General features: G+C 46.6%; 1 protein-coding gene across 1 annotated transcript; it reads left to right on the top strand.

The window, feature by feature from the left end:
* Nucleotides 1-32,285: 32,285 nt before the first annotated feature.
* Nucleotides 32,286-64,433, top strand: LOC146009609 (pulmonary surfactant-associated protein D-like). Its single transcript, XM_083150057.1, has 4 exons — nucleotides 32,286-32,430; nucleotides 57,878-57,916; nucleotides 59,861-59,947; nucleotides 64,057-64,433. Exons 1-4 carry the CDS (start codon nucleotides 32,286-32,288, stop codon nucleotides 64,431-64,433), a joined length of 648 nt encoding a protein of 215 aa, XP_083006183.1.
* Nucleotides 64,434-72,089: the final 7,656 nt, after the last annotated feature.

The following is a 72,089-nucleotide window of genomic DNA, read 5'->3' as shown; positions in this document are numbered from 1 at the left end:
ACACCCCCCCTTCCGTGCATTCTACTTTTGTCTCTCACTAACAGGAGAGTCGCTCCAGAGGTGCAGCTGGTTGAAAAACCATATCTAGCGCAATTCCTGACCATCTTTGTATGTTTTATATATATATATATATATATAGGAACTGCCCGACGATCGGGCGCTACGACCCCCAGTTCTGTAAACGCTGGATCGGAACGCTTAATAAATGCTCCTTCGATTTAATGGTGCTAGTCGTGGAGCAATCATCGAAGGAGTTAGCAGCAATTAAAGAAAAAATTTCTAATTTTGAAACTATCCATCTAGCTACATTGGTAGCTGAAAAGGAAACTGATTGGTTGGAGAGGCTGAAAAGCCAATTGGCATCTTATAAAAGGGAGCTTATTCTTTTCAAAAAAGAAAAGTTGGTTAAAGTTCAAATGGACTATGACAGACATACTGTCTACAGGTGGCTGGCAGGCAACTCTGGCGAAGATTCCTCCAGAAAACCTTTCTTTCGTCGCAATAAACGACGCCCGCAGAGGAATATCGATCAATTCGATTCCGAGACATCAGCTGATAATACTAGCTCCAACAGTGAGGTTGATCAGCGCAAAACTAAAGGTGCCAAAGCCGGCCCTTTAGGGAGGCATCCCCAGAAGGGTCGAGGTGGCCCCAACCCAGACGCAAGAGGCGCCATACCAGAAGGGGGCAGCAGTGGAAGAGGAGGCGGACGTCCGGGTCGCCCACCAACAAATCCGAGAACATAATTTTCAATCTCTCGTCCCATGAATTATCTACAAGTGAGATTAAACTCCTTAATCATGGACTCTCTTTCGTACCCTCTGTCCCTTTTAGTGATCTTCAGTGGCAAATTGAGAAGCATGAACTGGTCAGAAAAATTAAACTACAAGAATTTTTCTCTTCCCAACCCAGCTCCAATAAACCAGCTAAACCACCTTTGCCACCGACATTAAAAAAGTTCGCACCAGCGTCATCATTTGAACCTTACTCCAACAACGCCAGCATTAAATCTTTTTCAAGAATGCTGGATGCAGGTTTACCGGATATAATAGAACGCTCCTCTAATGTCCATCCTAATCTCATGCCATCTGAACGGCTGGCATTACAAAATTTAAGTAATAACAAAGACCTCATTATTCGACAGGCGGACAAGGGTGGGGCTGTGGTCCTCCAGGATCTGTCCGATTATCATACAGAAATAATGAGGCAACTGGCTGATGTCGACACTTATCGTCAGTTGACAGTTAATCCTACTCTACAATGTCGACAGAAACTGTCCAACATTCTTCAGATGGGCGTTGATGCCAAGATTATTTCCAAGGATATACAAGCCATCTTAATACCGGATTTTCCTATTACCCCGTGCCTGTACACACTCCCTAAAATCCACAAGGGCTTATCCCCTCCCCCGGGACGCCCGATTGTGTCGGCATGCGGGTCCTTGTTACAACCTTCAGCTACTTATCTGGACGATATTTTGCAGCCCCTTATCAAGACACAACCGACTTTTCTTTTGGATACCACCACTTTTTTACAGATTCTCCACCAACTCCCCAATTTGCCCGACGATTGCCATTTGGCCACCATTGATGTGGTAAATTTGTACACTGTCATTCCACACTCCATGGGTCTTTCTGCCTTGAGACGTTTTCTTATTTCTCACAGTGATTTTGACTCTGTGAAAATTGATTTTTTGGTTGAACTTATGGATTTAATTTTGCATAACAACTTTTTCATTTACAACAATATCTTTTATTTACAGCTACGGGGCTGTGCAATGGGCAGCTCCGTAGCTCCGTCATATGCCAACATTTTTATGTTTTCTGCAGAGTTTGATATTTTTTTGTCTGATTCCTTGGTTGCAGATCATTTTATTGTATTCAAAAGGTATATAGATGACCTGTTTGCCATCTGGCAAGGTGATATTGCTTTATTGCATAATTTAATATCCAAACACAATACTACCAATAATGCAATTAAGTTTACCTTTGAGACCTCAAATGTGGAGGTCCATTTTCTTGACGTTAAGGTGACCCTTGTTTCAGGTAAAATCACCACCAGTGTGTACACCAAGACAACCGATCGCAACACCATGCTATCTCCAACAAGTTGTCACCCCCGCAGTCTTGTTATGTCACTGCCATATTCTCAAATGTTGCGCTATTATTGCATTAATAGCGATCAAGCCAACTGCAATCTCCAGCTCAATGCCCTCATCGATAAATTTTTGGCACGTGGCTTTAATCGCCAAGACTTGCTGGCATGTAAAAATAGAGTTCTACAACTTAACCGTGAATCTTTATTACAACCTAGACCCAAAGACAAAACAATGTCTAAAATTATGCCCTGGGTCAACCGGTATAATGTTGTTTCCACTGATACAACCACCATGGTCAAAAGCAATTGGCCCCTGATTAAAAGTGATACGACTCTACCGTTTGGTGAGCATCGCATTATGCCCTGTTATTCTAAGGGTCGGAGTTTAAAGGACATTTTGGTTAAAACCAATGTCTCCTTTGACCCTGCACCGCAAATCACGACATGGCTGGGTGCCAATAAAAAGAAAGGCTGTTTTAAATGTGCATGCACTACTTGCCAATTTCTCTTGACAGGTGATACCTTTAATCACCCCCACACTGGACAGGCTTTTAAAATCCGGCATTATTTAACTTGCAATTCTTCCTTTATTATTTACCAGTTGATTTGTCCTTGTAGTTTGTCTTATATAGGCAAAACCATCAGGAAATTCAAGGAGCGAATGACCATGCACAGGAGTACCATTCGCCAGGCACTGACTTCTGGTGCCAGCGAACACCCTGTGGCGAGACATTTTGTCGAGCATAAACATCCTCTACATAGTCTCAGATATAGGATGATTGATTGGGTGCCTCCCAATATCCGTGGTGGGGACCGTGGGACCCAATTGTTGCGCTGCGAAGCACGGTGGATACACCGCCTTAACACCATTGCGCCGAAAGGCCTTAATGAGCAAATTTCGTTTGCTGTCTTTCGTTAATGCTGCTATGCCCTTACATGTTTTCTTACTTGATGCTGCTAATATGTTTTCTTACTTGATGCTGCTAACATTATATCGTCTGTTTTTCTTTTTATTAGTACTGTCCTTTTCTGTATATACCGCTATAATGTTTTATTGTCTGTTTTGAGTCACTATGATATTGTTACATTTATTCTCATCTATTTTTGCGGTTATTACATTTCTTACATCCCTTTGTGAAGTGAGTCTGAGATCGCATGCAGACAGCGCTGCCTGCATTTTTGTTGAAAGTCATCCTGAGATTGTATGCAGATAGCGCTACCTGCATCTATACTGTATATATTTTTCCAGCTCCCCCTTCCCACACTCTCTTGTAATTTATGGTGTTTTCCCCTCAGTGCAGGAGTTGTCTTTGTTTACCATTTCTATGGTAACTCTACTCTCCAGTCACTGTGCACTGGCTGAACAGGTGATGTCATCATATGGCGTCCTGTGGGCGTCGTCCCAAACCCCCGGCATCTCAGCCTCACTCCTCTGGTGTAGTGTGCTATAAAGGTATGTTTTTATCTTTGCTTCTGTGTAACCTGACGAAAATTTGAAGTAATAAATTGAAACGTTGCTGCTATCTCCTGTTGGCTAGCTTTGTTCTGGATTACAATTGCCACGAGTGCCTCACCACAAATCTCCTACCAATCCTCTGTGTAGGCACCGGCGCTGCTGTTTTTGCTGTTACAAGGAGTGCCAAACCCCTGTCCTCTATATATATATATATATATATTCAGAAAGGTGTGGCACTCTGTATACAGCTGTATAATCAAAGAAAAGACAGTACATTGTCTTGGTGAAATCAACATTTCAGTACTCTATTTATTGGCACTATCATCAGTATATGAGTGAAACAAACAAGTTACAGACCTTAGATAACGTGATCATGCATAGAGTAGAGAAGGTGTCTGGCGGCGTCTCCCTACCCGGCTGGCCTGGATGATGTCACAGGACCACCCCCTACACATGTGTATCCATATATAGAAATGTAATTACATTTACAAAAATACAAAAAATACAACAAATACAAAAGGACGTGTATAATAAAGTGGAACATGTCATATATATTTATATATATATACGATATCAAGGCATGTTTAATAAACAATGTTTAAAAGGATGCAAATGACAAATATTAATTGAGTCCTCTAGGAAAGATTACATCAAGACGATGTATCCTTTTAGAGAAGGGTGGTATGTGTGGACCCAGCGCTGAATAATGGGTAGCAGCTGGTCTCCTGTCGAGGGTTTACGCCAAAACCCCAAGGCAAGGTACAAACAAGAGGAAAGGAGAACAAGTGACCTGCGCTGATTACAGATAATCAATAAAGTTTATCTTTCCTGGAGTGTGTTTTTTATTCTCCGCAACAAAAAATCTTCCTGGTGCCAATGGGTAATGAACTTACAATTTAATTCAACTCACGCCTGCCCGTAACAGTTTCTTTATATAACCTTCATATGGACATAACGGTCGACACGCTGAACAAACGACACGGAGTTGACTTACATGTGATTTCAGTCTCGTGTGCACATCAGGGTATCTTTGCTTTAATCAGGTTACTGCGGACACCCAGGAACAGGTAACAAAGAAGATTTATTCACAGGTTCAAGGATCCACAGCGTACATTGACAAAAACAGGAAAGGAAAAGGTCCCAGCACGGACGGTGCAAGTGGAAGAATTGCCGGCGGCTTACTCCGTCTGATGCGGTTAGCTGCAGACAAACCGAGTCGGAGGTCCAGGGATGGTAGAAGACGCCGTGCAGATAGATTCCACTGCTTCTGCCTCGTGGGATGATAGGGGTGAACGGCTTGATCAACGCGTTTCGGATAATATGCGATATCCTTTTTCAAGATCTGCCGCCATGTTCACAGGTGGCTATTTTTATAGCACACCTGTGTTAGTCACGTGGTTCTTCTTCAGCCAATGAATAGAAACCTGTGTCCGGCTATTAGCTACTAGTATCATTCAAACTAGCATAGAATGCTAAACAGTATATAATTTATACTATAAGTTACACAGTGACATTGATTAAAAGAGAGTTTAAAATCCAATGAAATACAATAAAATACATTTACACGAAAAATACAAAAATACAAAAATACAAAAAGCGTATCAAAAAGGAATTTAAAAATACATAAAATATTGCACTTATTCAAATAGCAGCATGGTGATTGCACTATAACTAGCTAATATCTCATATATAGCCGGACATTAGAGGGAAAAGAAGGGAGAAGGAATGGAATACAGTTAGTGGTGCATAACACAAATCATATTCCCCCAACATAATCATTTATATCAGCCATTTATACTCATAATCCACGTTTAATCCATGTGGAACCATGGTATTAAGCGTGAATATACACTTCATTTCTAATTTGGCTAAGCGTTCTTCTAAGTCATTCTTTCTCCAGCTGGACTTACAGACTTTAATTCCGCAGAATGACTTGAGACCTCTAATGTCACAGTTGTGTTTTTCCTTAAAGTGTAAGGAAACATTGTGTAATTCGTGGCCTTTTCTTATGTTTCTTGTATGTTCGGATAAACGGTCTTTAAGGTGCCTTCCCGTTCGTCCGACATACTGCTGGCCACAATGACATTCTAGTAAATATACCACATTCTTTGAATTACACGTGATAAAATCTTTAATAGTGAAATTCTCATTGTTGGCATTAGACTTGTATTCCATAATCTTAGGTGCAGTTTTACATGCTTTGCACATTTGGCAACTGCCACAACGATAGAAACCTTTGGATAGCACCCTGGTGGTGCGTTTGGGCACTGTTTGGGCACTTCTAACCAGGATGTTATTTAGGTTATCAGCCCTGCGGTATGTGAATTTCGGACAGAGTCCCACAAAATCTTTTAGTAGGGGATCTCTGGTGAGAACACCCCAATGTTTCCTGATAAGCTTCTCAAGCTGTGAATGTTGGGAAGTATACTTGGTTATAAATCTAACTTCCCGACTTTCAGGTTTAACAATTTTATTACTGTTAGTGGGGACAATGTTATGATTTTTATTATATGCTTCACGTACCCAGGATTGATTATATCCCTTTTGGTGGAAGTTTTCTCTCATTTCCTCTGCCTGGATTTCATAATCACTAGTGTTAGTGCAGTTTCTTCTCAGCCTATAAAATTGGCTGGAAGGAATACTTTTTATCCAGTTGGTGTGGTGATTACTTTCACTGCTTATATACGAACAACAGTCCGTAGGTTTGGTATAATTTTTGGTGCAAATTTTCAATTCATCGATAAAAATCGTAAGATCGAGGAAATTAACCATGGTCGGGCTTATGTTATAAGTGAGTTCTATATTTTGGTCATTATTATTTAAATATGAACAAAATTCCTCCAAAGTGTGTTGACCACCCCTCCAGACGAACAGGAGATCATCAATGTAACGAACCCATAGCACCAGGCTGGCACTCCATGGGTGGTCGGACCAAACTTGTTGATCCTCCCACCTAGCCATGAACAAATTAGCATAACTGGGTGCCAGCCTGGTGCCCATCGCAGTTCCTGCCGTCTGGAGGTAAAAGTCACCCTCATACCAAAAAAAAATATTTTTTAAAATCATAGAAATACCTTCTAAAATAAATTCCTTTTCTTTTTCCCCTATTTTAGCCTTAGTTAAATGATGGTCAGTAGCTGCAATACCATGGTGGTGTTGAATTATGGTGTATAATGCTCTTACGTCAGCTGTAACGAGCAAGTCACCCTCCTCCCACACCACTTCTGATAATTTGTTAATGACAGCTGTAGTGTCTTTTGTATAGGACTTAGTATTTTTAACCAGGGGTTGAATCTTGGAATCAATATAATGGGATAAATTAGAGGTAATTGATCCCACCCCTGCCACAATAGGGCGTCCGGGGGGGGTTTCTGTGCTTTTGTGCACTTTTGGCAAAATATATATAACTGGAACAGCTGGATGTTCTACGTTAAGATATTTTGCCTCTTCTTCTGTAATATTGCCTTGGGTCAAATACAGATTGATGAAAACGTCCATTTTCTTTTGGATTAGGGCGGTGGGGTCTCCCCTTAATTTTTTGTAGGTAAATTTGTCAGCTAGTTGGCTGGCAATTTCCTTATGGTAATCTGTTTTATTGAGGATAACCACCCCACCGCCCTTATCCGCCGGCTTAATTACTATATCTTCGTTATTTTTTAACGTTTTTATAGCTTTTCTTTGTCCCGGTGTTAAATTGTTTCTTTCTCTACTTTTAAAGGACATTTTGTTTAAATCCTCTTTGACAAGATTTTCGAAGACATCCACATAACTGCCCCGTTTATGACGCGGATAAAATTTAGATTTGCGTTTAAATACATTAATTTCACCTATGGGTACTTGATCAATTTCTGTGTTATTTTCTGCAAAAAATCTTTTTAATGCTAACTTCCTAACAAATCTTTGAAGATCTGTAAATACTTCAAATTTGTCAGTAGTGTTGGAAGGGGAGAATTTAAGCCCCTTTTCCAGGAGATCTTTCTCATCTCCAGTCAGTGTATAATTACTCAGGTTATATATTTTGGATAAGCTTTTGCTTTTATTTTCAATGTTAGCATTAGGATTTTCAACATTAGATTGTACTGGATGTATATTATTAGATTCCTGTCTTTTCAATTTATCTCTTTTGTTTTTGGACATTCCTAATTTGCATCCTGCTCTCCTACCTCTTTTAGTGGTATGGGGTTTTACGTATGGTAATTTCTTTGGGGGCGCTTCTCTAAAAAATGATCTCTGTTGGTATCCTGATTACGCCATTGTTGTCTGTTGGTATTTAATTCAGGTGGGACATACCATTTATCCTCCTCATACTCATCTGAATTTTGACGGATTTGTATAGATTCATGGCCATTATTATATCCCCTTTCTCTCCAGGAGGGTTGGAGGGTATCCCTATAATTTTTTCTGGGATGGGATTTAAATCTATTAAATTTGGGGGTATTATGGTCATATCTCTCAGTACCTCTATTTTTAATTTCCTGAGCATTTCTATTTTCCCTCCTTTTTTGGGGGGTGTTGGACCCGGAATTATTAATAGTTAATTTTCTGGGGAGATTTTTCTTTTTATTATGAGTCATGGGTGGTATTTCTTTATTGGCTGCAGAGATTAGTTTATCTTCTTTGTCATTAAATTTATCTCTTTTATCCCTATTGTATTTTTTCTGTTTTTTACTTCTTAATTCCTTCTCATTTTTTTCTATTTTAAAGGTAATCCGTTTCTCTAATTCCTTAAATTCCTCAGAGTTTTTAAATGGTTGTGCTAAACTGTACAACACTTCAATTTCCTGCTCTGTTACTTTAAGTGTTTTTTGTTTTTCTTGCACTATGTGTTCCATAAGTGAAAATGAGCAAGAATCTAGAATTTTTTGCCATTCTATTTTAAAGTCCTCAGACTCTATAAGAAAGGAGGGAGTCTTGTCTATTTTTAGTCCCCTAGGAATAAGTTTCTCTTTCAGATACCTCTCAAGGGTGACTATTTCCCACCAAGTTTTCCCTTCAGAAATGAGCAGTTTTTCTATTTTAAACATAATGCTATCCACACTTTCGTCGCCCAGAGAAGCCTCATTTTCCTCTCTATCAAAGAGGGTGCGGATGCATTCTTCTCTGGTTTTTCGATGAGAAAACATATTATACACAGGTTAAATTTCTAATATGAATGACTGGTACGGAAAGTACAATTAATTCTGCAGCTGGGTTCACACAGATAGCGTAATTGAAGTATACTGGAGAGAAGGGTGGTATGTGTGGACCCAGCGCTGAATAATGGGTAGCAGCTGGTCTCCTGTCGAGGGTTTACGCCAAAACCCCAAGGCAAGGTACAAACAAGAGGAAAGGAGAACAAGTGACCTGCGCTGATTACAGATAATCAATAAAGTTTATCTTTCCTGGAGTGTGTTTTTTATTCTCCGCAACAAAAAATCTTCCTGGTGCCAATGGGTAATGAACTTACAATTTAATTCAACTCACGCCTGCCCGTAACAGTTTCTTTATATAACCTTCATATGGACATAACGGTCGACACGCTGAACAAACGACACGGAGTTGACTTACATGTGATTTCAGTCTCGTGTGCACATCAGGGTATCTTTGCTTTAATCAGGTTACTGCGGACACCCAGGAACAGGTAACAAAGAAGATTTATTCACAGGTTCAAGGATCCACAGCGTACATTGACAAAAACAGGAAAGGAAAAGGTCCCAGCACGGACGGTGCAAGTGGAAGAATTGCCGGCGGCTTACTCCGTCTGATGCGGTTAGCTGCAGACAAACCGAGTCGGAGGTCCAGGGATGGTAGAAGACGCCGTGCAGATAGATTCCACTGCTTCTGCCTCGTGGGATGATAGGGGTGAACGGCTTGATCAACGCGTTTCGGATAATATGCGATATCCTTTTTCAAGATCTGCCGCCATGTTCACAGGTGGCTATTTTTATAGCACACCTGTGTTAGTCACGTGGTTCTTCTTCAGCCAATGAATAGAAACCTGTGTCCGGCTATTAGCTACTAGTATCATTCAAACTAGCATAGAATGCTAAACAGTATATAATTTATACTATAAGTTACACAGTGACATTGATTAAAAGAGAGTTTAAAATCCAATGAAATACAATAAAATACATTTACACGAAAAATACAAAAATACAAAAAGCGTATCAAAAAGGAATTTAAAAATACATAAAATATTGCACTTATTCAAATAGCAGCATGGTGATTGCACTATAACTAGCTAATATCTCATATATAGCCGGACATTAGAGGGAAAAGAAGGGAGAAGGAATGGAATACAGTTAGTGGTGCATAAACTCTCTTTTAATCAATGTCACTGTGTAACTTATAGTATAAATTATATACTGTTTAGCATTCTATGCTAGTTTGAATGATACTAGTAGCTAATAGCCGGACACAGGTTTCTATTCATTGGCTGAAGAAGAACCACGTGACTAACACAGGTGTGCTATAAAAATAGCCACCTGTGAACATGGCGGCAGATCTTGAAAAAGGATATCGCATATTATCCGAAACGCGTTGATCAAGCCGTTCACCCCTATCATCCCACGAGGCAGAAGCAGTGGAATCTATCTGCACGGCGTCTTCTACCATCCCTGGACCTCCGACTCGGTTTGTCTGCAGCTAACCGCATCAGACGGAGTAAGCCGCCGGCAATTCTTCCACTTGCACCGTCCGTGCTGGGACCTTTTCCTTTCCTGTTTTTGTCAATGTACGCTGTGGATCCTTGAACCTGTGAATAAATCTTCTTTGTTACCTGTTCCTGGGTGTCCGCAGTAACCTGATTAAAGCAAAGATACCCTGATGTGCACACGAGACTGAAATCACATGTAAGTCAACTCCGTGTCGTTTGTTCAGCGTGTCGACCGTTATGTCCATATGAAGGTTATATAAAGAAACTGTTACGGGCAGGCGTGAGTTGAATTAAATTGTAAGTTCATTACCCATTGGCACCAGGAAGATTTTTTGTTGCGGAGAATAAAAAACACACTCCAGGAAAGATAAACTTTATTGATTATCTGTAATCAGCGCAGGTCACTTGTTCTCCTTTCCTCTTGTTTGTACCTTGCCTTGGGGTTTTGGCGTAAACCCTCGACAGGAGACCAGCTGCTACCCATTATTCAGCGCTGGGTCCACACATACCACCCTTCTATCCAGTATACTTCAATTACGCTATCTGTGTGAACCCAGCTGCAGAATTAATTGTACTTTCCGTACCAGTCATTCATATTAGAAATTTAACCTGTGTATAATATGTTTTCTCATCGAAAAACCAGAGAAGAATGCATCCGCACCCTCTTTGATAGAGAGGAAAATGAGGCTTCTCTGGGCGACGAAAGTGTGGATAGCATTATGTTTAAAATAGAAAAACTGCTCATTTCTGAAGGGAAAACTTGGTGGGAAATAGTCACCCTTGAGAGGTATCTGAAAGAGAAACTTATTCCTAGGGGACTAAAAATAGACAAGACTCCCTCCTTTCTTATAGAGTCTGAGGACTTTAAAATAGAATGGCAAAAAATTCTAGATTCTTGCTCATTTTCACTTATGGAACACATAGTGCAAGAAAAACAAAAAACACTTAAAGTAACAGAGCAGGAAATTGAAGTGTTGTACAGTTTAGCACAACCATTTAAAAACTCTGAGGAATTTAAGGAATTAGAGAAACGGATTACCTTTAAAATAGAAAAAAATGAGAAGGAATTAAGAAGTAAAAAACAGAAAAAATACAATAGGGATAAAAGAGATAAATTTAATGACAAAGAAGATAAACTAATCTCTGCAGCCAATAAAGAAATACCACCCATGACTCATAATAAAAAGAAAAATCTCCCCAGAAAATTAACTATTAATAATTCCGGGTCCAACACCCCCCAAAAAAGGAGGGAAAATAGAAATGCTCAGGAAATTAAAAATAGAGGTACTGAGAGATATGACCATAATACCCCCAAATTTAATAGATTTAAATCCCATCCCAGAAAAAATTATAGGGATACCCTCCAACCCTCCTGGAGAGAAAGGGGATATAATAATGGCCATGAATCTATACAAATCCGTCAAAATTCAGATGAGTATGAGGAGGATAAATGGTATGCCCCACCTGAATTAAATACCAACAGACAACAATGGCGTAATCAGGATACCAACAGAGATCATTTTTTAGAGAAGCGCCCCCAAAGAAATTACCATACGTAAAACCCCATACCACTAAAAGAGGTAGGAGAGCAGGATGCAAATTAGGAATGTCCAAAAACAAAAGAGATAAATTGAAAAGACAGGAATCTAATAATATACATCCAGTACAATCTAATGTTGAAAATCCTAATGCTAACATTGAAAATAAAAGCAAAAGCTTATCCAAAATATATAACCTGAGTAATTATACACTGACTGGAGATGAGAAAGATCTCCTGGAAAAGGGGCTTAAATTCTCCCCTTCCAACACTACTGACAAATTTGAAGTATTTACAGATCTTCAAAGATTTGTTAGGAAGTTAGCATTAAAAAGATTTTTTGCAGAAAATAACACAGAAATTGATCAAGTACCCATAGGTGAAATTAATGTATTTAAACGCAAATCTAAATTTTATCCGCGTCATAAACGGGGCAGTTATGTGGATGTCTTCGAAAATCTTGTCAAAGAGGATTTAAACAAAATGTCCTTTAAAAGTAGAGAAAGAAACAATTTAACACCGGGACAACGAAAAGCTATAAAAATGTTAAAAAATAACGAAGATATAGTAATTAAGCCGGCGGATAAGGGCGGTGGGGTGGTTATCCTCAATAAAACAGATTACCATAAGGAAATTGCCAGCCAACTAGCTGACAAATTTACCTACAAAAAATTAAGGGGAGACCCCACCGCCCTAATCCAAAAGAAAATGGACGTTTTCATCAATCTGTATTTGACCCAAGGCAATATTACAGAAGAAGAGGCAAAATATCTTAACGTAGAACATCCAGCTGTTCCAGTTATATATATTTTGCCAAAAGTGCACAAAAGCACAGAAAACCCCCCCGGACGCCCTATTGTGGCAGGGGTGGGATCAATTACCTCTAATTTATCCCATTATATTGATTCCAAGATTCAACCCCTGGTTAAAAATACTAAGTCCTATACAAAAGACACTACAGCTGTCATTAACAAATTATCAGAAGTGGTGTGGGAGGAGGGTGACTTGCTCGTTACAGCTGACGTAAGAGCATTATACACCATAATTCAACACCACCATGGTATTGCAGCTACTGACCATCATTTAACTAAGGCTAAAATAGGGGAAAAAGAAAAGGAATTTATTTTAGAAGGTATTTCTATGATTTTAAAAAATATTTTTTTTTGGTATGAGGGTGACTTTTACCTCCAGATGGCAGGAACTGCGATGGGCACCAGGCTGGCACCCAGTTATGCTAATTTGTTCATGGCTAGGTGGGAGGATCAACAAGTTTGGTCCGACCACCCATGGAGTGCCAGCCTGGTGCTATGGGTTCGTTACATTGATGATCTCCTGTTCGTCTGGAGGGGTGGTCAACACACTTTGGAGGAATTTTGTTCATATTTAAATAATAATGACCAAAATATAGAACTCACTTATAACATAAGCCCGACCATGGTTAATTTCCTCGATCTTACGATTTTTATCGATGAATTGAAAATTTGCACCAAAAATTATACCAAACCTACGGACTGTTGTTCGTATATAAGCAGTGAAAGTAATCACCACACCAACTGGATAAAAAGTATTCCTTCCAGCCAATTTTATAGGCTGAGAAGAAACTGCACTAACACTAGTGATTATGAAATCCAGGCAGAGGAAATGAGAGAAAACTTCCACCAAAAGGGATATAATCAATCCTGGGTACGTGAAGCATATAATAAAAATCATAACATTGTCCCCACTAACAGTAATAAAATTGTTAAACCTGAAAGTCGGGAAGTTAGATTTATAACCAAGTATACTTCCCAACATTCACAGCTTGAGAAGCTTATCAGGAAACATTGGGGTGTTCTCACCAGAGATCCCCTACTAAAAGATTTTGTGGGACTCTGTCCGAAATTCACATACCGCAGGGCTGATAACCTAAATAACATCCTGGTTAGAAGTGCCCAAACAGTGCCCAAACGCACCACCAGGGTGCTATCCAAAGGTTTCTATCGTTGTGGCAGTTGCCAAATGTGCAAAGCATGTAAAACTGCACCTAAGATTATGGAATACAAGTCTAATGCCAACAATGAGAATTTCACTATTAAAGATTTTATCACGTGTAATTCAAAGAATGTGGTATATTTACTAGAATGTCATTGTGGCCAGCAGTATGTCGGACGAACGGGAAGGCACCTTAAAGACCGTTTATCCGAACATACAAGAAACATAAGAAAAGGCCACGAATTACACAATGTTTCCTTACACTTTAAGGAAAAACACAACTGTGACTTGAGGTCTCAAGTCATTCTGCGGAATTAAAGTCTGTAAGTCCAGCTGGAGAAAGAATGACTTAGAAGAACGCTTAGCCAAATTAGAAATGAAGTGTATATTCACGCTTAATACCATGGTTCCACATGGATTAAACGTGGATTATGAGTATAAATGGCTGATATAAATGATTATGTTGGGGGAATATGATTTGTGTTATGCACCACTAACTGTATTCCATTCCTTCTCCCTTCTTTTCCCTCTAATGTCCGGCTATATATGAGATATTAGCTAGTTATAGTGCAATCACCATGCTGCTATTTGAATAAGTGCAATATTTTATGTATTTTTAAATTCCTTTTTGATACGCTTTTTGTATTTTTGTATTTTTGTATTTTTCGTGTAAATGTATTTTATTGTATTTCATTGGATTTTAAACTCTCTTTTAATCAATGTCACTGTGTAACTTATAGTATAAATTATATACTGTTTAGCATTCTATGCTAGTTTGAATGATACTAGTAGCTAATAGCCGGACACAGGTTTCTATTCATTGGCTGAAGAAGAACCACGTGACTAACACAGGTGTGCTAAAAAAATAGCCACCTGTGAACATGGCGGCAGATCTTGAAAAAGGATATCGCATATTATCCGAAACGCGTTGATCAAGCCGTTCACCCCTATCATCCCACGAGGCAGAAGCAGTGGAATCTATCTGCACGGCGTCTTCTACCATCCCTGGACCTCCGACTCGGTTTGTCTGCAGCTAACCGCATCAGACGGAGTAAGCCACCGGCAATTCTTCCACTTGCACCGTCCGTGCTGGGACCTTTTCCTTTCCTGTTTTTGTCAATGTACGCTGTGGATCCTTGAACCTGTGAATAAATCTTCTTTGTTACCTGTTCCTGGGTGTCCGCAGTAACCTGATTAAAGCAAAGATACCCTGATGTGCACACGAGACTGAAATCACATGTAAGTCAACTCCGTGTCGTTTGTTCAGCGTGTCGACCGTTATGTCCATATGAAGGTTATATAAAGAAACTGTTACGGGCAGGCGTGAGTTGAATTAAATTGTAAGTTCATTACCCATTGGCACCAGGAAGATTTTTTGTTGCGGAGAATAAAAAACACACTCCAGGAAAGATAAACTTTATTGATTATCTGTAATCAGCGCAGGTCACTTGTTCTCCTTTCCTCTTGGATGTATCCTTTTAGCTTTGCGCTTTAATAGCAATTTGTTACGATCACCACAAACAATTTTGTAATACAATGTTGTAATACAAACAAAAACAAAATATTTCTTGCATGACCAAAGAAGTAATCTATCTACCAGAATGCCCATGTGGTCTTCAATATGTGGGCCAAACTAAAAGATGCCTTAAAACCCGTACTGCGGAACACATATATAATATTAAAAAAGGACTATCAACACACAGTCTATCTCAGCATTTTCCGTATCTCATAACAAAGATCCCAGCCTACTAAAGATAAATGCCATCGAAAGAATTACTAGGAACTGGAGAGGTGGAGACCCATTAACACAACTTAAAAGAAGAGAATCCAAATGGATTTATGAGTTGAGAACTCTGCAGCCTTTTGGATTAAATATAGACTTCGAAATATCAGATTTTTTAAAATAAAAATGAAAATTTTCTGTAAATATAAATAAATCCCCTGTTTTATGCCACATATATAGAAGGCAATTCCTCGCTTATTTAGAAAAAAAAAACATTATTATACAAATTCAATTTTAAACAAAATCAACTTTCCCTTTATACACTTTTACCTAAGTAACATGTGCATGCTGCCAAAAAGAACTTAACTTCTGTTTTTACTAATAAAGTTTTTCCAAAGAAAAGTTTTGGTACTTGTTTCCTAGCATGGCGCCCCCGATTTCTATCTTATGGCATCTTATGCCATTGCATCGCATGCCATATAGCTGCATACGATTCATGTGATGCAATACGATTTTTTATTGTACAACCACCCTGATGGGTCCTTACAATGTTAAATGCCCCTCCATTGTCATCACCACCCCCACGCATGGTGAGTGCAGCAAGACCGCGAGGGGCGGCGGTACCTGTCCTCTGACCTTTTCCTACCCCCACTATCCAAGTCGGCGTGGAGTTGATTTCAGATAGTGTGGCGAGCGCAGCGAGCCACCAAGCCCGAAGCGTGGTGAGCGCAGCGTGCCCCTTGAGGAGCCGCGTATCACTTTACATGTATCCTGCAGCCGCTCGCCACGCTTCGGGCTCGGTGGCTCGCTGCGCTCGCCGCACTATTTAGTCTTATGGTATACGATGCGATGGGCGCCGTGCTAGGAAACAAGTACCAACATTTTTTCAAACTGGTATATAAACAGACTTTGAGATCATTCCAACATCCTTGACAAAGAAGCCTGGAGCTTCGAAATGCGTTGGTTGACAAGAGAGAAGCCACCACAAGCCGCAATCACGCCGAGTCGCCGAAAACGCTACCCGGAAGTCACAACCCGAACCTCCGGTATCGAGTGAGCGCTCCGGCAGGAGGAAGTCCGTGAACGGAGAAAGAAAACTGCAAGAGAAGGTAATAGATAGGGGCAGATAGAACATTACCTCCAACAGTTGCACTTTCAGTAAATGGAACTACCTCACTAAAAACCATTAAAAGGCATCTCATAATACCTATCCAAAATTCTCCTATAAAGGAGCTGTAAACAAATCATTCAAGGTGATATGGTTTTAGTTTAAATAAATGTCATGCTACATGTTATCTAATTTTATTACACTTTTATCAAATTTTTTACATTTTTAAAAGAATTAACAAGCGCTCAACTTTTTTTCTGTATCAAACTTTTAACTTATGGCTCACTGCTTCTCCATCTCCACCTCCCCAAACTACAATCACCAAGCGTTACATCGAGGCTATTGACACCATTTCCCTATCATCCCTCTTTGACTCACTTCTCTCTCCTATATAATGCCTCCCTTACTTCTGCTCTTGATTCTGTCAGTCCATCAACCAATATTCACCCTTGCAAACGAAAACCTCAACCCTGGCACACCAAATGCACCAGAAACCTGCAAAAATGCTCACGTACTGCTGTACGACATTGGAGGAAATCACGCTCCAAGGCAGACTTCCTCCATTTCAAACTTATGCTTTCATCCTTCAGTGCTGCCCTTTCCTTTGCTAAACAGTCATACTGTACTTCAAGAACCTCATCTCCTCCCAGTCTAAAAACCCCTGGTGCCTCTTTGCCACTGTCAACTCCATCCTCTGCCCAGCTCTTCCTTACCTCCCCTCCTCACTCTCTGCTCTTGACTTTGCCACTTACTTTACATCCAAAATTGACTCCATACGTCAGGACATCAAATCCAACCAGACCACCTGCAAACCACCACTTCCTCTCCCTCACAATCCCTCCTCCCACCCCCTTACAAACTCTGACATTCTTCTCCCATGTATCTGGTGAGGAAGTCATGGGCCTCATCCGCTCCTCTCCCCTCACCACCTCCCCATCTGACCCTATCCCCTCCTGCCTGCTCCCATTCCTCCCTCCTTCTTCCTGTTCTCATCTTGCCCACCTCTTCAATCTATCGCTCTCATTGGGTATTGTCCCTTCGGCCTTCAAGTATGCTCTTGTCTCTCTTATCCTTAAAAAACCCACCCTTGATCCTAATTCTCTCACTAACTACCGACCCATTTCTCTCCTCCCTTTTACCTTTAAACTCCTTGAGCATATTGTCTACAACCGTGTTACTGCCTTTCTTTCCTCCCACTCCCTGCTTGATCCATTCCAGTCTGGCTTCCGTCCACTCCACTCCACTGAAACTGCTCTCACTAAAGTCTGCAATGATATTCATGCTGCCAAATCTAAATGCTACTACTCTCTACTTATTCCTCTTGACCTTTCTGCTGCTTTTGGCACTGTTGACCACCCCCTCCTCCTTTAAATCCTTAATTCCCTTGGTCTGCGTGATACTGCTCTCTCTTGGCTATCTTCCTACCTCTCTGACAGCTCCTTCTCTGTCTCTTGTCATGACTCCACCTCCCCTGCACTTCCACTGTCAGTAGGTGTCTGTCACACTCTGGGGATTTGTAGGGACTGGCAAATGGGGAGTAACCTTAGAGGAGATGGAAGTTGGAAGGTGGAAGCTTGGTGGACAAATGTAATGCTTACTCATGTACTAAGGTACCGGATGAACGGAAGAGAATTTGAGCAGAGTTTAGAAGGTTTAATTATAATAAGGTCTTGCCAGTGGCATAACTATGAATTTTGCACCCCCCTGCCAAAAAGTTTTGTGCCCCCCCCCGGTTCCTCTCCAGCGTTTTTCCCCAGCACTTAATGGAGAAGCTGAAGCAGGATAGAGGTAGAGAGACCAGCAGACATTGCTGCTTCCCTTGGCTCCGACGCATCCCAGGCCACCCTAGCATGCCCATACGCCCACCCATCCTGTACATAGTAGCCAATAGATAGCTCTATGTACAGTCAATTGAATCAGTGGAGGGATTTGCCGTTCCTGCCATGGCTGCACCCACACTGCGGCTGATTCGCCTCTGGTGCTCAGCGGCATGTCAGTGCGTTGAGCGGGTGCTGGCGCCCACACAGACCCTGCTGCGGCTTGCTCCCCCAAGCGGCAGCTGGGGCTGTTTTACAGTAGTTACGCCACTGGGTCTTGCGGTACAGTCAATGAATAAACTGAAATAGCATCAATCAGTAATAACTGGTAACGTGAGACATTAAGCAACAGTAATACAGTAGCAGTTCATATAACAATGGACGGACTGTTGCAGAAAACTTAGATGAGGAACTGTAAACAGGTTGAAGGAGATTGAACAACTGGGAGACCACTGTAGGAGGTTGTAGATGATGGCAAGGACCTTGAAGAATACTGTAACGAGTTGGTTTTGAGAATGTCTGTAGATGACTGTGAGGACTTGTAACTGTGTGGACTAGGAACTGTGAAGACTTGGAGCTGTGAAGACTTGGAGCTGTGAAGACTTGGAGCTGTGGAGACTTGGAGCTGTGGATAACTGTATCACTCAGTTACAACTGAGATTAGCTATAGCACTTGGAGATGACCATGATTACTATAGCACTTGGATACGACTGGGATAAACGGTGGCACTTGACTATGACTTAGAATAACTGTGGCACTTCAATACAATTTGAGAATAACTGTGGCACTTAGATACAAATTAGAATAACTGTGGCACTTGGATACAACTTAGAATAACTGTGGCACTTGAATACAACTTTAGAATAACTGCGGTACTTGGATACAGCTTAAAATAACTGCAGCACTTGGATACAACTTGAGAATAACTGCAGCACTTGGATACAGATTACAATAACTGCGACACTTGAATACAATTTGAGAATAACTGCAGCACTTGGATACAGCTTAGAATAACTGCAGCACTTGGATACAGCTTAGAATAACTGCAGTACTTGAATACAACTTGAGAATAACTGCAGTACTTGGATACAGCTTAGAATAACTGTGGCACCTTGTATAATGCTTATAGTCACAGTGAGCTTTGGAGAACAACTGTGAAGCGCTAGGAGGTAATCCAAACAGGAGAGAGGTGGGTCCCCTGCAGCACGCTGGTGGTTCACTGCAGCACTGGTACCTTTAAGGAACACTGGACAGGAGTATCAGCAGGTTAGGCAGGAACGCTGTGGAGCGCAAAGCCACTGAACCACTCTCCAGGAGGTAGACTGAAGCACTGGCAGGGAAACATGAGCCAGACCCCTTTTATCAGGGAAAGACACACAGGATTGGCTGGAGAAAACCCCTGGCAGGGGATTGGAGAAACCTTGGTCTACAACATGGCTGCCTCCATACTGGAGACACTGCAGAAAACCAGGCACACCTCCTCTCACAGCCACAGACACGCAGCAGGTCTGCCCCTCCACTACACTGTGCTACAATGGCAGCCTCCACTGTCGCACTATGCTGCCCGGATCATGCCTCCTGTGTCCCGACCACACCACGTGGCCCGCAGGGCAGACAGCATGACCACCACCTGCGGTAAGCCTCTGCGAAACTAACAGTACCCCCCCCCCTTTTTAGGGTGGGCTCCGAACAACCTCCAGGCTTGGTAGGATTCTTGACATGGAACATAGGAACCAGTCTAGTAGCATGCACATCCTCCATGAATACCCACGATCTCTCCTCAGGACCGTAGTTTTTCCAATCAATCAGATATTGAAGACAATTGGAACGTCTACGAGAGTCTATGAGATTTTACGAATTTCAAATTCTTCATCTTCTGAGACCGGAATCCTAAGAGACTTATGAACAGACTGAAAATGATTCAACGTCAATGGCTTTAGTAAGGAAATGTGAAAGGCATTAGGAATGCGCATATATGAAGGCAATTTAATTTTTTAAGATACCAGATTCAACTCTCTCTCAATGGGATATGGACCCATGAACCTGGGTGCAAATTTCTTTAGGAATCTTTAACCGTAGATTTTGTGTAGATATGCAGACACAATCTCCTACTTTAAGACTCAGAACTGCCCTCCTCCTTCAGTCAACAGCAACTTTGTATTTTCCTGAAGTTTTAACTAAGGCTTCATGAGTTTGTTTCCAGATCTTTGAAATGACAAATTTACTATGATCTGTAAGGCTGTAACGCATAATGCCCTCCAAAATTTAGCTATGAAATGATCAGAAATAATCTCTTTAGGAAGTTCTGATAATTGAGGAGCAAAAGACAGACCAGAGAGAGGTATGACATGGGTCATTTTGGAGAACCTGTCAACAATGACCCAAATTGTGTTGAAACCTTTGGATGATGGCAAATCAGTGATAAAATCCATTGCGATATGAGTCCAGGGTTTTTTGAGGAATGGATAATGGATGAAGAAGACCGTCTGGGGAAGTTCTAGGAGTTTTGTGCTGTGCACACTTGGAGCAAGCTGCCACAAATTCTTAGACATCTTTCCTGAGCAGAGGTCACCAATAGAATCTTTGAATAAATTCAAAAGTTTCTGAGTTCCAGCGTGACCCATAAACGAGGAAGAATGTGCCAAGGACAGTAGTTTTTTTTTCAGAAGTTTGGGAGCTACAAACGTTTTCCCAACCGGAGGTAAAGGAGTCACTTCAATGGCCACAAAAGATGCAAGATCTAGAATGAATTGTTCTCTGGATGGTTCAGCAGAGTCATTCATTTGCCAGGAACGTGAGAGAGCACCTGCTCTGTGATTGAGAGCCCCAGATCGATACGAAAGCTTGAAAGAAAATCTAGAAAAAAAATGTGCCCACCTGGCCTGTCTTGGATTGCAGATATAACAAATTTTTATGATCAGTGATCACGGAAATAGGGTGTTGAGCACCCTCTAAAAGATAACGCCACTCTAATAGCTCCTTCTCTCCAATGGGATAATTCAATTCTGCAGTTGAAAATATTCTAGAGAAATAGGCACATGGTTGAATTTTACTGTCTTCAAAAAACTGAGATAATACTGCTCCTACCCCGATGGCAGAAGCCTCAACTTCGACTTGGAAAGGGCAACTGAAGTCTGGTTGACAAAGGATTGGGGCTGATGTAAAAGCTTCTTTGAGGAACAAGAAGGCGTCCAAGGCTTCAGATGACCAAACTGAAGGATTTGCGCCTTTTCTGGTTAATTTGGTGATAAGAGCAATGGTAGTTGAATAATCTTTAATAAACTTTCTGTAAAAATTGGCAAACCCCAGAAAACATTGTATCTCCTTAAAAGTAGTGGGGAGCGACCAGTCCCATATGGCATCGACCTTGGCAGGATCCATTGGAAGTTGGTGTCCAGAAATTATGTAACCCAGGAATGGGATAGTAGACGTCTCAAACATGCACTTGTCCAACTTGCAAAAGAGTTTGTTTTTGCATAGATGACATAAAACCTTGTGGATTTGCTAGCGATGGGTTCTCAAGTCTCTGGAAAAGATAAGGATGTCATCCAAATAAACCACCAGGCATTTATACAACAGATCTCTGAAGACTTAATATACGAATTCTTGAAAAACTGCTAGGGCATAACATAGCCCGAAGGGCATCACAAGATACTCGTAATGCCCATCCCTGGTGTTCAATGCGGTTTTCCATTCATCTCCATCTCGAATGTAGATTAGGTTATAAGCCCCCTCAGGTCCAGTTTAGTAAAAACAGTAGAAACTTTCACCCTATCAAAGAGTTCAGGAATTAGCGGAAGAGGGTATTGATTTTTAAATGTAATTTCATTCAATCCATGGTAATCTATGCAGGGACAAAGACCACGTCTTTTATCTTAACAAAGAAGAATCCTGCGCCTGTGGGAGATGAAGATGGATGGATTAACCCTTTGCTCAAGTTTTCTGTAATATATTCAGACATGGCTTGTCAGCAGGTTAGACAGGAACACTATGGAGCTCAAAGCCACTGAACCACTCTCCAGGAGGTAGACTGAAGCACTGGCAGGGAGACATGGGCAAGACCCCTTTTATCAGGGAAAGACACACAGTATTGGCTGGAGAAACCTTGGTCTCCAACATGGCTGCCTCCATACTGCAGACACTGCAGAGAACCGGGTACACCTCCTCTCACAGCCACAGACATGCAGCAGGTCTACCCCTCCACTACACTGTGCTACAATGGCAGCCTACACTACTGCACCACACTGCCCGGATCCTGCCTCCTGTGTGCACCTGCTCCCCAGTGTCCTGACCACACCACGTGGCCCACAGGGCAGGCTGCGTGACCACCACCTGCGGTAAGCCTCTGTGCGCTGACAGTGTCCCCCAAGGCTCTGTTCTTGGTCCTCTCCTTTTCTCTCTTTATACACCATCGCTCATTCGACTTCCAATATCACCTATATACTGATGATACTCAAATCTACCTCTTCTCTCCTGACCTCTTTCCTAATCTCCTCACTCATTTTCTATTGAAGGAACAACGATCTCCTCTAGCCACCAATTATGCTGCCTTGGCGTTACTCTTGATTCCTCTCTCTCCTTTAAACCACACAATCAGTATCTCTCATAGGGCCTTATTCTGATCGGTGCGGCCCGATCAGAATATGCGGCCACGACCGTGCAGGAGAATCCCCGCCTTCCATACGGATCGCCACCTCCGTCCGTACACGGATATGTGGCGATCCGCATGAAATTGGACGGGGATACGCCTCCTCCTTCTTGGGAGCAGCCCCTGCATTCGATGGTCGCCGAACATCGAATGCAGGGCCGCACGCTCCACCAGGTCCCGCCACACAAGACCACACGGACACTTGTCCGTGTGAAATCATGTATGGGGGCGGGCAGCTGACATCCGGCGATGTCAGCTGCCCGCCCCCTACACACGCGTCACGGCCTCATTACCATGCATACGCCCCGCGTTTGCATGGGAACGCCCATGAAACGCGGGGCGTATGCATAGGGTAATGAGGCTAAGTAGCCCCTCACGCCCCTCTACGCCCCCTGTGCGGCGTGTCAAAAATACGTGCGGCGAAATCGCCTGCACATGCGCAGAGTGACCTCTGCACATGCGCAGACGATCACCATCGGCGGGGCGAACGCATGCGGAGAAATCCGCACCGATCAGAATAAGGGCCATAGTCCTGTCGTTTCCACCTCAAAAAATATTTCCAGGATCAGACCTTATCTCAGCCAGGATGCTACAAAGACCCTCATCCACTCAGTAGTTATATCCAGATTGGACTACTGTAATCTACTACTTTCTAACCTCCCTGTAAAACACCTGTCTTCACTCCAATCTATCCTCAATGCTGCTGCCCATCTGATCTTCCTTTCCAAAGTTACTATGACCACCTCACCTCTTTTACAAGCCATGCACTGGCTCCCCTTTCACTTCAGAATACAATTCAAGCTCCTTACACTCACAAAGCCATCACCCATTCTTCTCCCACCTACATATCTGACCTTGTCTCTCTGTACACTCCCACCTGCCCTCTCCGCTTCACAAATACATATCACCTCTCCTGCAAACTGGTTACTTCCTCCCATTTTCGCCTCCAGGACTTTGGCTGTTGTGCACCATATCTCTGGAATTATCTACCCCTCCCTATCAGACTTGCCACCTCCCTACAAAACATTAAACAGGCTCTCAAGACCCACTTCTTTATTAAATCTAACCATTTCTCATCCTAAACCTGTGTTTATGTTCACTCCTATCCCAGCTGTGTCACCCCAGTTTGTCTGCCCCGTACCTTTATAATGTAAGCTCTAAAGAGCAGGGCCCTCTCTCCTCATGTGCTTTTCTTAGAATATATCTCTGCCACTGTTATGATTGCATCAGTGTCCACTGTTACAACTGTCTTTTTTAGTTACCATGTACTTGTCCTAATTTGCATTTGTACTGTAAATCACAATCTTTCTTGTAATGTTCTTTGCTCATTTATGTATTGTCAGGCGCTGTGGAACCCTGGTGGCGCCATATAAATAAACGCTAATAATGATAATTCTTATTTTCCTGTCCAAATTTTTAAATGACTGTAACTTATAAAGAGACAGATCTCTTGGAGAGTATTAAAGCAGAAAGAGATGGATTTTTAGGTAATTTCATTCTGGATCATGAGCCATGCTTTACATATCATTGATTAAACTATTATTGTTTATATGTAACTGAAGAGTTATTGATTTGTGTGTAGAAAAGAACTTATGCTTATATTGGGCTAAAGACCTGTACTTTAAAAAATTATAAAAATGATAGTTAGCTAAAAGAGTGTACATTTTTACAGTATACTTGGTAAGTTTACAATTGCTTATTTAATGCAGTACTCAACCGGATTATATGCCTTTTTTGCCACAAATTCCAACAGAAATATAATTTGTGTTCAGATCTGACAGTGGAGATACTCACCATCTAATAGACAGACAGACCAATAATCTGACAGTGTATTGCAGCAATTTGCAACCACTGAGCTGTTCTCAAGTGTCCTACCAGAGAGCTAGAGATGTCCAAACCAGTTTACAGCCACCACCACCACCAGTTCAACTGGTACAGATGGGGCCGCTCTCATCCTTGCTGCCAGATCACCATCCGCAAGTTTCTGGCAGATGGCGATCTGGTAGACGGGGATGGGACGTGGACGCACGAGCATCTCACACGCCCGCGCGTCCATTGCCGGGAGTGGGTAGTGCAAGCTGGTGACAACAGTTTTTGCTCCCTTTCTCACATAAAAGTTGTCCATGTCCCAGTTTAAGGGAGCATTGTTTAAGAAGCTGCACAGAGTCTGCATAGGACATGGATCAGATTTACAGAAGAAGTGTCACAGAGAGCTAGTTGAGGAGCTGAATGGGTATCCTGCTGTTATACTGTAGCCACTGGATGCCTAGGAGAACATAGGCCCTTATTCTGATTGGTGCGTACTTTCCCGAATTCTTACGTAGCGGTCCGCATGCCACGCTGTGCGGACATCGTCCGTAGAAACGCCCCCCGAGCCTCCGCATTCGGACGGACTCTCTCTTTAAGAAGAGGGCGTTTGTATGGACGACATACAAACCTTGCATGTGCGGTGGACACGAACAGATTCGGCACGGTCTTACAGCGTAAGCACGGGCTTACCGCGTTAGAACGGACGGGAACCTGGCCGTACGCACCGATGCGGTGTATTTACGCACAAATCACCACTATTATCAGAACACCCAAATCTGTAACATGACCCACTTATGCAATTAGGCTACCTCATTCAAAAGGGATTGTTTTTAATGGTCATCTATTATTTATCTAATTGATAATTAAACACTTTAATACCACATTAGATTAACCCTTACATCATGCTAAGTTCACCACATTCTTTGTATGCATATTACATCATCAATTATTCTTCACCTGCAAACACACACATACACATCAACACACTATGTACATCTTTACATTACCCTTCACTTTCAACCACTTTTATGCACTAAACCCATCTATATATACTGTATATCCCTTTTGCACCTTACATAAATAAACACCACTATTTATACTTATATACTTATATTTATACTTATACTGTAAAATTATACAATAACACACAGACCACTTCAAACTTTTATGAGAAAAATTTATTAACAGCCAACAAAATAAATAAACTAACGTCTTCAGACCAGGAGGTCACATACATTTTGGACCTCTTCAGCCATGTGCAGAAGGTGCTGGCGCAGTCTGAGGAGGGCCCCTCTCAACCCCTCACCTTCTTGCCTCTGGTCATCTGTGGGCATGTTAAAGGGGGATCAACATTAATTATGCTATTCAGGTCGACCTTGTACAGTCAATCCTAAGTACCTACAGCATGATAAATCATACATACAAACAATTACATAGGCAATACTGTTTGTAATGGTAAAAATAAAAATGGGCCCACACACACACACACACACTGGCTTACACTACTGAATATGTGACTGATAAAAATCTCCTGCCTTAACACTCACCAATCTACTAGAAAGCTACATCCAATACAACATGCCACATTTTGCCATACATATATACCTGCATGTCACTGCTTAATAGCTAAACTGCATGATAGATAGATAGATACATAGATGGATACATAGATACATAGATGGATACATAGATACATGGATGGATGGATGGATACATGGATTGCTGGATGGATACATAGATGGATGGATAGATACATGGATGGATAGATACATGGATGGATAGATACATGGATGGATGGATGGATGGGCCAACTGGCTAGAGGGGGGTCCACTTGTCACTCCATTATAAATCACGGCTGACCATACTCCATTGATGTTTTATTTGTGCTTGTATAGAAAGGCCCTCCATAAATAAACACTCATCACCTACGTGAGCCTCCAGATTCCACGTTTTTTGCTTGGGCCTATAACCCCTAAGTGTGTCTGTTGTAACCCACTTTTGTTTATTAATTAATAATAGAGTAAAACACACTAGATTCACCAGTGGTACCTAACAAATAGTACTAACACCAATTATTAAAGATGCCTTATGTTTACCTACCAATTCCTTCTTCCACCAGCACCTCACATGCCTCCTCCTCGTCCAATCCCTCCGAGGCCACCTCCTCCTTGGCCACTTCTTCAATGGCCACCTCCTCCTCCGCCACTTCTTCAATGGCCACCTCCTCGGCCACTTCTTCAATGGCCTCCTCCTCGGCCACTTCTTCAATGGCCACCTCCTCCTCGGCCACTTATTCAATGGCCACCTCCTCCTCGGCCACTTCTTCAATGGCCACCTCCTCCTCGGCCACTTCTTCAACGGCCTCCTCCTCCTGGCCCTGCTCACGGGCCTGTCTTGCATGGTCACGTGCTGTAAGAAAATTCAAAATGCAGAGTGTTAAATAAGGCACATGATTTGTTCATTCATCATGCAGGCCAAAAAATGACATATTAGACCCACATTACAGCATGTCAAACCTGAAGTACCACACAGATATGTATGCCATGTTTAACTCATGATCAACCAGGTTACCTTATAGCCAAAAAAAAGGTCATGGAAGCATTAATGTACAATTGGCCATTTAATGTGTAAACACTTACATCGTGCTATGCTGGCCCTTATTTCCTGGAGCTTTTCTGGCTGCCGGCGCCTCAGATCAGACCATCGCCGCTCCAGCTGGGCGATGGTCCTGCGCACCTGGGTGCGCGCGAATATGCGCCTGCGGGCAGCGGCATATGCCTGGCGCTTCAGGCGGTTTGTTATGAAGGGCCCCGCACGCCCCAGCCTGTTCTCCATAACGGAGACAGGTGCCCTCAGCTCCGCGGCAGAGAAGGGTGCTGCTCTCCCATAGGCCGCCATCTTAGCAATGGCACAATTCAAGCAATCATGTCCTGTAATTGGTTGTTCAGAGTGATATTTGGTATTAACTTTATTGTTCATTTTGTCATTAACAGCGTGTATGCGCCACAACAGGCGGCTAACCCACTGCATCGCCAAACCACACTTGCTGTACCTTTGCATAGTTGAGCAGACCATGCCATTACTTAGTATATCCTAAACAGACAGGGTTAAAAAAGTTTGCAACCCATTATATATAATCTATTACATTCACCAAACATGGGTGAAAACAACAGGTGAAATAGTCTGCATCACTAGCCATTTACACCTAACTCTACAAGGTACTAAACAGCTTTATTATAGTGAAAGCTATACAGCAGAAACATAGCAAATAGTGCAAGACCTTTTCCCAATATTAGGCCATGGTGCCATGTGTACACTTACCTTCTACTGGCCCACACTAGAGATGTGGAATGAAATGTACCTAGCATCAAGCCAGTATTTGGACACCTTTCACATGTGATTTGGATGCAAGCACTGATTACTATTGCCTGAGTGGTGGACTGGATTTACATATGGAATGGTTAGTGTCATTTGTAGTACATACCAAACAAGTGCACAGTACAAATGGACATTCACATATACATTTCATGTCTGACCACAGTTTTAGTTGGTCATTGGTGTACAAATCTGCAATTAGCTACTAAATCAGACTTACTAAGTTTGCCAGTTTTTTTTTTTTTTTCTCTGGTAGGGGCGTGGCCTATGCGCCGCACGGTCTACGCTGCCGTACGGAACGCTGATGTATGCCAATTACAGAAATAGGATATAAAGGTGTGTTCGAAAACTGCAATGTTGTTGCAAACATGGCTGGCTCACAATCTGAGGTAGAGCAGGTGTGCCAGGACCTGTTTGCCCGCATGGACTCCAACACCAGCTATGTCCCCCTCAACCCAGACCAGCCAGTGGGAGAAGAGCAGCCAGCTGGGCCATCTACATCAGGCCAAATCGGCAGCTGGCCCATCTTCTGCCTCAGCAGAATCATTGGGAACACAACAGGTGGCTTCCCAACAGAGTAGCCTGGCCAGCACTTCAAGTACAGCGACAGGTGGCCATGGGCGTGGCCGAAAGAGGCCAACAGAGGAACCAAGCAGCAGAAACATGGCATACGAAGCGCAGGAGCTTGCCATCCTGGTACCTCGCGCACAGGATTGGATCGAGTGTCCACAAGACAGGTTGACACACACAAGGAGATGGAAGATTTGGGAGGACATAACGGCGGAGATTAATGCGGTGGCTCCACAAGTTCGTGAGGCGGAGCACGTTAAGAAGAGGCAAGTTCATGTGTGTTACATTTGAGCAGTACAAGACCAGTAATGTTTACATTACATGTTAGATGGAGTTGATCAATGGCCGGTCACGTTGCTTGGAGCCACAGACATGTTTGCCATGTCATTTAATCGATAGTTATTGTAGGGTGAGTGTGAGTGTATCTTCTAAGGGTTGGTTTTCGAATTTAATATAATGTAAGTTATGTGGAATGAAGCACATGTTGTAATCTGTTGCAGATTGCAATGGCTGCTACAGCAAACATCAGGAGTGACATGTAGTAATATGTAAACTTTGATTGCAGGTGGCACGACTTCAAAACCAACCTCAAGAAGAAATTGACCCAGCGGTGGGAACACAGCCACACCTCTGGGGGTGGCCCCATGCCAGGAAAACTGGAGCTCACCCCCCTGGAGGAGATAGCAGAATGCTGCATTGCAGTAGAGGAGGTCCGGGGGGTGAGCACCATCGATAGCGAGGCCCCAGCGGAAGTCTTTGCTGCTTTTCTTGAAGGTAATTATTTGCCATGCCATAAGTAGCTGGTCCTAATTTTGCATGGAATGTGTTGTAATTGTCATTTTCTCTTTTACCAGCATCCCCACCGCTTGGTCAAGAATCTCTTGAGGTTGAGGAGTCTGTGCCACCTGCCACCAGTGTCAGGCACGTGCAGCAGCAGCAGCCACCGGCCGAGGCCGAATACGACAGGTGGGTGCAGGTGCTTGGCCAAATTCAGCAGCAGGGAGACTTGGCATCAGAGCGGATGCGTAGGACCGAGGAGGTCATGCAGGGTTTGGTCAGCACCCAGCAGACTATCGCTGGGAGCCTGCAGGCTATGGCTGCCACCCAGCAATCAATAGCTGCAAGCCTGCAGGTGCTGGCAGATCAAGCCCTGCGCCAAAATGACCTCCTCCTCCACCATAATGAGCTTATGGTGGAGCTAGTTGCCAGCAATAGGGTCCTATTGTCATCCGTTTCTGGTGCATTCCCACCAGCAGCACTCCATGCTGGCAGAGGGGGAACACCATCCCCCCCCTCACCAGCATCTGCTACACCTGGGCCACCATCCGAACGTGGCCGTGGCCGAAGAGCTGCTGCACGTGGCAAGGAGCCTACCAGGGCCAAACGTGCCCGCAAATGAACTTGTGTCCGCATTAATCTCCACCCTTATGTCTTCCCAAATATTTCATTGAGCTGTGTGTGTCAGCTTCCTGTGTCCAATCCCGTGCAGAGGGTATCCACATTTGCCCTCGTTTCGAATGTCATGTTTGGTTCCCCTGTTGGCTTCTTTCGGCTAGCATTACTGTCTGCTGTACTTGAAGTGTTGGTGCTATACTTTTGTTGTGAATCCACCTGATGTTTTCCTAATGATTCTGCTGTGGTTCTTTATGTCACAAATTAATTGATTTATTATATATTATTTTTGTACAGTCCTGGCATGGTACCTTTTATTTTGTGACGGTTTCCTTTTTTTTTTTTTATTGTAATAAATGAATATTTTTATCCCCAAATGTGTGGTTTAATTGTTATATGTAGAAGTGACATGTCTATTTGTATTAGTGATAGCAAGTTCTGTCCATTGGTTGCAGTGTAAAAGTGTGTGAAAACTGCAGCATATATGTGTGTGTTTAGTAATGGTCCATTTAAGCTGCAATGGTTCCAATTGAAGCAGTGACAAGCGTGTAATTAATGAGTAAAGGAGTGGATTGTATTGTGTTCAGCTGACATTGGTTGTACTGATTAGGCGTTCCGATTGCCTAGCGCATGAACGAGTGGTGTCCGCAAAGCAATACTTGCTTATGGACACCGCATATTTCTTGCCTTTTGGTTCGCGTGCATTCGGTGTGCTGTCCGAATGCACGCCTACCAGAATTCGTGCACTCCCTCGTGTCCGCCCATGTTTCCGCCCAGTTTAGCTCACTTTGAAAGTACGCCCCTGTGTATTTCCGAATGACGCCCATAATACGCCCATATTTCCCGAGTGATTGCGGTGCACATTTCTGTACGGCATTACTGAGTACAAGTACGGAGACCATGCGTGGCACATGCGCATAGCGTTCCCCACGCATGCGCAGACAGCTAAAAAACGCCATCCGAAAGTACGCATCGACCAGAATAAGGCCCATAATGACAGCTAGGCATTGACTCATATCGTGTTCACATGATGAACATTTTAACTCTACCCTGGGGGACATTAAACACTGAAAACAATTGACATTGGCATAAGGTCACTCCTATGTCCTGTAAGCAGATGATCCTGGTACAGACTGTGCTGTATTCATCTGGTAGTCAACATTTCTTTGTGTGTTCTATGGGGAAGAATGCCGTTTTTTAATGTATAATTTGTTTTAATGTGAAGGCCAATGTTTTTATTTTTGTTACCTGTGGGGACTAGTCAAACAGTAAGCCAAAATCGAACCATGTGTAAACAGCTTAACTTTTTTCCATGGAGAAAGCACAGTTGAGCAACAGAGGTCCAGGCTATATGTGTTAGGTCTCGGCCAAATCACTATATGTATGAATAGTTTTTGCCAAAACTATTCTCATTTTAATGTATTAAGGGGGTCATTCTGGTTCATGCGCTCACACGGGGAAGCAATGTTTTTTTCTGCGCATGCTCATAATGATTTATGCGCATGTACAGGGTCCCTGGGCGAACGGACTCAGCTTTGCCCATCTGTTCACATGGACCAATGCGGGCCATGGGCATGGGGTGACAGAGTCGGGTGTTGCCCATGGGAATGCCCGGCGTTTCATGGGCATCCCCATGAAAACACTGGGCATTCCCATGGGATTGCGGGTGGGTGGAGGTGAGCCGTTGGTGGGCGACTGACGTCCCATGACGTCAGCCACCAGCCCTGTCTTTGGCCGGAAGCCCGCAAATATAAGTCAGTCTCCACTGACTTATATTTGCGTGCCCTGGAGAAATCCAAGGTACGCAAGGTGAACTTCAAATTACAAACCATGTTTTCACTTTGTTACAAAACAAAGTGTTTTCATTGACCGTCACTGTTCAAAGTTCACAGAGATACTTCTAAGCAATCAATAAACTCCTATATAAAAACCTATGTAATCACTTTCGTTATAGTATTTACTCCAGGCTCATACAGTATGTTGGTGAAATACTGAATTTCATGTTTTGTGACTGACTACAACCACTGATATCCGTAAGTGCTGTGTAATGATGGATGTTTAATATACATTACTTATTCATTTTATTATTTATACATTTATAAAATGAATGTGTTTCTAGGTGAGACATGAACCTGCAATTTCAAACCATGATATTTGTAGCTGCAATATTCTTGATACTGTTCTCCAAGGCTCTGTCAGACACATTCCCTGTGTGCTCTGTGGTACAGGGTCTTCCAGGTCTCAATGGAAAAGATGGAAGAGATGGGATCAATGGCTTAAAAGGGGATCCAGGTAAATAAATACAGTACATTGCAGATTTATATATTTGAATTTTTTCTATAAAACATAGGAAAATGTTTCTTTGCAAGCAAAATTATATTTTATCCAAAATGTAAGGAATTAAGTAAAAACATTTTTACAAAGATTGTTGTTTTAAAACTATATACTTCACAAATTACATCCAGCATTGATTATTCCTGGAAATTAATGCCAAAATAAGTACTTAAAGAAAAATAAAGGAAACCAAATCAATGTAGTGTTATTTTTAACTAGCAGCAATAAACTGAACGATAGCCATATTTTAATATTACACTTGCAATTGCTGTGCATTTTATAATATAGAAATAATTTTACATACAGCAAAAATATAATTGAGCCAAACTATATTATTATTTGGATTGGTTTGGTAAGTTGAATTGTAAAAAATTGTGTAAAATGTTAGAACCCTTTTACATTAGTAACAGTTATGAAGAGTCAAACACCACTCTAAAAACCACAGAGACAATCTCCAGGTGCAACACACTATTTATATGGAGAAATTTGTGTATGAAACATTGCAACTTATCAATTACCGGTATATTATTTACTATTGAATAAATGCACATGACAAACAATATATTTTACTGCAGTCCATTAAACATAAACAATATACAGTATATTGTACTATATACATATACATTTAACAGTTTTAATTAAATAAATAAATAAATATCATTATTTAGGTTCCTATGGAAAAGCAGGACCTAAAGGAAGTCCAGGGGATAAAGGTAACAAAGTCTGTCTGAATGATATATTCTTATTAATTAATTTAAGGGAATAGACATTTAATTTGTATACATTGTTTCTGGTTGTTAGTTTAAATGTGTTGTGCCTATATATATATATATATATATATATATATATATATATATATATATATATACACACACACACACACACACACACAGAGTCTCTTCATTTATTCTATGGGAGTGCCGCCATACATCTGATGGTATATATACAGGGCCGCCGAGAGGCAGGGGGGGCGGGTACATTTTACCTGGGCCCGGGCCTGCCAGGGGGGCCCGGGTCCGGACACACACTTAAAAATATATTTTTTGGGCTGCGGTTGTGTAGGGAGGACAAGGACCTGTCCGCCCCCCGCCCATGTGTCCGGCCACCCGCCCGCCCATGTGTCCGGCCACCTGCCCGTCAGCTGCAGCTTCCCCTGTCTGTCCTTCCCCTGCACACGAAGAGACAGACGCTAGAAGTCATAGTTCACCTCTAGCGTCTGACAGGAAGCACAGCTCCTGGTAACACTGCAGAGCTGTGCTCCCTGTCAGAGACGCTGGAAGTGAAAAATGACTTCTAGCGTCTGGCTCTCTGTGCGCAGGGGAAGGCAGGGTAAAGCAGGGGGCAGCAGCAGCTGACGGGCAGTTGGCCGGGCACGTATTAACCCCTTGGCAACGAGCTAGAACCCCGGGCAATGGACATTAACCCCCCTCTTGGCAACGAGCAAGAACCCCTGGCAACGGACATTAACTCCCCTTGACAACAAGCAAGAACCCCTGGCAATGCATATTAACCCCTTGGTAACAAGCAGGTAATTTATAATGTATTAGAAGCCTTACTGTGGGGGGCAACGTGGTGTGGCATAGTCAGTGTGTATCTATTTTTGTGTGACATCCCATTTTTTGGGGACGGTCCTGTGGGAATTAGACACTGGCCATGCCCTCACAGCGACAAAACGGCGCCCAAAAATTTTTGGCGCGTGCCTGCGGCAAGCACATATATTCCTTTCTCCACTGCCGTAGTTGGGAGGTATGCACTAGGTGTGAGGGGTATTGCAATGTGTGGCATAATGTGTCAGGGGCATTACAGTGTGCAGCATAGTATCAGGCATTATGGTGTGCTGCATCATGTTTCAGAGAAATGGCGTGGCATAATGTATCGGGCATTACAGTGTGCAGCATATTGCGCTGGGGCATTACGGTGTGCGGCATAGTATTAGGGGCATTGTTCAAATTTTAGTAGCTCTCGGGGACTTTTTTTTGTCTTTTTTAGTCACAAGTAGCTCTCGCTCAATTAAGGTTGGAGACCACTGGACTAGGAGAGCGGGCATGGGGTTAGCTGTGTCCATGCACCAACTCACGCGTTCGCATGTGCAGTCTAATGCCGGGCAGCGTCTGAGCACTCGCTCAGACACTGCCCAGCTGTTCCTGACCTGGCGTGTGGCCTGCGCTGTGTGATTCGGTCATAGGTCACGCTGCGCAGGCCGCAGCGCTGACCACCAGTGCCGGAACCTGCTTGCCGCCGGGCCTCCCACATCATACCCGACACCGGAACCTGCTCGCCGCCGGACCTCCCACGTCACACATGTCTACCCGACGCCTGCCTATGCACTGCGGCCGCCTGCCCCCCTCCACAGCAAGTCAGTGTGGGGGCACAGGGGGCTATTTACTTTTAGGGATGCCAATCCCTGGATCCTGGGAATATCGGGTTTCAGCATTTTTCAGTCCCAGTGATATTGGTGTACCGGCCCCAAGATTTCTGTTGCCATCCCTTACATAGAAATGACCTTCTAGACCTACTTTGTCTCTGTCCCTGCATCCCCACCATCTGGTCCTTCGTCACCACCGTCTCTGTCCCTGCATCCCGCCATCCCGCTCTATGCACCTTTGTCCCCGCCATCTCTCTCCCTGCATCCCCACCATTCCTCTCACTCTCCCTGAATTTTTTTCTGTGTGGAATAATTTGAATTTTGTGTCATTCCATGTGGCATAATGTGAATTTTAAGACATTCCATGTGAATTTTGGCTCATTCTGTGTAGCATAATGTGTAGGGGTCTACTATTGTTTTGCATAAAGGGTATATGGTGTGGTACACACCCCTATATCCTTTAATGGCCACACCTCTTTTCTGTCGCTTGCCACTCCAGGGGGCCCCGTGATGCTGTTGTACCGGGGCCCAGGATTTCTCTTGGCAGCCCTGTATATATATATATATATATATATATATATATATATATATATATTTATTATTTTTATATATATATAGAGCAGACAGATATACCCGGAACTCTGCTTGTTAAAGACTTAGCTTGCTGCGGTGCCATCCAAAGAACTCTGCAGAAGTCCAATACAAATACGAGGGATGAAGGCGGCACTCTCACAGTCTGGTTTTGAAGAATAAAAGTCCTTTATTAAGCGGACCGCTTAATAAAGGACTTTTATTCTTCAAAACTAGACTGTGAGAGTGCCGCCTTCATCCCTCGTTTATATATATATATATATATATATATATATATATATATAGCGTAGTTGTAGCCAGGTACAAACAGGCAGCGGCACTCAATGGGTTTTCAAAAACGTGTATTTGTAACTCTCCAACGTTTTGGGGACTAGCCCCTTTGTCAAGGTGCAGGAACAACCCATTTGAGTTACAAATACACGTTTTTGAAAACCCCTGTTTGTACCTGGTTACAACTACGCTACCTATTGGACCCAGAAGGCACCTGGGAATCTGCCATTCTGAGTTGGAGTACCGAGCCGAAAACAAAGTCTATATATATATATATATATATATATATATATATAGACTTCTTGGGGTGGACACAGCACTCCAGACACTTGGAATCTCAAACGTATAAAGTTTTATTTAAAGATGGCAACGTTTCAATGCGGATGCATTATCGTCAGGCTCCTATATAATAATGCATCCGCATTGAAACGTTGCCATCTTTAAATAAAACTTTATACGTTTGAGATTCCAAGTGTCTGGAGTGCTGTGTCCACCCCAAGAAGTCTGCATTACCTGTTTGACACCGGCACCCGACCAGCAACGATTTAAGGGAAGTTGTGCCCGGCATACAAGAAGTCTATATATATATATATATATATATATATATATATATATATACATATAAATTGTAGGGGTTCTGCACACACTAAATTAACTGATAATAAATAGTGGAGATTTGGTTCATGAATTGATCAATGCATTTAAGCCTGCAGCCCCCTTTAAGGGACCCCAATTTTCTGCAGGTCCTAACACTATCGCTGAAAATGGCTACAATACATATAGCTATCACCTCAATGTTAGCTTTGATGTCAAACATCAAACATTTTGATGTCAAACATTGATGTACTCGCCACGCTTCGGGTTGCCGTTGATAGTGGGGGTGGCGTGGGGGTGCATTTAACATTGTAAGTACCCATGAGGGTGCTTATATAATTAAAAATCTTATATGGGGGCCAATTAACATTGAAAGCAACCATTAGTGTGCTTATACAATTTAAAATCGTATCTCATCACACAGGATCTGGCAATGAACATAAAAAATGTAAGTAATCATACCAGGCTTTATACGTAACAACTGAGCAGGGACATTGCATTTTAAACAGTTTGGTTTATGTAACACATGGGATAGTGGTGGCTGTTGGAGAGGCAATATCTTTCTCATTGAGACTAAATTGTAGGGGGCTAACTTGAGAGGGGTCAGGGAAATATTGAGCTCCTTCACCCTCAATAACGTATGTGCGCCAGTAAGCCCATTGGACTAGTGGTGAGGATGCCGAACAGGTGGAGGGTATAAATTCTGTTTCCATAATGAAATGGTGATGGATTTTATGGATCACTTTCAGGATCAGAGGGGGACTTGCCTGTTTCCAAAGCTGTGCTAGGGCTGCGCATGCAGCTATTAATATATGGCCTAAAACATAACGTTTGGAGATAGGGATGGAAGTTGGGATGACATTCAGTAGAGCGAGCGAGGGGGATGGGGCGAGCTGAAGAGCTAGTTCAACATTAAGTAAGTCAAAAACATCTGACCAATATTTGGTCAGCACTGGACACGTCCAGAACACATGGTATATGTTTCCCACTTCCCCGCATAGGCGCCAACAAAATTTGGAACATGAGGGCCAGAATGTGTGTAACCTGTCTGGAGTTAAGTAGAGTCTATGGAGCAATTTCATATGCATTTCGGTGTGATTTAAGCATTTGGACATAGTGTATGATGAAAGAAATATTTTGCTCCATTGTGTAACAGTTAGATCCAGGCCTAATTCAGCTTCCCATTTCCTCTGAGCGTTAGATTTAGTGGGGGGTGTCGAGTCTTGTAGGAGCTTATACCAGAAGGAAATATCATGTTCAGAGGTAGGTTGTAGCAGCCTGGAGGTAGCAGACAAAAGTAGTGGATTGGGGGGGTTGCCATCCCTAAGGTTGGACTGCCACCAGTGCGAAATCTTGTTTCCCTACCTCTTTTTTCTGTACCCCATTTCTATGAAAATGTTCAATAAAAATTTATTGATGTAAAAAAAAAAAAAATCGTATCTCATCTCATTGTATGCCATATACAAAAGTATACAATTTTAAATTGTATAAGATCGGGTCCCATCGCATCGCATCTCATCTCATTGCATACCATATTAATCCTTATGGTATGCAATGCGATGGGCGCCATGATAATACACAAGTACCCCTTTTTCTTGCCTGGGGACTGGTGGATGGGCTGCCATAGACAAATCAGTTGTATTGAAAGTAGACAGCCGCTATATGCTTGTAATAACTTGGTAAGTCCTGTTTTTTTGAGTAATTGAGTGACGTCAGTATCCCAGTTGAGCAGCCCCACCCTGAGCTCCATGGGAGGGACACCACAACACACACACTTCACTGCATCTTATAAGGTTGGTGTGGTGCGTGGTACTTATGTGCACTTGATAAAAATCCTGTCAGATTGAAACGTTGGACAGAATTTACCTGTGTTGGGACTTTATTCCACTTGTGAAATCCTGTGAGGAGCAGGTTAAAGACTTTTTATACCAGCATGATCAGTCAACATATCATACAGCAATAGTATTACTGTTATTTTTGCTAAATGTAATATGCAGCTAATATTCTCTCTTTATCCGAGAACACTAGGACAGAAAGGTGACGGTGGCAATACTGGAGCACAAGGTAAAAATAGTATATTCAAAAAAATCTTTCTATCAAACAGAATTATACTTTGTATAAAAATGATGTAACATGTATTGTGGATAATAGATATAATTATTTCTTACTTATTAATAGTTTCTTATATAGTGCAACAAACTATGTTGCACTTTACAATTGGAAACAGTGATAAAACAAACTGGTTCGTTACAGACAGTTAAAATGGGAATAAGGGTATTTTATCAAATGGAAGAAAAGTTTTGAGATCCAGAAACAGTACACAGCGCTAAAATTAAATTTAGTCCAACTATGGACACTATTTTCCTTGTTTTTTGGGGTTACCAAAAGATATTGTGTTTTATCCAAATAAAACCCCTTTTAATGCACTATGAAGCACACCTTTCTTTCCATCTCTACCTATATATATTATAAGGGCACGGTAGTGCCCTTATATTAAGGCTGAATCCAACGAACGGATTTTTCCCATAGGGAACTTTTCGGATGGGGGCATGGTGTTTGAGGGACTGCACCTCAAAAGTGACTGGGCGTACTGAGCTGAAATTTGGCAAGTACGCGTAGAACCGTCAACCGGTGCTGCGTGCCAAATTTCAGGTCGAAATATAAAAAAATGACCAATTGGGAGCGATCTAAACTTCCAACTGCCAGTTTTTTTCTGACACTCACGAAATGACACTTTGTCACCCATGTTAGTCTATGAGGGGGTTTTTGGGAAGGCATAACTCGGGGTAGAGGAACAATTGAGACTTGGGGTTTGTTTTATTAGGTAGATATTGTCCCAGTGGAGTGCCTTTTGGGGTTGAGGATTTTCAGATAGGTACAGTTTTTATTAAATTTAGTGAAACGTCCCCCATTATAAAGATAGGAGCTCCAACTTGTTGCGCATGCGCAGTACACAGCCGCCAGCAGGGGGAGTTAACACTACAGAGAGGCTTCACTGGGTGTACAAACATGGCCGACTGTGAAGCAAGTGCTGCGGCCAGAACCTCCATAAACTTCTGCCTGGACAGCGTTGAGGTACTGGGGGCACAGTAAGTGGGTGGCGCTGGTGACTCATCCAGCTCCCCATAGCCCATGCCTCTCCCTGCCCGGTTCGGCCCGCTCCCCACCGCCTGCCCGGCTCATAGCACATGCCTCTCCCTGCCGGCTCGTCCCGCTCCCCACAGCCAGCGCCGCTTGGCTGGCTCATAGGGTCTCCAGCCCCCGTCCCCCACTCCCGGGATACAGTCCTGGCTACTGTCATCACTCTCCAGGCACATCGTCAGCTGCTGCCCGGAGCTCAGCCGGTGGTCCCGGGCAGCGTGATGTAGGAGACTCACGTTGTCTCTCAGTGCCCTGGGGCTTCAGCCGGACATCTCCCAGTGCTGCTGCGTGTGACAGCTCTGACTGGGCAGCGTCCTCACCCTGCCCCTCTGTATTGCATAGAGTTATGTCTGTGTGCCCGGCTGTGTGTGTGGGTGGGGGCCGGGGAAGTGCCGCCAGGCTGTTATAGCACAGTGCTGGGGAAGGAGCTGCCGACACCTGAGTCTACTATTGTCGGGCTAGTAATAATCCCATGCCGGCAGCTCACCCCATTCCAGCACTCACCGCCGTGCGTGTCCTGCTGCTCACCTCTGCCTATTGCAGAGCTAGGCAATAATTTACCATTGGACCTGGTGATCAGTGGGGTGGCTAGGGCAACCTCTGCAAAGCAGGGAGGAGCAGTACTGAAGAGGCTCTCTCCCTGCTTTAAATACGCTGCTGCTGGCTGCCGCTGCCTGTGTCTATGACCCCCCCCCCCCCCCCAGACAGTAGCGGTAACGTGTCCCTGTCCCCCGCTCCCCGCCAGTAGCAGCCCGGCTTGCGGTTCCCAAAGACAGGGAATATCTGCAGCAGCCTGGCTGGCGGCTCCAGGAGCCCAGGGGACACCAGCAGCAGCCTGGCCGACGGCTCCAGGGCCCCAGGGGACACCAGCAACAGCCCGGCCAGCGGCTCCAGGGAACATCAGCAGCAGCCTGGCCTGCAGCTCCAGGGGCCATAGGGCATCAGCAGTAGCCCAGCCTGCAGCCTCAGAAGCCAGAGGACATCAGGTAGTGAAGTGGTCTCAGTGTGTCTTGACATGTGGTATGGTGGGATGGATATACTGTATGTATGGAAGCAGTGAGTGTATGTATGTTTGAGTGAGAGCAGCAGTGTGTGCAGTATGTATGAGGGCAACAGTATGTATAAGGGCAGCAGTGTGTGCAGTATGTATGAGGGCAGCAGAGCGGCAGCGTGTGTAGTATGTATGAATGAGACCGTCAGTGTGTGTAGTATGTATGTATGTATGTATGAGGGCAGCAGTGTACATAGTATATATGAATGAGAGCGGCAGTGTGTGTAGTATGTATGAATGTGCGCGGCAGTGTGTGTAGTATGTATGAATGTGCGCGGCAGTGTGTGTAGTATGTATGAATGAGAACGGCAGTGTGTGTAGTATGTATGAATGAGAGCGGCAGTGTGTGTAGTATGTATGAATGAGGGCGGCAGTGTGTGTAGTATGCATGAATGAGGGCGGCAGTGTGTGTAGTATGCATGAATGAGAACGGCAGTGTGTGTAGTATGTATGAATGAGAACGGCAGTGTGTGTAGTATGTATGAATGAGAACGGCAGTGTGTGTAGTATGTATGAATGAGAACGGCAGTGTGTGTAGTATGTATGAATGAGAGCGGCAGTGGGTGTAGTATGTATGAATGAGAGCGGCAGTGTGTGTAATATGTATAAATGAGAGCGGCAGCGTGTGTAGTATGTATGAATGAGAGCGGCAGTGTGTGTAGTATGTATGAATGAGAGCGGCAGTGGGTGTAGTATGTATGAATGAGAGCGGCAGTGGGTGTAGTATGTATGAATGAGAGCGGCAGTGAACATAGTATATATGAATGAGAGCGGCAGTGTGTGTAGTATGTATGAATGAGAACGGCAGTGTGTGTAGTATGTATGAATGAGAACGGCAGTGTGTGTAGTATGTATGAATGAGAACGGCAGTGTGTGTAGTATGTATAAATGAGAGCGGCAGCGTGTGTAGTATGTATGAATGAGAGCGGCAGCGTGTGTAGTATGTATGAGGGCAGCAGCATGTGTAGTATGTATGAATGAGGGCAGCAGCGTGTGTAGTATGTATGAATGAGGGCGGCAGTGTGTAGAATGTATGAATGAGGGCGGCAGTGTGTGTAGTATGTATGAATGAGGGCGGCAGTGTGTGTAGTATGTATGAATGAGGGCGGAAGTGTACATAGTATATATGAATGAGCGCGGCAGTGTGTGTAGTATGTATGAATTAGAGCGGCAGTGTGTGTAGTATGTATGAATGAGACCGGCAGTGTGTGTAGTATGTATGAATGAGACCGTCAGTGTGTGTGGTATGTATGAATGAGACCGGCAGTGTGTTTTGAGTATGTATGAATAACGGCAGCAGTGTGTGTAGTATGTATGAATGAGGGCGGCAGTGTGTGTAGTATGTATGAATGAGTCCGGCAGTGTGTGTAGTATGTATGAATGAGACCGGCAGTGTGTGTAGTATGTATGAATGAGGGCGGCAGTGTGTGTAGTATGTATGAATGAGTCCGGCAGTGTGTGTGTAGTATGTATGAATGAGTCCGGCAGTGTGTGTGTAGTATGTATGAATGAGTCCGGCAGTGTGTGTGTAGTATGTATGAATGAGGGCGGCAGTGTGTGTAGTATGTATGAATGAGGGCGGCAGTGTGTGTAGTATGTATGAACGAGGGCGGCAGTGTGTGTGTAGTATGTATGAACGAGGGCGGCAGTGTGTGCAGTATGTATGTATGTATGGAAGCAGTGTATGTATATTTGAGTGAGATCGTCAGTGTGTGTAGTATGTATGAATGTAGGCAGCAGTGTACATAGTATGTATGAATGAGAGCGGCAGTGTGTGTAGTATGTATGAATGAGAGCGGCAGTGTGTGTAGTATGTATGAATGAGAGCGGCAGTGTGTGTAGTATGTGTGAATGAGAACGGCAGTGTGTGTAGTATGTATGTATGAGGGCGGCAGTGTGTGCAGTATGTATGAGGGCAGCAGCGTGTGTAGTATGTATGAATGAGGGTGTCAGTTTGTGTAGTATGTATGAATGAGGGCGTCAGTTTGTGTAGTATGTATGAATGAGGGCGTCAGTCTGTGTAGTATGTATGAATGAGGGCGTCAGTCTGTGTAGTATGTATGAATGAGGGCGTCAGTCTGTGTAGTATGTATGAATGAGGGCATCAGTGTGTGTAGTATGTATGAATGATGGCGGCAGTGTGTGTGGTATGTATGAATGAGGGCGGCAGTTTGTGTGGTATGTATGAATGAGGGCGGCAGTGTGTGTGTGGTATGTATGAGGGCGGCAGGGTGTGTAGTATGTATGAACGAGGGCGGCAGGGTGTGCAGTATGTATGTATGGAAGCAGTGTATGTATATTTGAGTGAGAGCGTCAGTGTGTGTAGTATGTATGAATGTAGGCGGCAGTGTACATAGTATGTATGAATGAGAGCGGCAGTGTACATAGTATATATGAATGAGAGCGGCAGTGTGTGTAGTATGTATGAATGAGAGCGGCAGTGTGTGTAGTATGTATGAATGAGGGCGGCAGTGTGTGTAGTATGTATGAATGAGGGCGGCAGTGTGTGTAGTATGTATGAATGAGAGCGGCAGTGTGTGTAGTATGTATGAATGAGGGCGGCAGTGTGTGTAGTATGTATGAATGAGGGCGGCAGTGTGTGTAGTATGTATGAATGAGAGCGGCAGTGTGTGTGGTATGTATGAATGAGGGCGGCAGTGTGTGTAGTATGAATGAGACCGTGAGTGTGTGTAGTATGTATGAATGTAGGCGGCAGTGTACATATTATGTATGAATGAGAGCGGCAGTGTACATAGTATATATGAATGAGAGCGGCAGTGTGTGTAGTATAAATGAATGAGAGCGGCAGTGTGTGTAGTATGTATGAATGTGCGCGGCAGTGTGTGTAGTATGTATGAATGAGAACGGCAGTGTGTGTAGTATGTATGAATGAGAGCGGCAGTGTGTGTAGTATGTATGAATGAGAGCGGCAGTGTATGTAGTATGTATGAATAAGAGCGGCAGTGTGTGTAGTATGTATGAATTAGGGAGGCAGTGTGTGTAGTATGCATAAATGAGGGCGGCACTTCTCCCAGTGCCCCCTGTGTGCACACAGTCCCCCCCTCAGTACCCCCTGTGTGTATGCTGTCCCCCCCTCAGTACCCCCTGTGTGTACGCTGTCCCCCCCTCAGTGCCCCCTGTGTGTACGCTGTCCCCCCCTCAGTGACCCTTGTGTGTACGCTGTCCCCCCCTCAGTGCCCCCTGTGTGTACGCTGTCCCCCCTCAGTGCCCCCTGGACGCTGTGCCCTTTAATATTATTATTATATTTCCTGCCTAGACGCTGACCACCCCATGGTACCGCCGGGAATGAGGCGCTTCCACAGACTGCGGACCAGATTCAGGCGCTTCCTTGAGTTGCCTCCGCCACCAGGAAGGCAGAAAGAAGCCACCCTGGTCATCAGAGGAGCAGCTGCACCCAGGTAAATCTGTCCCCCCACTGTACCCTTTCCCCCACCCCACTGTCCCTGTGTGTACCCAGTGCCCCGTGTGTGTGCTATCCCCCCCCTTAGTGCCCCCGTGTGTGCGCTGGCCCCCCCCCAGTGCCCCCGTGTGTGTGCTATCCCCCCCTTAGTGCCCCCGTGTGTGCGCTCTCCCCCCCCCAGTGCCCCCGTGTGTGCGCTGTCCCCCCCAGTGCCCCCGTGTGTACGCTGTCTCCAATCAGTGCCCCCCGTGTGTACGCTGTCTCCCCCCGTGTGTACGCTGTCTCCCCTCAGTGCCCCCCGTGTGTACGCTGTCTCCCCTCAGTGCCCCTCGTGTGTACGCTGTCTCCCCTCCGTGCCCCCCGTGTGTACGCTGTCTCCCCTCAGTGCCCCCCGTGTGTATGCTGTCTCCCCTCAGTGCCCCCCGTGTATACGCTGTCTCCCCTCAGTGCCCCCCGTGTGTACGCTGTCTCCCCTCAGTGCCCACCGTGTGTACGCTGTCTCCCCTCAGTGCCCACCGTGTGTACACTGTGTCCCCCTCAGTGCCCCCCGTGTGTACGCTGTGTCCCCCTCAGTGCCCCCCGTGTGTACGCTGTGTCCCCCTCAGTGCCCCCGTGTGTACGCTGTGTCCCCCTCAGTGCCCCCCGTGTGTACGCTGTGTCCCCCTCAGTGCCCCCCGTGTGTACGCTGTGCCCCCGTGTGTACGCTGTCTCCCCTCAGTGCCCCCCGTGTGTACGCTGTCTCCCCTCAGTGCCCCCGTGTGTACGCTGTCTCCCCTCAGTGCCCCCCGTGTGTACGCTGTCTCCCCTCAGTGCCCCCGTGTGTACGCTGTCTCCCCCTCAGTGCCCCCCGTGTGTACGCTGTCTCCCCCCAGTGCCCCCCGTGTGTACGCTGTCTCCCCTCAGTGCCCCCCGTGTGTACGCTGTCTCCCCTCAGTGCCCCCCGTGTGTACGCTGTCTCCCCTCAGTGCCCCCCGTGTGTACGCTGTCTCCCCTCAGTGCCCCCGTGTGTACGCTGTCTCCCATCAGTGCCCCCCGTGTGTACGCTGTCTCCCCTCAGTGCCCCCCGTGTGTACGCTGTCTCCCCTCAGTGCCCCCCGTGTGTACGCTGTCTCCCCTCAGTGCACCCCGTGTGTACGCTGTCTCCCCTCAGTGCCCCCCTTGTGTACGCTGTCTCCCCTCAGTGCCCCCCGTGTGTACGCTGTCTCCCCTCAGTGCCCCCCGTGTGTACGCTGTGTCCCCCTCAGTGCCCCCCGTGTGTACGCTGTGCCCCCCGTGTGTACGCTGTCTCCCCTCAGTGCCCCCCGTGTGTACGCTGTCTCCCCTCAGTGCCCCCCGTGTGTATGCTGTGCCCCCCGTGTGTACGCTGTCTCCCCTCAGTGCCCCCCGTGTGTACGCTGTGTCCCCCTCAGTGCCCCCCGTGTGTACGCTGTGCCCCCCGTGTGTACGCTGTCTCCCCTCAGTGCCCCCGTGTGTACGCTGTCTCCCCTCAGTGCCCCCCGTGTGTACGCTGTCTCCCCTCAGTGCCCCCCCGTGTGTACGCTGTCTCCCCTCAGTGCCCGTGTGTACGCTGTCTCCCCTCAGTGCCCCCGTGTGTACGCTGTCTCCCCTCAGTGCCCCCCGTGTGTACGCTGTCTCCCCTCAGTGCCCCCCGTGTGTACGCTGTCTCCCCTCAGTGCCCCCCGTGTGTACGCTGTCTCCCCTCAGTGCCCCCCGTGTGTACGCTGTCTCCCCTCAGTGCCCCCCGTGTGTACGCTGTCTCCCCTCAGTGCCCCCCGTGTGTACGCTGTCTCCCCTCAGTGCCCCCCGTGTGTACGCTGTCTCCCTCAGTGCCCCCCGTGTGTACGCTGTCTCCCCTCAGTGCCCCCCGTGTGTACGCTGTCTCCCCTCAGTGCCCCCCGTGTGTACGCTGTCTCCCCTCAGTGCCCCCCGTGTGTACGCTGTCTCCCCTCAGTGCCTCCCGTGTGTACGCTGTCTCCCCCTCAGTGCCCCCTTAGTGCCCCCCTCCGTGTGTGCGCGGTGCCCCCCTCCGTGTGTGCGCGGTGCCCCCCTCCGTGTGTGCGCGGTGCCCCCCTCCGTGTGTGCGCGGTGCCCCCCTCCGTGTGTGCGCGGTGCCCCCCTCCGTGTGTGCGCGGTGCCCCCCTCCGTGTGTGCGCGGTGCCCCCCTCCGTGTGTGCGCGGTGCCCCCCTCCGTGTGTGCGCGGTGCCCCCCTCCGTGTGTGCGCGGTGCCCCCCCGTGTGTACGCTGTGTCCCCCTCAGTGCCCCCCGTGTGTACGCTGTGTCCCCCTCAGTGCCCCCCGTGTGTACGCTGTGTCCCCCTCAGTGCCCCCCGTGTGTACGCTGTCTCCCCTCAGTGCCCCCCGTGTGTACTCTGTCTCCCCTCAGTGCCCCCCGTGTGTACGCTGTCTCCCCTCAGTGCCCCCCGTGTGTACGCTGTGTCCCCCTCAGTGCCCCCCGTGTGTACGCTGTGTCCCCCTCAGTGCCCCCCGTGTGTACGCTGTGTCCCCCTCAGTGCCCCCCGTGTGTACACTGTGTCCCCTCAGTGCCCCCCGTGTGTACGCTGTGTCCCCTCAGTGCCCCCCGTGTGTACGCTGTCTCCCCTCAGTGCCCCCCGTGTGTACGCTGTCTCCCCTCAGTGCCCCCGTGTGTACGCTGTCTCTCAGTGCCCCCCGTGTGTACGTTGTGCCCACTTAGTGCACCATCCCGTGTGTACGCTGTGCCCCCCTCCGTGTGTACGCTGTGCCCCCCTCCGTGTGTACGCTGTGCCCCCCTCCGTGTGTACGCTGTGCCCCCCTCCGTGTGTATGCTGTGCCCCCTCCGTGTGTACGTTGTGCCCCCTTCCGTGTGTACGTTGTGCCCCCCTCCGTGTGGACGCTGTGCCCCCCTCCGTGTGGACGCTGTGCCCCCCTCCGTGTGGACGCTGTGCCCCCCTCCGTGTGGACGCTGTGCCCCCCTCCGCGTGGACGCTGTGCCCCCCTCCGCGTGGACGCTGTGCCCCCCTCCGCGTGGACGCTGTGCCCCCCTCCGCGTGGACGCTGTGCCCCCCTCCGCGTGGACGCTGTGCCCCCCTCCGTGTGGACGCTGTGCCCCCCTCCGTGTGGACGCTGTGCCCCCCTCCGTGTGGACGCTGTGCCCCCCTCCGTGTGGACGCTGTGCCCCCCTCCGTGTGTACGCTGTGCCCCCCTCAGTGCCCCCCGTGTGTACGCTGTGCCCCCCTCAGTGCCCCCCGTGTGTACGCTGTGCCCCCCTCAGTGCCCCCCGTGTGTACGCTGTGTCCCCCTCAGTGCCCCCCGTGTGTACGCTGTGTCCCCCTCAGTGCCCCCCGTGTGTACGCTGTGTCCCCCTCAGTGCCCCCCGTGTGTACGCTGTGTCCCCCTCAGTGCCCCCCGTGTGTACGCTGTCTCCCCTCAGTGCCCCCCGTGTGTACTCTGTCTCCCCTCAGTGCCCCCCGTGTGTACGCTGTCTCCCCTCAGTGCCCCCCGTGTGTACGCTGTGTCCCCCTCAGTGCCCCCCGTGTGTACGCTGTGTCCCCCTCAGTGCCCCCCGTGTGTACGCTGTGTCCCCCTCAGTGCCCCCCGTGTGTACGCTGTGCCCCCCGTGTGTACGTTGTGCCCCCTTAGTGCACCATCCCGTGTGTGCGCTGTGCCCCCCTCCGTGTGTGCGCTGTGCCCCCCTCCGTGTGTGCGCTGTGCCCCCCTCCGTGTGTGCGCTGTGCCCCCCTCCGTGTGTGCGCTGTGCCCCCCTCCGTGTGTGCGCTGTGCCCCCCTCCGTGTGTGCGCTGTGCCCCCTTCCGTGTGTGCGCTGTGCCCCCCTCCGTGTGTGCGCTGTGCCCCCTTCCGTGTGTGCGCTGTGCCCCCTTCCGTGTGTACGCTGTGCCCCCCTCAGTGCCCCCGTGTGTACGCTGTGTCCCCTCAGTGCCCCCCGTGTGTACGCTGTGTCCCCTCAGTGCCCTCCGTGTGTACGCTGTGTCCCCTCAGTGCCCCCCGTGTGTACGCTGTGTCCCCTCAGTGCCCCCCGTGTGTACGCTGTGTCCCCTCAGTGCCCCCCGTGTGTACGCTGTGTCCCCTCAGTGCCCCCCGTGTGTACGCTGTGTCCCCTCAGTGCCCCCCGTGTGTACGCTGTGTCCCCTCAGTGCCCCCCGTGTGTACGCTGTCTCCCCTCAGTGCTCCCCCGTGTGTACGCTGTCTCCCCTCAGTGCCCCCTGTGTGTACGCTGTCTCCCCTCAGTGCCCCCCGTGTGTACGCTGTCTCCCCTCAGTGCCCCCCGTGTGTACGCTGTCTCCCCTCAGTGCCCCCGTGTGTATGCCGTGCCCCCTTGTGTGTACGCCGTGCCCCGTGTGTATGCTGTGCTCCCCGTGTGTACGCTGTGCCCCCTTAGTGCACCCCCCATGTGTACGCTGTCCCCCCTTAGTGCACCCCCCGTGTGTACGCTGTCCCCCCTCATTGCCTCCCTGTGTGTATGCTATAGCCCCTCAGTGCCCCCCCATGTGTACGCTGCCCCCACTCAGTGCAAACCCCCCATGCCTGCACCAGTGCTTATCCCTCTGCCGGCGGGCACTTGCTTTGGGCTCTGACCATGACCCAGCTCTTTTCTGTATGCTGACCACCCTTAGTGCCCCCCTGTGTACGCTGTGCCCCACCCCTGGGTGTACGCTGTGCCCCACCCCTGGGTGTACACTGTACCCCCCATTTGTACACAGTGCCCCCTCAGAGCCCCCCGTGTGTACGCTGTGCCTTCCGTGTGTACGCTGTCTCCTGTCAGTGCCCCCCATTTGTATGCTGTGCCCCCTCAGTGCCTCCCCGTGTGTACGCTGTCCCCCCTCAGTGCCCCCATGTGTACGCTGTGCCCCCCGTGTGTATGCTGTGCCCCTATAGTGCACCCCCATGTGTATGCTGTCCCCCCTCAGTACCTCCCCATGTGTATGCTGTCCCTCCTCAGTACCTCCCTATGTGTACGCTATTGCCCCTCAGTGCCCCCCCCCCGTGTTTATGCTGTGCCCCCCCGGGTGTAGGATGTGCCCCCTCACTGCCCTTCATGTGTACGATGTGCCCCCTCATTATCCCCCCTCAGTGCCCCCTGTGTGTACGCTGTCCCCCCTCATGTGCCCCCCGTGTGTACGCTGTCGTGCCCCCCCAGGTGTATGCTGAGCCCCCTCAGTGTCCCCCCTGTCTACGCTGTCCCCCTTCAGTGCCCCCCCCCCCCGTGCCTGAACCAGTGCTGGTCCCTCTTTTCTTTGCGCTCTGACCATGACCCAGCTCTTTTCCGCCAGCTCCATCACCATCCCCCCTCCGTGTGTACATTGTACCCCCTTCCGTGTGTACGTTGTGCCCCCTTCCGTGTGTACGCTGTGCCCCCCTCCGTGTGTACGCTGTGCCCCCCTCCGTGTGTACGCTGTGCCCCCCTCCGTGTGTACGCTGTGCCCCCCTCCGTGTGTACGCTGTGCCCCCCTCCGTGTGTACGCTGTGCCCCCTCCGTGTGTACGCTGTGCCCCCCTCCGTGTGTACGCTGTGCCCCCTCCGTGTGTACGCTGTGCCCCCCTCCGTGTGTACGCTGTGCCCCCCTCCGTGTGTACGCTGTGCCCCCCTCCGTGTGTACGCTGTGCCCCCCTCCGTGTGTACGCTGTGCCCCCCTCCGTGTGTACGCTGTGCCCCCCTCCGTGTGTACGCTGTGCCCCCCTCCGTGTGTACGCTGTGCCCCCCTCCGTGTGTACGCTGTGCCCCCCCGTGTGTACGCTGTGCCCCCCTCAGTGCCCCCCGTGTGTACGCTGTGCCCCCCTCAGTGCCCCCCGTGTGTACGCTGTGTCCCCCTCAGTGCCCCCCGTGTGTACGCTGTGTCCCCCTCAGTGCCCCCCGTGTGTACGCTGTGTCCCCCTCAGTGCCCCCCGTGTGTACGATGTGTCCCCCTCAGTGCCCCCCGTGTGTACGCTGTCTCCCCTCAGTGCCCCCCGTGTGTACGCTGTCTCCCCTCAGTGCCCCCCGTGTGTACGCTGTCTCCCCTCAGTGCCCCCCGTGTGTACGCTGTGTCCCCCTCAGTGCCCCCCGTGTGTACGCTGTCTCCCCACAGTGCCCCTCGTGTGTACGCTGTGCCCCCCGTGTGTACGTTGTGCCCCCTTAGTGCACCATTCCGTGTGTGCGCTGTGCCCCCCTCCGTGTGTGCGCTGTGCCCCCCTCCGTGTGTGCGCTGTGCCCCCCTCCGTGTGTGCGCTGTGCCCCCCTCCGTGTGTGCGCTGTGCCCCCCTCCGTGTGTGCGCTGTGCCCCCCTCCGTGTGTGCGCTGTGCCCCCCTCCGTGTGTGCGCTGTGCCCCCTCCGTGTGTGCGCTGTGCCCCCTTCCGTGTGTGCGCTGTGCCCCCCTCCGTGTGTGCGCTGTGCCCCCCTCCGTGTGTGCGCTGTGCCCCCCTTCCGTATGTACGCTGTGCCCCCCTCAGTGCCCCCCGTGTGTACGCTGTGTCCCCTCAGTGCCCCCCGTGTGTACGCTGTGTCCCCTCAGTGCCCTCCGTGTGTACGCTGTGTCCCCTCAGTGCCCCCCGTGTGTACGCTGTGTCCCCTCAGTGCCCCCCGTGTGTACGCTGTGTCCCCTCAGTGCCCCCGTGTGTACGCTGTGTCCCCTCAGTGCCCCCCGTGTGTACGCTGTCTCCCCTCAGTGCCCCCCGTGTGTACGCTGTCTCCCCTCAGTGCCCCCCGTGTGTACGCTGTCTCCCCTCAGTGCCCCCCGTGTGTACGCTGTCTCCCCTCAGTGCCCCCCGTGTGTACGCTGTCTCCCCTCAGTGCCCCCGTGTGTACGCCGTGCCCCCTTGTGTGTACGCCGTGCCCCGTGTGTATGCTGTGCTCCCCGTGTGTACGCTGTGCCCCCTTAGTGCACCCCCCATGTGTACGCTGTCCCCCCTTAGTGCACCCCCCGTGTGTACGCTGTCCCCCCTCATTGCCTCCCTGTGTGTATGCTATAGCCCCTCAGTGCCCCCCCATGTGTACGCTGCCCCCACTCAGTGCAAACCCCCCATGCCTGCACCAGTGCTTATCCCTCTGCCGGCGGGCACTTGCTTTGGGCTCTGACCATGACCCAGCTCTTTTCTGTATGCTGACCACCCTTAGTGCCCCCCTGTGTACGCTGTGCCCCACCCCTGGGTGTACACTGTACCCCCCATTTGTACACAGTGCCCCCTCAGAGCCCCCCGTGTGTACGCTGTGCCTTCCGTGTGTACGCTGTCTCCTGTCAGTGCCCCCCATTTGTATGCTGTGCCCCCTCAGTGCCTCCCCGTGTGTACGCTGTCCCCCCTCAGTGCCCCCATGTGTACGCTGTGCCCCCCGTGTGTATGCTGTGCCCCTATAGTGCACCCCCATGTGTATGCTGTCCCCCCTCAGTACCTCCCCATGTGTATGCTGTCCCTCCTCAGTACCTCCCTATGTGTACGCTATTGCCCCTCAGTGCCCCCCCCCGTGTTTATGCTGTGCCCCCCCTGGTGTACGCTGTGCCCCCCCCGGGTGTAGGATGTGCCCCCTCACTGCCCTTCATGTGTACGATGTGCCCCCTCATTATCCCCCCTCAGTGCCCCCTGTGTGTACGCTGTCCCCCCTCATGTGCCCCCCGTGTGTACGCTGTCGTGCCCCCCCAGGTGTATGCTGAGCCCCCTCAGTGTCCCCCCTGTCTACGCTGTCCCCCTTCAGTGCCCCCCCCCCCCCGTGCCTGAACCAGTGCTGGTCCCTCTTTTCTTTGCGCTCTGACCATGACCCAGCTCTTTTCCGCCAGCTCCATCACCATCCTGCCTGAGCTCTAATCTTCAAGTGAGGTCTGCTGCTGCTGCTACATTCATTTATTTTAATTAATTGGGATGCCAGCACCTTAAGTTACATTAGTTTACCATTAAATGCATGTGATTTATGTATGTTTTTGTATATGAATTTATTATTATGTGTTTATAAAATATTTTTGATATTTCAATTGAACTGAGTCTTGTGCCGTTATTGTAAAGGTGGATCTACTTTAATCAAAGGTATAACTGGTAGCGCTGAGACAGCTTTCCAATTGTTTTATTTTACTACTTACAAGCTGGTTTGCTTGTTGTCATATGCGTCTTTCCTTGCCTATTAATAATTTTATTCAATATAGCGCCAGAGGTATGGTGTGACTCACTCCCTCCCTCCCTTTTTTTTTTACATTAAAATTGGTCACATTTCTCTTAGCCGTTTTTGTTCATACCCAAAACTAATTTGATCGTTGCCCAAAAGCAAAATGGCCATGGGAGAGATGCTGCACATGCGCAGTCACATGTAGCACCTCCCATGGTCTTTGCAGGGAGGACCATGGGAGGAGTTGTGCATGGTCGTGCATGCGCAGCAGCCCTCCCATGGCCATTGCTGAACAGGGCAGAGATCGACAGGAAGCCCACCACCCTGGTCACCCCATTGACTCTCCCCTTAACTCCGCCGATCCAGTCCGGAGCCCACACCACTGCCATGCCAGGAAGGGGTGGCCTGGCACTGTGTTCCCGCTCACCATCTGTGGACACCGAGGGGGGAGTGGCTGCCTGGAACTCGCTGCTGGAAGGGAAACCACCAAGTCAGACAGCGGGAGCAGATCGGTCGCCGCTCCCTGGAGGAGCCCCCAGCCTTGTGGAATTCCATGACCTGGTAGGGTCAGCGTGTCATGTATAGGTAGGCATCATTGACTCCTGTACCTCCTGGCACCTGTATACCTTGTACACACACACCCATAGCTTATCCATACATTCATACATACACACAAACACATATGTAGCCTAACCCTATCCATACATACATACATTCTCAGTTGATCCGTGACCTGGTAGAGTCAGCGTGTCATGTATATGTAAGGATAGGTATCATTGACTGTGTGTGTGTACAAGGTTTAAAACGCAGGTACCAAACACACACACCCATAGCCTAACCCTATCTATACACACACACACAGCCTAACACTACCCGTTGCCAGGGGTGTGTTATTGTTAAACGTTTAAATAAATCCAATGTTTATTCTTAGTGAAATTTTAGATTTCTGAATTAAAATAATAAATTGAAAAAAAGCTATGAAATTCCATTGACAAAAAACCTTACGGTTTCACATGTCCCATTAAGGCTTCTTACACGTGATCTGGCATTTCAGAAACCTGTTGTAACTCTTCCACTCAAACGCCAAAAAGCAATGAAATTCCGATCATTAAGGCTGACGCCTTAATGAACGTGTTCCTTGCGCAATACAGATATGGTACGCCATCACAGCCTGTGGGTAAGTGCAGATTCAGCACTCTCACAGAGTGAGATTGCTGTCACTCACACAATGGTGGAGCTGCTAATTCACAGATTTGTGTGCTCATTGGAATACACACATGCAGTCTATGCAACTGAAGGTCTGGGCAGTTATGTGGCGCACTCATCCTAATAAATACCTGCAATCATCTAACACTGTCTATCCCACTGAGTTATTAGAACTATACCACTGGGGTCCAACATCTCACACTCACTACCTACTACCCATTTCATTTAGTATTCACATGCAGTTACCACAAACATCTTGCATAATTGCAAAAACTTTTAATACTCCAACTACTATGCAGCTACACTTTCTTCTCCTACAGTATATGCCTCCATGTAGCTCTGTCTTCCCCAATCCTTACTGCTTTGTGTTCTCGTATCTATGCTTATCTGTATTCCCTCATCCACGCCAATGTGTATTCCCCCACCTGTGCTGCCCTGTCTTTCCACATCAATGCCACTCTGTTTCCTTCTATCTGTGCCACTGGCTTCCCCTCTATTAGTGATACTGTCTCCCTCTCCATCCAGGCTGCTCTGTCCCCTCATCCATGCCACAGTTTCCTTCCATCTGTGCTGCTGTCTCCTCTCTCCATCTGTTTTACTGTTTTCCCTTCATCATCTTTGCTCTGCCACCCATCCACACTCCTCTGTCTACCCACCATCCCTGCTACGTTCTTTTTCCTATCTGGGCCACCTTTAATTGTTCCACTGTTTCCCACCTACTCGCATCACTCTGTCTTATCTCCCCCAATCTGTGCCACTGTTTTCCACCCATCTGCTTTGTTATTCCCCCATCAGTGCTGCTTAGCCTTTCCATTATCTACACATTTCTATTCCTCCCCATCCACATGACACTTTCTCCTCCCCCAATCAACACCGCTTTTACCCCATAACCTCAGCTCTCTTTTGCTCAGACATTCAGTTGCATAGACTGCATGTGTGTATTCCAATGAGCACACAAATCTGTGAATTAGCAGCTCCACCATTGTGTGAGTGACAGCAATCTCACTCTGTGAGAGTGCTGAATCTGCACTTACCCACAGGCTGTGATGGCGTACCATATCTGTATTGCGCAAGGAACACGTTCATTAAGGCGTCAGCCTTAATGATCGGAATTTCATTGCTTTTTGGCGTTTGAGTGGAAGAGTTACAACAGGTTTCTGAAATGCCAGATCACGTGTAAGAAGCCTTAATGGGACATGTGAAACCGTAAGGTTTTTTGTCAATGGAATATATATATATATATATATATATATATATATATATATATATATATATATATATATAAAAGAGAAGTGGTGTGAGAAGAAGTGAGCGATGCCACCGCACTGCACCATGTGTTCCTCGAATCTCCGCCAGCGCTGTTTCTGCCGGGCATCAGAGTCGGTCTTCCTTATGACGGCTCACGTGCTTCAGAAAGGTCCATAGGAGGAGCTGCGCGCAGGCACACACCGCGCAGCAGCCCTCCCATGGCCAAAACACAGGGAGAGGCTCAGAGGTGTAAGTAGGACTTTATGGGCCCCATAGCAAAAATTTTAAAGGCCCCCCTATGGGGTGAGAGAAGGAAGGCAAGGGGGGTGCTCTGTTATTCCCTGCCCACCAAGTACTAGCAGTAGGGGCTCCTGTGCCCTGAAGCTGGCTCCTGTGGTGGTGGGGATGTGCTAAAGGTGGGGCAAGAGAGGGGAGAGAGATGACACAGAGAGGGGGAGTGAGAGAGAGGCAGGTGGATAGAGAGCAAGAGAGGGGATGTGGGTGCAGAGGGGATGAGAGGAGGAGTGAGAATGGGGAGGCAGGGCAGGGGAGAGAGAGAACAGGTGTTAGAAATGGGTTGGCATAGAATTTGGTCAGTCTCCCTCCCTAGTACAAGCTGTGCTGTGACAGGTCTCCTGGACTCCAGTTGTTACCTGCATTGTTAATGTCTTCTTTGCGCTGGCTCCCGCTGCAGCTGGTCTCTGCCTCAGCTCCCATAGCAACTGGTGGTCCCTCAGCCTAGGCTCCCCCAGCAGCTGGTCTCCTCTGTCCCAGCTCCCCCAGTATTTAGATGCTGGGGTGCTCCCTGAGGGGCACGGACAGGCGCTACCACGGGTGCTGAGCCAAGAGCAGCCACTTAATATAGGGGTTGTCAGCCCCAAAATGTCAAAATACAAAAGAAAGAAAGTGGCGCTGATAATGATGAAATAATCAAAAAATAAATTTAATGTTATTTAAAACGACATAGCATGTAGCAATTGTATACAAAATTATCCTAAAACATATACAATGAAAAAATACATGTAACAATAAAATAATAATATAATAAAACAATCTAGCTGGACCAGAAGCTGGATATGTGTCGACCCAATGAGTACAGTTCAGAAAGGATTTTTAGTTAATTGGAGGTTCAAATAACCCTGTGGGCTGATAGTTACCACTGGTGGCCGTTGTCATCAATTTCAGGAATTTTATAATGGTCCTCAAATAGGTGCGACTGTGGGACCTCTGAGGGTCCAAAACCCCTTAGGTGTGGTGGGTTGCCGATGGATGGCTATAGATGTCTCCAACGTCGCTAGAGGCTCCAAATAGAATGGTGATGACCATAGGCAGGTGTCCTCAGGGTTGGTGGCTTAAGACCGGCTGGTCAATGATCTCAATCGTGTGAGGCCAACCTTGATTCCTGCTGGAAGTTCTGGTTAGCGTTGTGCCAGAAATGGTGCCCTGCTGCTGCAATGTGCAAAAGTGGAAGGGCTCCTACCTTTGAAAAAGCTGCACCTCTACAAGCAGCGAAACGCGTCAGGTTTTACCTGGACCAGGACAAGCTGATCCCTATTTGTGACCCTTCATTCAGGACTCTCTATACCCTGGGCCGCTCATCTCCACCCCAAGAGCCCTTCCACTTTTGCACATTGCAGCAGCAGGGCACCATTTCTGGCACAACGCTAACCAGAACTTCCAGCAGGAATCAAGGTTGGCCTCACACGATTGAGATCATTGACCAGCCGGTCTTAAGCCACCAACCCTGAGGACACCTGCCTATGGTCATCACCATTCTATTTGGAGCCTCTAGCGACGTTGGAGACATCTATAGCCATCCATCGGCAACCCACCACACCTAAGGGGTTTTGGACCCTCAGAGGTCCCACAGTCGCACCTATTTGAGGACCATTATAAAATTCCTGAAATTGATGATAACGGCCACGAGTGGTAACTATCAGCCCAGAGGGTTATTTGAACCTCCAATTAACTGAAAATCCTTTCTGAACTGTACTCATTGGGTCGACACATATCCAGCTTCTGGTCCAGCTAGATTGTTTTATTATATTATTATTTTATTGTTACATGTATTTTTTCATTGTATATGTTTTAGGATAATTTTGTATACAATTGCTACATGCTATGTCGTTTTAAATAACATTAAATTTATTTTTTGATTATTTCATCATTATCAGCGCCACTTTCTTTCTTTTGTATTCCCCCAGTATTTAGTCTATTCTGCCCCAGCACTGATGGTCCTCAGCAGCTCCGTCGCTCTGTGTCAGCTCCCACAGTGGCTAGTCCCCCAGCGGTGGCTACCCCAGTACGCAGCATCCACAGCAGCTGCTTTCTTCTGAGTCCTCAGCCCTGCCCCTGGCTGTATCTGCGGTCCGCCTGTTGCCAGCTCCCCGCTGTGTCCGGGAGTCGGGAGATGTACTGCTGTTTAAAATTCACATCTCCCGCTGGACCGCAAGCCAATAGGCGCTCGCGGTCCAGCAGCCATCAGTTGCTTGGCTGCTGGACTGCAAGCGCCCATTGGCTAGCGGTCCAGCGGGAGGCATGCATTTTACATAGCACATCTCTCCCGGACACAGCGGGGAGTGGGCGGGGGAGCGGGGGAGCTGGCGGGCGAGCTGGCAGTACTGGCACAGCTCCGGCGCCATGCCATCTTCCTGCGCTCCGCCCTTGCTACACCTCTGTGTATATATGCAAGAGGCAGTGTATGTACAATATAGCCTCGGCAAGCCTAATAATATACCGACATAAGTGTTTAAAAGAGACAGAAAAAGAAGAGATTTGTAGGCAGAGACCGAGTGTATGAGTGAGAGAAAGAATTATGCAAATATAAGATGGATGAGCTAAATAAAAGTCGTCGCCACCCCCCCCCAAGCCCCAGCTAAGAGTACTACTAAAGGAAAATAGTTTAAAAACAAAATATCTGCTCAGTGCGGTGGACTTCTTTGTGGGACGGAATTAAAATTATGGCAACTAATCACAGCTCTTGCACAGTGTGCAGCGGACTGTACTTATGGAGAGCAGCTGCCAGGAGGGGCTGTTCAGCTGGGGGGCCCCAGAGAAAAAACAGTGTATGAGGCACAAACATTTCTGTTGCCAGCCCTGGGCACGCACTGTCCCCATTTCTGGTATATGTGTGTATTGAGGAAATATTTATTCTGAAGCCCATATACATAAATAAGTCACCTTCTATTTAGTTTGCATTGATGCCCAGTTGGTGGTGGTAAACATGCCCCTTCAATGGTGCACCCCCTAATGAAATGGTCTGTGCACACCTACATTATCCCAAAACTCATGGTCACAAGCAAGCACTTTCAACAATCCGATGTCAACTATTATCAACTACTATTTAAATAGTCATAAATGCATTTTAATTCACGAAGAATTGAAACATTGGAATTATTTTGGCTGCCTCTTCAAATGTACAGTATATTGAATTGGCTCATATACTTTATTTTCCAGGAGTCAAGGGAGAGAAAGGGTACAGCGCTGGAGACTCAGGTGTGTTGGGTACTGATAGTATAATAATACTGTCTCGTATGTGCATGCAGAACAACATTTTTGGTACTTATGTATTATCTGGGCTCCCATGTTAAATGCACCCCATTTTTTCATACCCCTACTATCCAACTACGCATGGAGTTGATTTTATATAGTGTGGCGAGCGCAGCGAGCCACTGTGCCCGAAGCGTGGCGAGCGCAGCGAGCCCCGCGAGGGGACACGGTCTCATAAGAAAAACGGGAGCCCAGATATTACATAAGTACCACATTTTTTTTTAAAGAATGAAGATACATTTTGAAAACTTCAATTTGAGAATATAGCCCATGGTAGTTTGTTCTTTTGTGCATTCAAATCCATAAGAATAAGTACAATATACACATATACACAGTACATTCTTTCCAATCAGGTGTTAAAGTGTGAGTGTGAAGGAAGGAGGGGGGGGGGGGGGACAGGGTGGAACTGGTTTCCACTACTTGTGATAGTAGGGGTAACTCCATTCCACCCCCGACATGTACAGTAATTCCAACAGAAAAGTCTGTCCCACCAGCGGTTTCCTTTTCTGGCCAGGCGAATGTGATGTCATGCCATCACCGCCAATGAAGTGAAGAAGAGAGGAGGGGATGCTACTGGAGGGACAGAACAGATATGTGTATAAATAACACTTACTGTGGCAATTTTGTTTAAGGGGTACTACTGCTGTGGGCCTTATGTTTAAGCAACACTACTGTCTGGCATACATGTTTAAGGAGTACTACTGTGTAGCGTAACTTGTATAGGGGCACTACTTTGTGGAGGAATATGCAGTGCAATGTGCTACTCTGTGGCACCATTTGAATTGGGGGTACTATTGTGAGACCACTGTCCCTTTTTGAGATGTAGGTCATAACGCTTGAGAAAGAGGGTACAAATTTAGTATTTCGCAGGGGTGCCAAAAACCCCAGCACTTGCTCGGGGTCTGCCTAAAGGGGGAAGAGGGGGGGGGGTAGTTAGTGGCAGGGCAAATGAGTTCCACCACCACTCCAGGACCACTTTAAGCCCTGATTTGAATGTATAAGTATTGTTCTTTGTAAATGAACCTAAAGTAATTTCATGGATCCTGATGCTTAGTAAGCAGATTATTGCTAATACTTACACTCCCTTATCAGAACATTTCCGCATGCTTAGTGCAATTCTCTATGTGATAGTTCTTAGCTTTATATTAATAATATAAGACTTTTTTCTGTTATTTTAAATGTACATTCTTCTTTGCATCAAATACGGAGACTAAATAGCCTTGAGGTTCCATCAGAATTCAAATTCTTATATAATGGAAGTTATTCAAGAGGAAACTCTTGCTTATTTTTGTTCCTAGGCATAGAGATGTGAGCAAATGTTAACAAGGTTTTCCCTCCCATAATTATCTGCAAGTACAAAATTTGAGGTTCTACCACATCAAAAGTGTACAGATTTAGCAGCTCTCCTTAGAGCTGCTCCTGGCGATTCAATCACCATCCAACACCTTGCGCCATCCGCAGAAGGTGAAGCGTGTGCTTGAGACGCTTGCACGCCCCATTTTGATGTAGCCCTCTGCCGGCTCCCTGCTGCTCCCCCGTTGTGGCCTGCAGCCTCCACTAACCCTGCCAATCTCCCTGAAGCAGAGAGGGGCAGGGAGTCTGCTCCCCGCTGCCGAGTGACTGGGATGCACAAGCGTGTGAGACTCTTGCGTGTCCCTATCAGATGAAGCGCCTTTCAGCCTGCCTGGCAATTCCCTGAGCTGGCCGAGAGGCGCTCCCATCTGTATCTAAATAATTTTCCAAAATGTTTTTAGTATTATAGATTGACACAATAATTTGAAACAGTATAATTATTGCATTATTGATGTTACTCTATACACGCATAGTTAATTACAGTTAAAAATAAACCACAAATGCTAGACTAATTTATAGATGGCTTTACTTTTACAGTATTATTTGTAAATCTGCAACAAAAGCTAACATCTCTTGAAGTGCAATTACGTAATTTGCAGTCCAACATAGCTGTACAGAGAAAAGGTTAGTATGATCCTTTTGATAGGTATTGGCGTGTAATGTGGGATATAGGTATAGGCATCATAGTGTTGTACATTGTGTGACATTGTGTTTTTTTTTTTGTTCCAAATATGTCTCTTATTATTTTTATACCCACCCCCTTAACATTGGTTGGTTCCTACTGACCCACCGAGACAGCAGGTAGACTGAATGGCTCCCACACAACATGGACTACCTAATAAACAAAGCAAAGGTTCCTTACATTGGGGATTTAGCCTCTCATATGGTATCAAAATAATCTTTTGGCCTAACAGCAAATGAATTTCAATGGGAATAAAGGGAGACGTTGAAGAAAGTGGGACTTACATTGGGCAGAATAAATTGAGTTCTTTCTCTCTTAAGGAACTCTGCGTGGGTAAGATCTGTACTAGGGAGGGAATTTGATGATTAGCTTGGCATTTATTTAAATTATTATTAATTGTAATTATTTTATTGCTACCATAAAATATAAAACATATACAGTTGTATGTTACCTGTTGTCATGTTTGTGTGAGCCTGAGCCTTAATGTTCCCTATCTTACAAAGTTGTAACAATTGCCTAGCACTGGGCATCACTGAATACCCCTGCATTGTCACAGTTGATATACTTTACACTTACTCTGCTCCGGCTGGTCATGGGTTAGGCATACGTACCAATGGGTACCCTCTATACTCAGGAGTGTAATTACATGAGTGATGTGGTAGCGCCAGTGCACTGCAGTGCAGAAAGAATTGGGTGCCAGGCCATCTCATCACACAGGGTTATCCCATAAAAAAGCATTTGCTTAATTCCTCCTTCTCATCCAGTACACACTTGTAATTGTTACATCTATTTGCATCAGTCCAGCACTTCCCCCGATGGCAGCATAAACAATAATGGGACAGCAGTACATTACATATCCTGGGCTCAATAGTGTCGCAGCAGCAAACTGGAACGCTCTTTGGTGCTATCTCTCTCTGGGGATTTTCTCAGTCTATCTAAATGGATACCTCATGGAAATTACTCGATGGGTGGCCTTTAACATGCTGTGTGACTTACAAAAACTCACCCAGATCCACCTCTCGCATGACTCACACCTTTTCACAATCTTCTGCGGTACCCCAAAAGATGGGGATTCCCCTTGTTCTTTCCACTGAACGCTGCACACTGCTACTCTCCCACTGCGGTTTCCATCTCGCTCTTCATAGCAATACCCACACGCTGCCCTATAATGCCAGGGACCAAGGAAACCAATTTTGCCTATTCCATGTCCCCAGCCTCTCTCCCCTGGACACAAGCCTCTGCTTCCCATTTCTTTTAAGCTCTCACTGACCAACTGCACGTGCTTACTGTTCTACCCCTATATGTGGAAGGATCTGGAAGAACTGGTTTAGACCATACACTCCCACACTCACTGATAAGGCTGAATGGTTTTTACAAATTTTCAGTATATGTTAAAAAATGCTGTTCCAGTATGCCACATAGAGAACCCTGTTTCTATCACCCAGGTACATTTCTTAAGCACCTGCAAAAGTGCCCCAGCAATCATCCTTAGTACAAAGTATACAACAATATTTTTCTCAGCTCCACTGCGCTCTCTATAATCGCTGCCTGGTTCCTTGTCCAAGGAGCACCACTCCTTAATACACACAACCAAGAAAAGAAGAACAATAAACCGGCCCTGATAAATCAATGGTGACTTGTAGTACTATGGGTAGATGTCCTCTTTAATAACCAGAAATTCTACTGGGATCCCAGAGGGTATTGGAACACACTGACCTGAGTGTGGGTCCCTATGTACACATAGCGTTTTCTTTATCCACAATTCCTTATTCCACCACTCCACATGTATGTTTTTTTTGGTGTCACAATTGATATCAAAACTGACCTGGGAACTGGTCCCTATATTCACGTAAAGGTATCTTTGGATAAAGCGTATCCGCCAATAGACTCCAAAATCAACCAGCAGTACACACCATTCACATTTGGAAATAAACTGACCTGTATGTAGGTCCCTATGTTCACATAGCATGTCCTTTAATCGCTCCCTCCTCCTTGAACCAAAGTATGGGAGGTAGAAGGATTTTCTCTAAAACAAGTTTTATTCCCAGATAGGTAAAAATGCCGATTTTTAATTGTATAGTCACCCATGGGTGACTTCATACCCCCACTATCCAACTACGCATGGAGTTGATTCTATATAGGGTGGCGAGCCCCGTGAGGGGACGTGGATTACTTTACATGTATTCTGCGTCCGCTCGCCACGCTTCGGGCACGGGGGCTCGCTGCGCTCGCCACACTATATAAAATCAACTCCATGTGTAGTTGGATAGTGGGGGTTTGAAATCACCCATGGTTGACTATACAATTAAAAATCGGGTCTTTACAATGAAAAATCGGACGCCCAGATATTACATAAGTACCAAATTTTGGACCAATTTATTATTATAGTCTGTTTTTATTGCCCAAATGTTGTTCCATTTTCGGCCAATACAGCATGGGATCTGGGATAATTATCATTACCCAACTGAGGTTAATATTGTGGATAATGCTCCGATTGAGGCACGCAAAGCATAATTCCTCTGTCGGCATCAGGGGCTAATTTGATAGACTGAGCGAATCAATTATCTGCAGTCCGAACCGTGGCGAGCGCAGCGAGCCCCGCGAGAGGATGCAGAATACAAGTAAAGTAATCCGCGTCCGCTCGCCACCCTATATAGAATCAACTCCATGCGTAGTTGAATAGTGGGGGTATGAAATTACCCATGGGTGACTATACAATGAAAAATCGGGTCTTTACAATGAAAAATCGCATCGCATCGTATGCCTTAAGTAGTGGCATGCAATGAAAAAATCGGGCGCCCAGATAATACATAAGTACCCAAAATTTTTATAAGCCGAAAGATTAATGCATGTCATTTACTAGTAGTAGTACGTTTATTTATAAGGCGCCGCAAAGTGTCCGTAGCGCCGTACATAGCAAACAAAAAACAAATGACAAGGTAACGTACAGGGTGTGTTGAAAAATACAGTATAAATAGGGGTAAAGCTGGTAGAAATAAAATCAGCATCAGTTCAGAAGTAGGTGTCAAAATTGTCGAGGAGACTGAAGAAGTAGAGGAAGGGAAGAACAGGACAGGAGGACAGGTGAGGTAAAGAGGTAGGGTGAGTACGTGAGGCAGGAGGACCCTGCTTATAAGAGTTAACATACTAAAAATAGGTGGGTGGACGAACGAAAAACAACAGGATAAGTAGGAATGGAGGGGAACGGAGGCAGGATAGGAGGATCAAAAGAGGTTAGGAGGAGGGATAGGCTAGTTGAAAAAAGTGGGTTTTGAGGGAGCGCATGAATGAGGTAAGGGAATCAGAAAGCCTGATGGGTGGCGGGAGGTTGTTCCAGTGCAGGGGGGCAGCGCGAGAGAAGTCTTTGACACGGGAGTGGGAGGAGGTGATTAGGTGGAGCGAAGAGGACGGGAGGGAGTGTGGATAGAGATCAGTGAAGAGAGGTAAGGAGCGGTGGAGGAGGAGAGAGTCTTGTAGGTGGTGGTGAGGAGTTTAAAGAGAACTCGGAAAGGAATGGGGAGCCAGTGAAGAGATAGACAGAGGGGGGAGGCGGAGGTAGAGCGGCGGGAGAGGAAGATGAGCCTAGCGGCAGCGTTAAGAATGGTTTGGAGAGGTGCGAGGTGGGTGAGAGGTAGCCCAGAGAGAAGGATGTTGCAGTAGTCAAGGCGGGAGATGACAAGAGAGTGAATGAGAATTTTGGTCGCGTCAGTGGAGAGGAATGGTCTGATGCGTGAGATGTTGCGTAGGTGAAAGTGGCAAGACTGTGAGAGAGCACGAATGTGGGGGGTGAAAGAGAGGGAGTAGTCAATGATGACACCGAGGCAGCGCGTTTGGTCGGTGGAGGTGATCTCGGTTTCACCAATGCTGATGGAGATAGTGGGAGAAGAGGGGATGTTCGGGGGATGGAAGATTAGAAGTTTAGTTTTACTACCCCCCTCACCATCACACAGCACTTTGGAATGCACATCATTTGTTCTAAGTTTTTTAAAACATATTTTCATTAAGTGTGCTGCTTTATTGTATGTTAATAGCAATGTTCTATGTATTTCAGCCTTGTTGTTTTCTAGAGGAGCCAGTTACAAAGATAAAATGTATTTTACAAGTGGTAAGGTAGTTTCATATGAGGAGTCAATTGAAATATGTTCGATGGCTGGTGGTAAGATGGCAACACCACGGAATGCTGAGGAGAACAAAGCAATTTTCGATTTTATCCTACAATTCAACACATATGCCTACCTGGGAATTACGGACGAAAAAACAGAAGGTACTTTTAGGTACCAAAATGGAGAAGTAATCAAATATTCAAACTGGAATGATTGGGAACCTAATCAGAAAGGAGATGAGGATTGTGTGGAAATGACTTTGACTGGAAAGTGGAATGACGAAAAGTGTTATAAACAACGATTAAATATTTGTGAATTTTCCTAAAAACCAAAACTTTGAATAACCAATAAAGCAGTGGCATAACAATAGCCCCGCAGACCCTGCGGTGGCGGGGAGGCGCTTTATTGGTGTGGGCACCGGGGTCTGCGGGGCTATTGTAATGCCGCTGCCGGGAGCTCACCTGTGATCGGAGCCCGGGACATGCAGAAGATTTTTCTGTGGTCCCCGCTCCCCTGTCCCTCCTGGCTTCTGCTTCTAATCTAAACGGACTATCACAAAATGTCCACCCCCATACAGCAGAAAACTGTCTGTTGTATCGGGGCGGACATTTTGTGACGGTCCATTTTCATTAGACACTGGAGCCAGGACGGAGCAGACTAGATATGGGCAAAACGGGTCACTAAAGAGAGCTGGGATCCAGCAGATCAGTCCGTGAAAAGATACGTATCTTATACATAGATCAACGGTTCACTTTGAAAGAAGGGGTAATTTGATAATATTGAAGCATAATTTGTTTTACAATCATTTATTGCCATTTATTTTTTACTTTTTTTATTTTTAAAACAGTGAGATGAACAAATAAGAACATACACAATTGAGTAAAACACTGATCGATGGCTGGGTGCAGAATCACCATCTATGGCAAACATCAATGGTGTCTGCACCGATAGCCATCCCTAGCAGCATCAGCCTTGTTATACTTTCTTTTGCTTGCCGTCGCAGCACTGTACGAAGTCTCCATAGTTAGTACATCTCAGCTGCCACAGGTGGCAGTGCTGAGCTCAGGCAAATGCATTGTAATGAAAAACGAAACAAAGTAAAAGAATGACGGTTCACCTCTTTGGGATCGGTAGCTCCCTCAGTCTTTTATGGGATCCGTCCAAAAGACCTGCTTCATTTGCGAACAACCCATCTCTAGAGCGTACAGGGGAGCCGGGACCACAGACAAATCTTCTAATCTTCTGTGGGTCCCGGGCTCCAACCACAGGTGAGCTCACAGCACCTGTGTGGGGATTACCTGCGTGGGGGGGGGGTTAACTGTGGGTTAACTGCGGGGGTGGGGGGGACCTGCAGAGATTTGGGGGGAGCAAAATGTTTAGTTACGCTACTGCAATAAAGCCTATTAATAATTTTACGTTTCAAAACTCTTTCCTGTTATTAGTATGGTTTTATAATTCCATCATATATTTTTATTTGGTGCATCTATAGTTACACCAAAAGTTAAGTTCACCATAAATATATCTAAGTAACCAAAAGCAACACATTTTATATTTGTTTCTACAGACCACTATGGGATCACTTAAAATATTTTTAATGTTAGAAAGAATGAATAACCACACACGGGTACTACCAGAAAGGCAGTGTGAATTTACCATAGAACAAGTCACCCAAAGCTTGCCAAAAGGACAAAACATAAAATAAATATGCCGGCATCCAGGGGTGGGCTGGGCCGGGGGGCAGGATGCCATGTGCCCCCCGGGCTGCTCAAACGAATTGTATGCGGGCCACCTGGTTCGGTGGCTGCAGCAACGGCTAAGTGCTGACCAGTTTCGGACTGGTCTCCATAAACATGGCCGCCGGCCTCCTGCACTAGACATGTCTTCAGTGCAGGAGGCCGGCGGCCATGTTTATGGAGACCAGTGGGGCTGTGCGCTCTCTGCGTTCCAGCTTACTTCAGTTGAACAGGTCCAGCCTGCACTGCAGCCCGCCTACAGTAGGTGTCCAACTCCGATGTCAAGATCAGGTAAGAGGGAGTAGGGAGCAGCCTGTGGGTCCTGTTATTACACAGGGGCCCTTATTCTGATCGGTGCAGATATATCCGCGTGCGTTCGGCCCGCCGATGTTTTGTGTCTGCGCATGTGCAGAGACGTCTCTGCGCATGTGCGAGCGGGGCGTACGGCGAAATTCCGCATGATATGTGAACACTCCGAACAGGGGGTGGAGAGGGGCGTGAAGGGCTATTTGGGCTCATTACCATATGCATACGCCCCGCGTTTCATGGGAGTTCCCATGAAAACGCTGGGCGTACGTATGGTAATGCGGCCGTGACGCACATGTAGGGGGCGGACATATGACATCGCCGGATGTCAGCTGCCCGCCCTGATCTCTGCTTTTGCACGGAAAAATGTCCGTGTGGTCTGAGGTTGCGGGTGCTGGTGGAGCACTCGGTCCTGCATTCGATGGTCTGCGACCATCGAATGATGGGGGAGGTTCCCTTAGATGGAGGAGGCGTATTCCGTGAAAAATACACGTGCGGTCCGTTCGGACAGCTTCTTACCGCATACGGACGGAGTTGGCGATCCGTATGGAAGGCGGGGTTTCGCACGCACGGTCCTGGCCGCATAATCGGCTCCGACCGCACTGATCAGAATAAGGGCCAGGGAGAGCAGCCTGTATTATATTATTATTATACATGGGGGAGGAGCCTGTCGAGTCCTGTTATGCAGGGGGAGCAGCCTGTGGGGTCCCATTATTACACAGGGAGAGCAGCCTGTAATGTCCCATTATTATACATGGGGGAGGAGCCTGTCGAGTCCTGTTATACAGGTGGAGCAGTCTGTGGGGTCCTATTATACAAGGGGAGTAGCCTGTTGTGTCTTTTATATAGGGGGCAGCCTGTGGTGTAATTTTATTACACAGGGGGGAGCAGCCTGTGGGGGCTCGTTATTATACAGGGGGAGTAGCCTGTGGGGTCCTGTTATACAGGGGGGGAAGCCTGTCGGTCCTGTTATTATACAGGGGAGCAGCCTCTGGGGTCCAGCTATTATTATGCAGGGGGAGCAGCCACTGGGGTCCTGTTATTATACAGGGGGAGCAGCCTGTGGTGTCCTGTTATACAGGGAGAGCAGCCTCTAGGGTCCAGTTATTATTATTATTATTATTATGCAGGGGGAGCAGCCTGTGGGGTCCTGTTATTTTACAGGAGGAGCAGCCTATGGTGTCCTGTTATACAGGGAGAGCAGCTCTGGGGTCCAGTTATTATTATTATTATTATTATTATTATTATTATTATTATGCAGAGGTGCAGCCTGTGGAGTCCTGTTATTATACAGGGGGAGCAGCCTGTAGTATACTTTTATTATACAGGGGGAGCAGCCTGTGGGTTTCTGTTATTCTACAGGGGGAGTAGCCTGTGGTGTCCTGATATTATACAGGGGAGCAGCCTGTGGTGTCCTTTTAATACACAGGGAGAGCAGCCTGTATTGTCCCATTATTATACATGGGGGAGGAGCCTGTCGAGTCCTGTTATACAGGGGGAGCAGCCTGTGGGGTCCCGTTATTACACAGGGAGAGAAGCCTGTAATGTCCCATTATTATACATGGGGGAGGAGCCTGTCGGGTCCTGTTATACAGGGGGAGCAGTCTGTGGGGTCCTATTATACAAGGGGAGTAGCCTGTTGTGTCTTTTATATAGGGGGGCAGCCTGTGTCGTACTTTTATTACACAGGGGGGAGCAGCCTGTGGGGCCTCGTTATTATACAGGGGGAGCAGCCTGTGTGGTCCTGTTATACAGGGGGAGCAGTATGTAGGGTCCTTTTATACAGTGGGAGCAGCCTGTGGGGTCCTGTTATACAGGGGGGGGGGCAGCCTGTCGGTCCTGTTATTATACAGGAGAGCAGCCTCTGGGGTCCAGTTATTATTATGCAGGGGGATCAGCCTCTGGGGTCCTGTTATTATACAGGGGGAGCAGCCTGTGGTGTCCTGGTATACAGGGAGAGCAGCCTCTAGGGTCCAGTTATTATTATCATGCAGAGGTGCAGCCTGTGGAGTCCTGTTATTATACAGGGGGAGCAGCCTGTAGTATACTTTTATTATACAGGGGGAGCAGCCTGTGGGTTTCTGTTATTCTACAGGGGGGAGCAGCCTGTGGGGTCCAATTATTATTATAAGACAGGGGGAGAAGCCTGTGGTGTCCTGATATTATACAGGGGAGCAGCCTTTGGTATCCTTTTTTAATTTTTTTTATTTTTTATTAATACATATGGGCTGGTGCTCTTGACTTGCCCCCCCAGGCTAAAAGTTGCAGGGAATCCCCTTTAGCCTAACATTAACACTTGCCAATAGCACCAAACCCTAACCTTCCTAGCCCACTGCCTAAACATACCCCTATCCCCTCCTGCCTAATACTAACCCCACTTTTAAGTGCCTAACTCTCTGTCCCTGCAGCCAAAACTTAAACACCCCCACTGGCCTAAAGCTAACCCACTCTGTATACTTCTGATCAGAATGCCAGTAGTTGGGATTCTGGCATTGGCATCATCATTTATGGTGGCTTTCTGTGCCAGTCTTCTGGCTGCTAGTCGTGGTGCTGGCATCAGTATTCTAACTGCTGGCATTCTGTCCACTGGGATGCTAACGGCATCCTCAAAACACATAAAGAATGAGGTACTGTAATAGCAATCTTTATCTTTAATTTTTAGGACAAGATTGGTGCAAGATATCATTACAGTACCTCATTCTATGTATGTTTTGACTAATAATGTTATATAGATCTGCAAACATTAGAAAATGTAATGAAACTAAAAATATTAGGGTTTTACAGCCTGCAAAAGATTTTGTGAAAAGCAACTGATGCTTAGATTTCATTTGCCTTATTTTCCCCTGCAATGTGAGATGTTTCTCACATTGCAGTTGCATGACACTTACAGATGGATGGAGATGCAGATGGAGATGCTCATCCTTGGCCGGAGCTCGCCAGATCCCTCTCACTGGCGAGTGCTGGCGATAGAGACTGGGACGTGCGTACGTCTCATGCGCACACGCGTCCCAGTATCATGGCGGCTGGGCAGCGTCTCCCTGCCCATCTCCGCTTCAGGGAGACGATGCCCAGTTTGGGGGGGGGGGGTGTCGGGGTGGCAAGTGGGACCAGTGGCAATGGCGGGGAAGCAGCGGGGACCCCCGCCAAGCTCCGCGTGCCCCTGGCGGTAGCCGGCCGCTGGCATCGGATGACGGTAGAATCGCCATCCCCTGCAAGGATGAGCCGGGCTACATCTGTATGACAGGAAGGTACTGCTCTTCCTCTTCTTTTTTAACTTAACATACTGTATGTATTAAAAAATATAAACTTACTTCAGTAAATGTATTTGTAGGGAAAATCTGAAGTGGGGGTTTATGAACCATTTATTCTGATATGTGAAGCAAGATCGTGAAATTAGCAAATACAGATTATTTTTTTTTATATTTTGCTATTAAAAACTCAGTTCACCGATCAGGTCAATAAAGATACATACAGGACCTGACCTTCTTATGCAAAAGCGCACACTGCTGTGCCTATTGGTGGTCAGCAATCTGTGAGGTTGTGCTATTGGAGCATAGAACTCCTGTCCTCATGTACATCAGTGTGACCTGATGTGTAAGTACTGAGATGCTCCCTTTTATTATCAGTACATGCAGTTATACCGATTGGTGCATCACTACCACTACACCACTACCACTGGTCACACCATTAAAAAATGCACTTTCCCTATGGCAGGTGCAGTGTCTTCATCTGACTACAGTTGCCTATGCTTCTGGCTATTAGTCTGTGAAGGCATTGGCTTGCATTAACATGCCCAAGACACTCCCATAACACCTGCCAGTGACCGTCCAGGAACAACAATCACGTTTCCACAACATGTCTGATGCCTTTCATCTTGATAGACAAACCCCCTTGTGCAGATACTCTGTTCAGAACATGCACCATACACGTGTTTAGAAATTTTCATGCATGAGCATTTGCAAAGTAATTGCTCAACTACAAGAACATCAGCATTGCAACAGACTGTGTTCAACCCTCTAGCAGGCCCATAGTAATCACACTTTTCCAATAATTATGATATGACATCTGTACTTTGAACATTATGATGCATTACAGAATATGCAATCAATTACAGGTCATGCCATCTCACTATTATTTTTACCATCATCATAATTCGGGGTGTGCACCGTTCACTTTTCGCATTTTGGGTATTGGGTTCTGATTACCTTCAGGTTTGGGGTTCTACTAGGTTTTGAAAAATCACCCCTCAACGCTTTGGTTATTGGGTTTTGGGTTCTAATTTTTTTTTTTAAAGCATAAAAACTGCTAAAATCACAGAATTGTGTTTTTTTTTCCCCTCCTACGCTATTATTAACCTCAATAACATTAATTTCCACTCATTTCCAGTCTGTTCTGAACACCTCACAATATTGTTTTTAGGCCAAAAAGTTGCACAGAGGTAGCTGGATAACTATGCTAAGCCACACAAGTGTGCGGCACAAACACGTGGCTCATCTAGGAGTGGCACTGCAGCGTTTCGTGCAGCACAGACTTGTTCTGCGAGTGTTTATCGTTTTTTGTCAGTTTAATGCCCCTATCTGGCTTGATCATGTTTACAACCATCTGAGGAGCAGTGGGCGATTCATGCAGCAATGCAATAGCTACACTGCGGAGCTGCAAAGGAATAGAACCTACTGACCAGACATAACCAGGCGACTGGTGGAGCACAGGTGCAGGTGACTGGTGGAGCACAGGTGCAGGCGACTGGTGGAGCACAGGTGCAGGTGACTCAAAAAAGAAGCAAGTCACGTCTCCCTGCTCTATAGAGCCAAGATGTCTTCCTCATCCTCCTCCTCCCTTGATTCCTCACCCCCTTCATTCCTCACAGATTATTATTGACACCTTCATTATTAAAATCTGGAACTAGACTGTGGATGATCCTTGCAGCATATGCAAAGGGCATACTGCAAATGGTGGAAGCAGCCACCTCTTTCCGTACAGTGATGGGAAGGTCCGGCATCACAATCACTGACACCCTTGGACACCCTTGGGTATTTGTGAAAAAATGTCTTTAGAAGGCAGAGTTGTTTGCTGTCTTTTTGTTGATCACAGCTTAACTCTCTTAAATTTTCTATAGGATGGGGGGGATAGGAGGAAGACTGATTGTCATGTGATACTGAACCACTTAGGCCGTGGCCTTAGCCGTTCCTTGCCACTCCATGTTGTAAATGGCATAGTGTCAAGTTTACATTTCTCCTCCAACGATTTACATTTACTTTTTAGAGTCCTTTTACCTAACTTTGGCTTCGATTTTACATGCCCTCTACTTTGACACTGGGCATCGGCCTTGACAGACAATGTTGATGGCATTTCATCATCTATGTCATGACAAGTGGCAGCAGCTTCAGAACTACGCGGAAGCGGCTCTTTATCTTTGCCTATTTTTTATCCTCAATATTTTAGATCTCCGTTATTTCTGTGTTATGCCACAGGACAGCACCACTGTAGTGCAATTATATATGTCAGTAGGTAGGCCCCAGCATACAGGAATTATATACAGCAGTAGGTAGGCAGTGGCCCCAAGCAGACTGGAATCATATACTGTGATAGGTACTGGTAGCCAGTGGCAACAGCAGACTAGAAATATATACTGCGATAGGTACTGATAACCAGTGGAAACAGCAGACTGGAATTATATACTGCAATAGGTACTAGTAACCAGTGGAAACAGCAGACTGGAATAATATACTGCAATAGGTAATGGTAGGCATGGCAGAGGCAACAGCAAACTGGAATTATATACTGCGATTGGTACTAGTAGCCAGTGGCAACAACAGACAGGAATTACTATATCACATTTGCCGGCATGAATATATCACAATTGCCATCATGAATCTATCACAATTGCCTGCATGAATCTGTAACATTTGCCGGCATGTATCTATTAAATTTGCCGACATGCA

The sequence above is a fragment of the Crinia signifera genome, chromosome 6 (genome assembly GCF_055691185.1).
Source record: "Crinia signifera chromosome 6, ASM5569118v1, whole genome shotgun sequence".
Lineage (NCBI taxonomy): Eukaryota > Metazoa > Chordata > Amphibia > Anura > Myobatrachidae > Crinia > Crinia signifera.
Note: the sequence above shows the minus strand (reverse complement) of the source record. Positions and strands in the feature narration are given on the sequence as shown.

Bases quoted from the DNA above. Each gene is read 5' to 3' on its own strand.
- LOC146009609 (XM_083150057.1), top strand. From the start codon at position 32,286: ATGATATTTGTAGCTGCAATATTCTTGATACTGTTCTCCAAGGCTCTG. The intron at 32,431-57,877 runs GTAAATAAATAC...TTTATTTTCCAG, and splicing joins TGGCTTAAAAGGGGATCCAG to GAGTCAAGGGAGAGAAAGGG. The intron at 57,917-59,860 runs GTGTGTTGGGTA...TTACTTTTACAG, and splicing joins GTACAGCGCTGGAGACTCAG to TATTATTTGTAAATCTGCAA.